This window comes from Macaca mulatta, chromosome 5 (assembly GCF_049350105.2).
Source record: "Macaca mulatta isolate MMU2019108-1 chromosome 5, T2T-MMU8v2.0, whole genome shotgun sequence".
NCBI lineage: Eukaryota > Metazoa > Chordata > Mammalia > Primates > Cercopithecidae > Macaca > Macaca mulatta.
In genome coordinates this window covers 90,412,863-90,484,752 of record NC_133410.1, presented here as the reverse complement: position 1 = coordinate 90,484,752, position 71,890 = coordinate 90,412,863, and positions in this window count along the sequence as shown.

Below are 71,890 nucleotides of genomic sequence, written 5' to 3'. Positions count from 1 at the left end.
TGGCAAATTGATATTTGGAAGCCCATAGAGGGCTATGGTGAAAAAGGAAATATCCTCAGATGAAATCTGGAAAGAAGCTTTCTGAGAAACTGCTTAGTGTTCTGTTAATTCATCTCACAGAGTTACATCTGCATTTCGTGGATCACTTGGCTAGCCTTATTTCTGTGGAATCTGAGAACAGATATTTCGGATCCCTTTGAAAACTATAGGGCCAAAGGAAATATCCTTCGATAACTAAGAGAAAGAAGCTTTGTGAGAAACTTCTTTGTGTTCTGTGAAATCATCTCACAGAGTTACAGCTTTCCCCTCAAGAAGCCGTTCGCTAAGACAGTTCTTGTGGAATTGGCAAAGTGATATTTGGAAGCCCATAGAGGGCTAATGTGAAAAAGAAAATATCCTCAGATGAAATGTGGAAAGAAGCTTTCTGAGAAACTGCTTAGTGTCTGTTAATTCATCTCACAGAGTTACATCTGTATTTCGTGGATCACTTGGCTAGCCTTATTTCTGTGGAATCTGAGAACAGATATTTCGGATCCCTTTGAAGTCTATAGGGCCAAAGGAAATATCCTCCGTTAACAAAGAGAAAGAAGCTTTCTGAGAAACTTCTTTGTGTTCTGTGAAATCATCTCACAGAGTTACAGCTTTACCCTCAAGAAGGCTTTCGCTAAGACAGTTCTTGTGGAATTGGCCAAGTGATATTTGGAAGCCCATAGAGGGCTATGGTGAAAAAGGAAATATCCTCCGATGAAATCTGGAAAGAAGCTTTCTGAGAAACTGCTTAGTGTTCTGTTAATTCATCTCACAGAGTTACATCTGTATTTCGTGGATCTCTTTGCTAGCCTTATTTCTGTGGAATCTGAGAACAGATATTTCGGATCCCTTTGAATACTATAGGGCCAAAGGAAATATCCTCCGATAACTAAGAGAAAGAAGCTTTCTGAGAAACTTCGTTGTGTTCTGTGAAATGAGCTCACAGAGTTACAGCTTTCCCCTCAAGAAGCCTTTCGCTAAGACAGTTCTTGTGGAATTGGCAAAGTGATATTTGGAAGCCCATAGAGGGCTATTGTGAAAAAGGAAATATCCTCAGATGAAATCTGGAAAGAAGCTTTCTGAGAAACTGCTTAGTGTTCTGTTAATTCACCTCACAGAGTTACATCTGTATTTCGTGGATCTCTTTGCTAGGCTTATTTCTGTGGAATCTGAGAACAGATATTTCGGATCCCTTTGAAGACTATAGGGCCAAAGGAAATATCCTCCGATAACAAAGAGAAAGAAGCTTTCTGAGAATCTTCTTCGTGTTCTGTGAAATCAACTCACAGAGTTACAGCTTTCCCCTCAAGAAGCCTTTCGCTAAGACAGTTCTTGTGGAATTGGCAAATTGATATTTGGAAGCCCATAGAGGGCTATGGTGAAAAAGGAAATATCCTCAGATGAAATCTGGAAAGAAGCTTTCTGAGAAACTGCTTAGTGTTCTGTTAATTCATCTCACAGAGTTACATCTGCATTTCGTGGATCACTTGGCTAGCCTTATTTCTGTGGAATCTGAGAACAGATATTTCGGATCCCTTTGAAAACTATAGGGCCAAAGGAAATATCCTTCGATAACTAAGAGAAAGAAGCTTTGTGAGAAACTTCTTTGTGTTCTGTGAAATCATCTCACAGAGTTACAGCTTTCCCCTCAAGAAGCCTTTCGCTAAGACAGTTCTTGTGGAATTGGCAAAGTGATATTTGGAAGCCCATAGAGGGCTAATGTGAAAAAGAAAATATCCTCAGATGAAATGTGGAAAGAAGCTTTCTGAGAAACTGCTTAGTGTCTGTTAATTCATCTCACAGAGTTACATCTGTATTTCGTGGATCACTTGGCTAGCCTTATTTCTGTGGAATCTGAGAACAGATATTTCGGATCCCTTTGAAGACTATAGGGCCAAAGGAAATATCCTCCGTTAACAAAGAGAAAGAAGCTTTCTGAGAAACTTCTTTGTGTTCTGTGAAATCATCTCACAGAGTTACAGCTTTACCCTCAAGAAGGCTTTCGCTAAGACAGTTCTTGTGGAATTGGCCAAGTGATATTTGGAAGCCCATAGAGGGCTATGGTGAAAAAGGAAATATCCTCCGATGAAATCTGGAAAGAAGCTTTCTGAGAAACTGCTTAGTGTTCTGTTAATTCATCTCACAGAGTTACATCTGTATTTGGTGGATCTCTTTGCTAGCCTTATTTCTGTGGAATCTGAGAACAGATATTTCGGATCCCTTTGAATACTATAGGGCCAAAGGAAATATCCTCCGATAACTAAGAGAAAGAAGCTTTCTGAGAAACTTCTTTGTGTTCTGTGAAATGAGCTCACAGAGTTACAGCTTTCCCCTCAAGAAGCCTTTCGCTAAGACAGTTCTTGTGGAATTGGCAAAGTGATATTTGGAAGCCCATAGAGGGCTATTGTGAAAAAGGAAATATCCTCAGATGAAATCTGGAAAGAAGCTTTCTGAGAAACTGCTTAGTGTTCTGTTAATTCACCTCACAGAGTTACATCTATATTTCGTGGATCTCTTTGCTAGCTTATTTCTATGGAATCTGAGAACAGATATTTCGGATCCCTTTGAAGACTGTAGGGCCAAAGGAAATATCCTCCGAAAACTAAGAGAAAGAAGCTTTCTGAGAAACTTCTTTGTGTTCTGTGAAATGAGCTCACAGAGTTACAGCTTTCCCCTCAAGAAGCCTTTCGCTAAGATAGTTCTTGTGGAATTGGCAAAGTGATATTTGGAAGCCCATAGAGGGCTATGGTGAAAAAGGAAATATCCTCCGATGAAATCTGGAAAGAAGCTTTCTGAGAAACTGCTTAGTGTTCTGTTAATTCATCTCACAGAGTTACATCTATATTTCGTGGATCTCTTTGCTAGCCTTATTTCTGTGGAATCTGAGAACAGATATTTCGGATCCCTTTGAAGACTATAGGGCCAAAGGAAATATCCTCCGAAAACTAAGAGAAAGAAGCTTTCTGAGAAACTTCTTTGTGTTCTGTGAAATGAGCTCACAGAGTTACAGCTTTCCCCTCAAGAAGCCTTTCGCTAAGACAGTTCTTGTGGAATTGGCAAAGTGGTATTTGGAAGCGCATAGAGGGCTATTGTGAAAAAGGAAATATCCTCCGATGAAATCTGGAAAGAAGCTTTCTGAGAAACTGCTTAGTGTTCTGTTAATTCATCTCACAGAGTTACATCTGTATTTCGTGGATCACTTGGCTAGCCTTATTTCTGTGGAATCTGAGAACAGATATTTCGGATCCCTTTGAAGACTATAGGGCCAAAGGAAATATCCTCCGATAACTAAGAGAAAGAAGCTTTCTAGAAACTTCTTTGTGTTCTGTGAAATCATCTCACAGAGTTACAGCTTTCCTCTCAAGAAGCCTTTCGCTAAGACAGTTTTTGTGGAATTGGCAAAGTGATATTTGGAAGCCCATAGAGGGCTATGGTGAAAAAGGAAATATCCTCCGATGAAATCTGGAAAGAAGCTTTCTGAGAAACTGCTCAGTGTTCTGTTAATTCATCTCACAGAGTTACATCTATATTTCGTGGATCTCTTTGCTAGGCTTATTTCTGTGGAATCTGAGAACAGATATTTCGGATCCCTTTGAAGACTATAGGGCCAAAGGAAATATCCTCGGATAACAAAGAAAAAGAAGCTTTCTGAGAAACTTCTTTGTGTTCTGTGAAATCATCTCACAGAGTTACAGCTTCCCCCTCAAGAAGCCTTTCGCTAAGACAGTTCTTGTGGAATTGGCAAATTGATATTTGGAAGCCCATAGAGGGCTATGGTGAAAAAGGAAATATCCTCAGATGAAATCTGGAAAGAAGCTTTCTGAGAAACTGCTCAGTGTTCTGTTAATTCATCTCACAGAGTTACATCTGTATTTCGTGGATCTCTTTGCTAGGCTTATTTCTGTGGAATCTGAGAACAGATATTTCGGATCCCTTTGAAGACTATGGGGCCAAAGGAAATATCCTCCGATAACAAAGAGAAAGAAGCTTTCTGAGAAACTTCTTTGTGTTCTGTGAAATCACCTCACAGAGTTACAGCTTTCCCCTCAAGAAGCCTTTCGCTAAGAGTGTTCTTGTGGAATTAGCCAAGTGATATTTGGAAGCCCATTGAGGGCTATGGTGAAAAAGGAAATATCCTCCGATGAAATCTGGAAAGAAGCTTTCTGAGAAACTGCTTAGTGTTCTGTTAATTCATTTCACACAGTTAAATCTATATTTCGTGGATCTCTTTGCTAGCCTTATTTCTGTGGAATCTGAGAACAGATATTTCGGATCCCTTTGAAGACTATAGGGCCAAAGGAAATATCCTCCGAAAACTAAGAGAAAGAAGCTTTCTGAGAAACTTCGTTGTGTTCTGTGAAATGAGCTCACAGAGTTACAGCTTTCCCCTCAAGAAGCCGTTCGCTAAGACAGTTCTTGTGGAATTGGCAAAGTGATATTTGGAAGCCCATAGAGGGCTATGGTGAAAAAGGAAATATCCTCCGATGAAATCTGGAAAGAAGCTTTCTGAGAAACTGCTTAGTGTTCTGTTAATTCATCTCACAGAGTTACATCTATATTTCGTGGATCTCTTTGCTTGCCTTATTTCTGTGGAATCTGAGAACAGATATTTCGGATCCCTTTGAAGACTATAGGGCCAAAGGAAATATCCTCCGAAAACTAAGAGAAAGAAGCTTTCTGAGAAACTTCTTTGTGTTCTGTGAAATGAGCTCACAGAGTTACAGCTTGCCCCTCAAGAAGCCTTTCGCTAAGACAGTTCTTGTGGAATTGGCAAAGTGATATTTGGAAGCCCATAGAGGGCTATTGTGAAAAAGGAAATATCCTCAGATGAAATCTGGAAAGAAGCTTTCTGAGAAACTGCTTAGTGTTCTGTTTATTCATCTCACAGAGTTACATCTGTATTTCGTGGATCACTTGGATAGCCTTATTTCTGTGGAATCTGAGAACAGATATTTCAGATCCCTTTGAAGACTATAGGGCCAAAGGAAATATCATCCGATAACTAAGAGAAAGAAGCTTTCTGAGAAACTTCTTTGTGTTCTGTGAAATCATCTTACACAGTTACAGCTTTCCCCTCAAGAAGCCTTTCGCTAAGACAGTTCTTGTGGAATTGGCAAAGTGATATTTGGAAGCCCATAGAGGGCTATTGTGAAAAAGGAAATATCCTCCGATGAAATCTGGAAAGAAGCTTTCTGAGAAACTGCTCAGTGTTCTGTTAATTCATCTCACAGAGTTACATCTGTATTTCGTGGATCTCTGTGCTAGCCTTATTTCTGTGGAATCTGAGAACAGATATTTCGGATCCCTATGAAGACTATAGGGCCAAAGGAAATATCCTCCGAAAACTAAGAGAAAGAAGCTTTCTGAGAAACTTCTTTGTGTTCTGTGAAATGAGCTCACAGAGTTACAGCTTTCCCCTCAAGAAGCCTTTCGCTAAGACAGTTCTTGTGGAATTGGCAAAGTGATATTTGGAAGCCCTTAGAGGGCTATTGTGAAAAAGGAAATATCCTCAGATGAAATCTGGAAAGAAGCTTTCTGAGAAACTGCTTAGTGTTCTGTTTATTCATCTCACAGAGTTACATCTGTATTTCGTGGATCACTTGGATAGCCTTATTTCTGTGGAATCTGAGAACAGATATTTCGGATCCCTTTGAAGACTATAGGGCCAAAGGAAATATCCTCCGATAACTAAGAGAAAGAAGCTTTCTGAGAAACTTCTTTGTGTTCTGTGAAATCATCTCACAGAGTTACAGCTTTCCCCTCAAGAAGCCTTTCGCTAAGACAGTTCTTGTGGAATTGGCAAAGTGATATTTGGAAGCCCATAGAGGGCTATGGTGAAAAAGGAAATATCCTCCGATGAAATCTGGAAAGAAGCTTTCTGAGAAACTGCTTAGTGTTCTGTTAATTCATCTCACAGAGTTACATCTATATTTCGTGGATCTCTTTGCTAGCCTTATTTCTGTGGAATCTGAGAACAGATATTTCGGATCCCTTTGAAGACTATAGGGCCAAGGGAAATATCCTCCGAAAACTAAGAGAAAGAAGCTTTCTGAGAAACTTCTTTGTGTTCTGTGAAATCATCTCACAGAGTTACAGCTTTCCCTTCAAGAAGCCTTTCGCTAAGACAGTTCTTGTGGAATTGGCAAAGTGATATTTGGAAGCCCATAGAGGGCTATGGTGAAAAAGGAAATATCCTCCGATGAAATCTGGAAAGAAGTTTTCTGAGAAACTGCTTAGTGTTCTGTTAATTCATCTCACAGAGTTACATCTGTATTTCGTGGATCTCTTTGCTAGCCTTATTTCTGTGGAATCAGAGAACAGATATTTCGGATCCCTTTGAAGACTATAGGGCCAAAGGAAATATCCTCCGAAAACTAAGAGAAAGAAGCTTTCTGAGAAACTTCTTCGTGTTCTGTGAAATGAGCTCACAGAGTTACAGCTTTACCCTCAAGATGCCTTTCGCTAAGACACTTCTTGTGGAATTGGCAAAGTGATATTTGGAAGCCCATAGAGGGCTATGGTGAAAAAGGAAATATCCTCCGATGAAATCTGGAAAGAAGCTTTCTGAGAAACTGCTTAGTGTTCTGTTAATTCATCTCACAGAGTTACATCTGTATTTCGTGGATCACTTGGCTCGCCTTATTTCTGTGGAATCTGAGAACAGATATTTCGGATCCCTTTGAAGACTATAGGGCCAAAGGAAATATCCTCCGATAACTAAGAGAAAGAAGCTTTCTGAGAAACTTCTTTGTGTTCTGTGAAATCATCTCACAGAGTTACAGCTTTCCCCTCAAGAAGCCTTTCGCTAAGACAGTTCCTGTGGAATTGGCAAAAAGATATTTGGAAGCCCATAGAGGGCTATGGTGAAAAAGGAAATATCCTCAGATGAAATCTGGAAAGAAGCTTTCTGAGAAACTGCTCAGTGTTCTGTTAATTCATCTCACAGAGTTACATCTGTATTTCGTGGACCTCTTTGCTAGGCTTATTTCTGTGGAATCTGAGAACAGATAATTCGGATCCCTTTGAAGACTATAGGGCCAAAGGAAATATCCTCCGATAACAAAGACAAAGAAGCTTTCTGAGAAACTTCTTTGTGTTCTGTGAAATCATCTCACAGAGTTACAGCTTTCCCCTCAAGAAGCCTTTCGCTAAGACAGTTCTTTTGGAATTGGCAAAGTGATATTTGGAAGCCCATAGAGGGCTATGGTGAAAAAGGAAATATCCTCCGATGAAATCTGGAAAGAAGCTTTCTGAGAAACTGCTTAGTGTTCTGTTAATTCATCTAACAGAGTTACATCTATATTTCGTGGATCTCTTTGCTAGCCTTATTTCTGTGGAATCTGAGAACAGATATTTCGGATCCCTTTGAAGACTATAGGGCCAAAGGAAATATTCTCCGATAACAAAGAGAAAGAAGCTTTGTGAGAAATTTCTTTTTGTTCTATGTAATCATCTCACAGAGTTACAGCTTTCCCCTCAAGAAGCCTTTCGCTAAGACAGTTCTTGTGGAATTGGCAAAGTGATATTTGGAAGCCCATGGAGGGCTATGGTGAAAAAGGAAATATCCTCAGATGAAATCTGGAAAGAAGCTTTCTGAGAAACTGCTTAGTGTTCTGTTAATTCATCTCACAGAGTTAATCTGTATTTCGTGGATCACTTGGCTAGCCTTATTTCTGTGGAATCTGAGAACAGATATTTCGGATCCCTTTGAAGACTGTAGGGCCAAAGGAAATATCCTCCGATAACTAAGAGAAAGAAGCTTTCTGAGAAACTTCTTTGTGTTCTGTGAAATCATCTCACAGAGTTACAGCTTTCCCCTCAAGAAGCCTTTCGCTAAGACAGTTCTTGTGGAATTGGCAAATTGATATTTGGAAGCCCATAGAGGGCTATGGTGAAAAAGGAAATATCCTCAGATGAAATCTGGAAAGAAGCTTTCTGAGAAACTGCTTAGTGTTCTGTTAATTCATCTCACAGAGTTACATCTGTATTTCGTGGATCACTTGGCTAGCCTTATTTCTGTGGAATCTGAGAACAGATATTTCGGATCCCTTTGAAAACTATAGGGCCAAAGGAAATATTCTTCGATAACTAAGAGAAAGAAGCTTTGTGAGAAACTTCTTTGTGTTCTGTGAAATCATCTCACAGAGTTACAGCTTTCCCCTCAAGAAGCCTTTCGCTAAGACAGTTCTTGTGGAATTGGCAAAGTGATATTTGGAAGCCCATAGAGGGCTATTGTGAAAAAGAAAATATCCTCAGATGAAATGTGGAAAGAAGCTTTCTGAGAAACTGCTTAGTGTCTGTTAATTCATCTCACAGAGTTACATCTGTATTTCGTGGATCACTTGGCTAGCCTTATTTCTGTGGAATCTGAGAACAGATATTTCGGATCCCTTTGAAGACTATAGGGCCAAAGGAAATATCCTCCGTTAACAAAGAGAAAGAAGCTTTCTGAGAAACTTCTTTGTGTTCTGTGAAATCATCTCACAGAGTTACAGCTTTCCCCTCAAGAAGGCTTTCGCTAAGACAGTTCTTGTGGAATTGGCCAAGTGATATTTGGAAGCCCATAGAGGGCTATGGTGAAAAAGGAAATATCCTCCGATGAAATCTGGAAAGAAGCTTTCTGAGAAACTGCTTAGTGTTCTGTTAATTCATCTCACAGTTACATCTGTATTTCGTGGATCTCTTTACTAGCCTTATTTCTGTGGAATCTGAGAACAGATATTTCGGATCCCTTTGAATACTATAGGGCCAAAGGAAATATCCTCCGAAAACTAAGAGAAAGAAGCTTTCTGAGAAACTTCTTTGTGTTCTGTGAAATGAGCTCACAGAGTTACAGCTTTCCCCTCAAGAAGCCTTTCGCTAAGACAGTTCTTGTGGAATTGGCAAATTGATATTTGGAAGCCCATAGAGGGCTATGGTGAAAAAGGAAATATCCTCAGATGAAATCTGGAAAGAAGCTTTCTGAGAAACTGCTCAGTGTTCTGTTAATTCATCTCACAGAGTTACATCTGTATTTCGTGGATCTCTTTGCTAGGCTTATTTCTGTGGAATCTGTGAACAGATATTTCGGATCCCTTTGAAGACTATAGGCCAAAGGAAATATCCTCCGATAACAAAGAGAAAGACGCTTTCTGAGAAACTTCTTTGTGTTCTGTGAAATCATCTCACAGAGTTACAGCTTTCCCCTCAAGAAGCCTTTCGCTAAGACAGTTCTTGTGGAATTGGCCAAGTGATATTTGGAAGCCCGTAGAGGGCTATGGTGAAAAAGGAAATATCCTCCGATGAAATCTGGAAAGAAGCTTTCTGAGAAACTGCTTAGTGTTCTGTTAATTCATCTCACAGAGTTACATCTATATTTCGTGGATCTCTTTGCTAGCCTTATTTCTGTGGAATCTGAGAACAGATATTTCGGATCCCTTTGAAGACTATAGGGCCAAAGGAAATATCCTCCGAAAACTAAGAGAAAGAAGCTTTCTGAGAAACTTCTTTGTGTTCTGTGAAATGAGCTCACAGAGTTACAGCTTTCCCCTCAAGAAGCCGTTCGCTAAGACAGTTCTTGTGGAATTGGCAAAGTGATATTTGGAAGCCCATAGAGGGCTATGGTGAAAAAGGAAATATCCTCCGATGAAATCTGGAAAGAAGTTTTCTGAGAAACTGCTTAGTGTTCTGTTAATTCATCTCACAGAGTTACATCTATATTTCGTGGATCTCTGCTAGCCTTATTTCTGTGGAATCTGAGAACAGATATTTCGGATCCCTTTGAAGACGATAGGGCCAAAGGAAATATCCTCCGAAAACTAAGAGAAAGAAGCTTTCTGAGAAACTTCTTTGTGTTCTGTGAAATGAGCTCACAGAGTTACAGGTTTCCCCTCAAGAAGCCTTTCGCTAAGACAGTTCTTGTGGAATTGGCAAAGTGATATTTGGAAGCCCATGGAGGGCTATGGTGAAAAAGGAAATATCCTCAGATGAAATCTGGAAAGAAGCTTTCTGAGAAACTGCTTTGTGTCTGTTAATTCATCTCACAGAGTTACATCTGTATTTCGTGGATCACTTTGCTAGCCTTATTTCTGTGGAATCTGAGAACAGATATTTCGGATCCCTTTGAAGACTATAGGGCCAAAGGAAATATCCTCCGATAACAAAGAGAAAGAAGCTTTCTCAGAAACTTCTTTGTGTTCTGTGAAATCTTCTCACAGAGTTACAGCTTTCCCCTTAAGAAGCCTTTCGCTAAGACAGTTCTTGTGGAATTGGCAAAGTGATATTTGGAAGCCCATAGAGGGCTATGGTGAAAAAGGAAATATCCTCCGATGAAATCTGGAAAGAAGCTTTCTGAGAAACTGCTCAGTGTTCTGTTAATTCATCTCACAGAGTTACATCTGTATTTCGTGGTCTCTTTGCTAGGCTTATTTCTGTGGAATCTGAGAACAGATATTTCGGATCCCTTTGAAGACTATAGGGCCAAAGGAAATATCCTCCGATAACAAAGAGAAAGAAGCTTTCTGAGAATCTTCTTCGTGTTCTGTGAAATCATCTCACAGAGTTACAGCTTTCCCCTCAAGAAGCCTTTCGCTAAGACAGTTCTTGTGGAATTGGCAAATTGATATTTGGAAGCCCATAGAGGGCTATGGTGAAAAAGGAAATATCCTCAGATGAAATCTGGAAAGAAGCTTTCTGAGAAACTGCTTAGTGTTCTGTTAATTCATCTCACAGAGTTACATCTGTATTTCGTGGATCACTTGGCTAGCCTTATTTCTGTGGAATCTGAGAACAGATATTTCGGATCCCTTTGAAAACTATAGGGCCAAAGGAAATATCCTTCGATAACTAAGAGAAAGAAGCTTTGTGAGAAACTTCTTTGTGTTCTGTGAAATCATCTCACAGAGTTACAGCTTTCCCCTCAAGAAGCCTTTCGCTAAGACAGTTCTTGTGGAATTGGCAAAGTGATATTTGGAAGCCCATAGAGGGCTATTGTGAAAAAGAAAATATCCTCAGATGAAATGTGGAAAGAAGCTTTCTGAGAAACTGCTTAGTGTCTGTTAATTCATCTCACAGAGTTACATCTGTATTTCGTGGATCACTTGGCTAGCCTTATTTCTGTGGAATCTGAGAACAGATATTTCGGATCCCTTTGAAGACTATAGGGCCAAAGGAAATATCCTCCGTTAACAAAGAGAAAGAAGCTTTCTGAGAAACTTCTTTGTGTTCTGTGAAATCATCTCACAGAGTTACAGCTTTCCCCTCAAGAAGGCTTTCGCTAAGACAGTTCTTGTGGAATTGGCCAAGTGATATTTGGAAGCCCATAGAGGGCTATGGTGAAAAAGGAAATATCCTCCGATGAAATCTGGAAAGAAGCTTTCTGAGAAACTGCTTAGTGTTCTCTTAATTCATCTCACAGAGTTACATCTGTATTTGGTGGATCTCTTTGCTAGCCTTATTTCTGTGGAATCTGAGAACAGATATTTCGGATCCCTTTGAATACTATAGGGCCAAAGGAAATATCCTCCGAAAACTAAGAGAAAGAAGCTTTCTGAGAAACTTCTTTGTGTTCTGTGAAATGAGCTCACAGAGTTACAGCTTTCCCCTCAAGAAGCCTTTCGCTAAGACAGTTCTTGTGGAATTGGCAAAGTGATATTTGGAAGCCCATAGAGGGCTATTGTGAAAAAGGAAATATCCTCAGATGAAATCTGGAAAGAAGCTTTCTGAGAAACTGCTTAGTGTTCTGTTAATTCACCTCACAGAGTTACATCTGTATTTCGTGGATCACTTGGCTAGCCTTATTTCTGTGGAATGTGAGAACAGATATTTCGGATCCCTTTGAAGACTATAGGGCCAAAGGAAATATCCTCCGATAACTAAGAGAAAGAAGCTTTCCGAGAAACTTCTTTGTGTTCTGTGAAATCATCTCACAGAGTTACAGATTTCCCCTCAAGAAGCCTTTCGCTAAGACAGTTCTTGTGGAATTGGCCAAGTGATATTTGGAAGCCCATGGAGGGCTATGGTGAAAAAGGAAATATCCTCAGATGAAATCTGGAAAGAAGCTTTCTGAGAAACTGCTTAGTGTCTGTTAATTCATCTCACAGAGTTACATCTGTATTTCGTGGATCACTTGGCTGGCCTTATTTCTGTGGAATCAGAGAACAGATATTTCGGATACCTTTGAAGACCATAGGGCCAAAGGAAATATCCTCCGATAACTAAGAGAAAGAAGCTTTCTCAGAAACTTCTTTGTGTTCTGTGAAATCTTCTCACAGAGTTACAGCTTTCCCCTTAAGAAGCCTTTCGCTAAGACAGTTCTTGTGGAATTGGCAAAGTGATATTTGGAAGCCCATAGAGGGCTATGGTGAAAAAGGAAATATCCTCCGATGAAATCTGGAAAGAAGCTTTCTGAGAAACTGCTCAGTGTTCTGTTAATTCATCTCACAGAGTTACATCTGTATTTCGTGGATCTCTTTGCTAGGCTTATTTCTGTGGAATCTGAGAACAGATATTTCGGATCCCTTTGAAGACTATAGGGCCAAAGGAAATATCCTCCGATAACAAAGAGAAAGAAGCTTTCTGAGAATCTTCTTCGTGTTCTGTGAAATCATCTCACAGAGTTACAGCTTTCCCCTGAAGAAGCCTTTCGCTAAGACAGTTCTTGTGGAATTGGCAAAGTGATATTTGGAAGCCCATAGAGGGCTATGGTGAAAAAGGAAATATCCTCCGATGAAATCTGGAAAGAAGCTTTCTGAGAAACTGCTTAGTGTTCTGTTAATTCATCTCACAGAGTTAAATCTATATTTCGTGGATCTCTTTGCTAGCCTTATTTCTGTGGAATCTGAGAACAGATATTTCGGATCCCTTTGAAGACTATAGGGCCAAAGGAAATATCCTCCGAAAACTAAGAGAAAGAAGCTTTCTGAGAAACTTCTTTGTGTTCTGTGAAATGAGCTCACAGAGTTACAGCTTTCTTCTCAAGAAGCCTTTCGCTAAGACAGTTCTTGTGGAATTGGCAAAGTGATATTTGGAATCCCATAGAGGGCTATGGTGAAAAAGGAAATATCCTCCGATGAAATCTGGAAAGAAGCTTTCTGAGAAACTGCGTAGTGTTCTGTTAATTCATCTCACAGAGTTACATCTATATTTCGTGGTTCTCTTTGCTAGCCTTATTTCTGTGGAATCTGAGAACAGATATTTCGGATCCCTTTGAAGACTAGAGGGCCAAAGGAAATATCCTCCGAAAACTAAGAGAAAGAAGCTTTCTGAGAAACTTCTTTGTGTTCTGTGAAATGAGCTCACAGAGTTACAGCTTTCCCCTCAAGAAGCCTTTCGCTAAGACAGTTCTTGTGGAATTGGCAAAGTGATATTTGGAAGCCCATAGAGGGCTATGGTGAAAAAGGAAATATCCTCAGATGAAATCTGGAAAGAAGCTTTCTGAGAAACTGCTTAGTGTTCTGTTAATTCATCTCACAGAGTTACATCAGAATTTCGTGGATCTCTTTGCTAGCCTTATTTCTGTGGAATCTGAGAACAGATATTTCGGATCCCTTTGAAGACTATAGGGCCAAAGGAAATATCCTCCGATAACTAAGAGAAAGAAGCTTTGTGAGAAATTTCTTTGTGTTCTATGTAATCATCTCACAGAGTTACAGCTTTCCCCTGAAGAAGCCTTTCGCTAAGACAGTTCTTGTGGAATTGGCAAAGTGATATTTGGAAGCCCATAGAGGGCTATGGTGAAAAAGGAAATATCCTCCGATGAAATCTGGAAAGAAGCTTTCTGAGAAACTGCTTAGTGTTCTGTTAATTCATCTCACAGAGTTACATCTGTATTTCGTGGAGCACTTGGCTAGCCTTATTTCTGTGGAATCTGAGAACAGATATTTCGGATCCCTTTGAAGACTATAGGGCCAAAGGAAATATCCTCCGAAAACTAAGAGAAAGAAGCTTTCTGAGAAACTTCTTTGTGTTCTGTGAAATCATCTCACAGAGTTACAGCTTTCCCCTCAAGAAGCCTTTCGCTAAGACAGTTCTTGTGGAATTGGTAAAGTGATATTTGGAAGCCCATAAAGGGCTATGGTGAAAAAGGAAATATCCTCCGATGAAATCTGGAAAGAAGCTTTCTGAGAAACTGCTTAGTGTTCTGTTAATTCATCTCACAGAGTTACATCTATATTTCGTGGATCTCTTTGCTAGCCTTATTTCTTTGGAATCTGAGAACAGATATTTCAGATCCCTTTGAAGACTATAGGGCCAAAGGAAATATCCTCCGATAACAAAGAGAAAGAAGCTTTCTGAGAAACTTCTTTGTGTTCTGTGAAATCATCTCACAGAGTTACAGCTTTCCCCTCAAGAAGCCTTTCGCTAAGACAGTTCTTGTGGAATTGGCCAAGTGATATTTGGAAGCCCATAGAGGGCTATGGTGAAAAAGGAAATATCCTCCGATGAAATCTGGAAAGAAGCTTTCTGAGAAACTGCTTAGTGTTCTGTTAATTCATCTCACAGAGTTACATCTGTATTTCGTGGATCTCTTTGCTAGCCTTATTTCTGTGGAATCTGAGAACAGATATTTCGGAACCCTTTGAAGACTATAGGGCCAAAGGAAATATCCACCAATAACAAAGAGAAAGAAGCTTTCTGAGAAACTTCTTTGTGTTCTGTGAAATCATCTCACAGAGTTACATCTTTCCCCTCAAGAAGTCTTTCGCTAATACAGTTCTTGTGGAATTGGCCAAGTGATATTTGGAAGCCCATAGAGGGCTATGGTGAAAAAGGAAATATCCTCAGATGAAATCTGGAAAGAAGCTTTCTGAGAAACTGCTTAGTGTTCTGTTAATTCATCTCACAGAGTTACATCTGTATTTCGTGGATCTCTTTGCTAGCCTTATTTCTGTGGAATCTGAGAACAGATATTTCGGATCCCTTTGAAGACTATAGGGCCAAAGGAAATATCCTCCGAAAACTAAGAGAAAGAAGCTTTCTGAGAAACTTCTTTGTGTTCTGTGAAATCATCTCACAGAGTTACAGCTTTCCCCTCAAGAAGCCTTTCGCTAAGACAGTTGTTGTGGAATTGGCAAAGTGATATTTGGAAGCCCATAGAGGGCTATGGTGAAAAAGGAAATATCCTCCGATGAAATCTGGAAAGAAGCTTTCTGAGAAACTGCTTAGTGTTCTGTTAATTCATCTCACAGAGTAACATCTATATTTCGTGGATCTCTTTGCTAGCCTTATTTCTGTGGAATCTGAGAACAGATATTTCGGATCCCTTTGAAGACTATAGGGCCAAAGGAAATATCCTCCGAAAACTAAGAGAAAGAAGCTTTCTGAGAAACTTCTTTGTGTTCTGTGAAATCATCTCACAGAGTTACAGCTTTCCCCTCAAGAAGCCTTTCGCTAAGACAGTTCTTGTGGAATTGGCCAAGTGATATTTGGAAGCCCATAGAGGGCTATGGTGAAAAAGGAAATATCCTCAGATGAAATCTGGAAAGAAGCTTTCTGAGAAACTGCTTAGTGTTCTGTTAATTCATCTCACAGAGTTACATCTGTATTTCGTGGATCTCTTTGCTAGCCTTATTTCTGTGGAATCTGAGAACAGATATTTCGGATCCCTTTGAAGACCATAGGGCCAAAGGAAATATCCTCCGATAACAAAGAGAAAGAAGCTTTGTGAGAAATTTCTTTGTGTTCTATGTAATCATCTCACAGAGTTACAGCTTTCCCCTCAAGAAGCCTTTCGCTAAGACAGTTCTTGTGGAATTGGCAAAGTGATATTTGGAAGCCCATAGAGGGCTATGGTGAAAAAGGAAATATAATTAGATGAAATCTGGAAAGAAGCTTTCTGAGAAACTGCTTAGTGTTTTGTTAATTCATCTAACAGAGTTACTTCTCTATTTCGTGGATCACTTGGCTAGCCTTATTTCTGTGGAATCTGACAACAGATATTTCGGATCCCTTTGTAGACTACAGGGCCAAAAGAAATATCCTCCGATAACTAAAAGAAAGAAGCTTTCTGAGAAACTTCTTTGTGTTCTGTGAAATCATCTCACAGAGTTACAGCTTTCCCCTCAAGAAGCCTTTCGCTAAGACAGTTCTTGTGGAATTGGCAAAGTGATATTTGGAAGCCCTTAGAGGGCTATGGTGAAAAAGGAAATATAATTAGATGAAATCTGGAAAGAAGCTTTCTGAGAAACTTCTCAGTGTTCTGTTAATTCATCTCACAGAGTTACATCTGTATTTCGTGGATCTCTTTGCTAGGCTTATTTCTGTGGAATCTGAGAACAGATATTTCGGATCCCTTTGAAGACTATAGGGCCAAAGGAAATATCCTCCGATAACAAAGAGAAAGAAGCTTTCTGAGAAACTTCCTTGTGTTCTGTGAAATCATCTCACAGAGTTACAGCTTTCCCCTCAAGAAGCCTTTCGCTAAGACAGTTCTTGTGGAATTGGCAAAGTGATATTTGGAAGCCCATAGAGGGCTATGGTGAAAAAGGAAATATCCTCAGATGAAATCTGGAAAGAAGCTTTCTGAGAAACTGCTTAGTGTTCTGTTAATTCATCTCACAGAGTTACATCTGTATTTCGTGGATCTCTTTGCGAGCCTTATTTCTGTGGAATCTGACAACAGATATTTCGGATCCCTTTGAAGACTATAGGGCCAAAGGAAATATCCTTCGATAACTAAGAGAAAGAAGCTTTCTGAGAAACTTCTTTGTGTTCTGTGAAATCATCTCACAGAGTTACAGCTTTCCGCTCAAGAAGCCTTTCGCTAAGACAGTTCTTGTGGAATTGGCAAAGTGATATTTGGCAGCCCATAGAGGGCTATGGTGAAAAAGGAAATAAACTCCGATGAAATCTGGAAAGAAGCTTTCTGAGAAACTGCTTAGTGTTCTGTTAATTCATCTCACAGAGTTTCTTCTATATTTCGTGGATCTCTTTGCTAGCCTTATTTCTGTGGAATGTGAGAACCGATATTTCGGATCCCTTTGAAGACTATAGGGCCAAAGGAAATATTCTCCGACAACTAAGAGAAAGAAGCTTTCGGAGAAAATTCTTTGTGTTCTGTGAAATCAGCTCACAGAGTTACAGCTCTCCCCTCAAGAATACTTTCGATAAGACAGTTCTTGTGGAATTGGCAAAGTGATATTTGGAAGCCCATAGAGGGCTATGGTGAAAAAGGAAATATCCTCAGATGAAATCTGGAAAGAAGCTTTCTGAGAAACTGCTTAGTGTTCTGTTAATTCACCTCACAGACTTCCATCTGTATTTCGTGGATCTCTTTGCTAGCCTTATTTCTGTGGAATCTGAGAACAGATATTTCAGATCCCTTTGAAGACTATAGGGCCAAAGGAAATATCCTCCGATAACTAAGAGAAAGAAGCTTTCTGAGAAACTTCTTTGTGTTCTGTGAAATCATCTCACAGAGTTACAGCTTTCCCCTCAAGAAGCCTTTCGCTAAGACAGTTCTTGTGGAATTGGCAAAGTGATATTTGGAAGCCCATAGAGGGCTATGGTGAAAAAGGAAATATCCTCAGATGAAATCTGGAAAGAAGCTTTCTGAGAAACTGCTTAGTGTTCTGTTAATTCATCTCACAGAGTTACATCTGTATTTCGTGGATCACTTGGCTAGCCTTATTTCTGTGGAATCTGAGAACAGATATTTCGGATCCCTTTGAAGACTATAGGGCCAAAGGAAATATCCTTCGATAACTAAGAGAAAGAAGCTTTGTGAGAAACTTCTTTGTGTTCTGTGAAATCATCTCACAGAGTTACAGCTTTCCCCTCAAGAAGCCTTTCGCTAAGACAGTTCTTGTGGAATTGGCAAAGTGATATTTGGAAGCCCATAGAGGGCTATTGTGAAAAATAAAATATCCTCAGATGAAATCTGGAAAGAAGCTTTCTGAGAAACTGCTTAGTGTCTGTTAATTCATCTCACAGAGTTACATCTGTATTTCGTGGATCACTTGGCTAGCCTTATTTCTGTGGAATCTGAGAACAGATATTTCGGATCCCTTTGAAGACCATAGGGCCAAAGGAAATATCCTCCGTTAACAAAGAGAAAGAAGCTTTCTGAGAAACTTCTTTGTGTTCTGTGAAATCATCTCACAGAGTTACAGCTTTCCCCTCAAGAAGCCTTTCGCTAAGACAGTTCTTGTGGAATTGGCCAAGTGATATTTGGAAGCCCATAGAGGGCTATGGTGAAAAAGGAAATATCCTCCGATGAAATCTGGAAAGAAGCTTTCTGAGAAACTGCTCAGTGTTCTGTTAATTCATCTCACAGAGTTACATCTGTATTTCGTGGATCTCTTTGCTAGGCTTATTTCTGTGGAATCTGAGAACAGATATTTCGGATCCCTTTGAAGACTATAGGGCCAAAGGTAATATCCTTCGATAACTAAGAGAAAGACTCTTTCTGAGAATCTTCTTTGTGTTCTGTGAAATCATCTCACAGAGTTACAGCTTTCCCCTCAAGAAGCCTTTCGCTAAGACAGTTCTTGTGGAATTGGCAAAAGTGATATTTGGCAGCCCATAGAGGGCTATGGTGAAAAAGGAAATATCCTCCGATGAAATCTGGAAAGAAGCTTTCTGAGAAACTTTTTAGTGTTCTGTTAATTCATCTCACAGAGTTACATCTATATTTCTTGGATCTCTTTGCTAGCCTTATTTCTGTGGAATCTGAGAACAGATATTTCGGATCCCTTTGAAGACTATAGGGCCAAAGGAAATATCCTCCGATAACAAAGAGAAAGAAGCTTTCTGAGAAACTTCTTTGTGTTCTGTGAAATCATCTCACAGAGTTACAGCTTTCCCCTCAAGAAGCCTTTCGCTAAGACAGTTCTTGTGGAATTGGCCAAGTGATATTTGGAAGCCCATAGAGGGCTATGGTGAAAAAGGAAATATCCTCAGATGAAATCTGGAAAGAAGCTTTCTGAGAAACTGCTTAGTGTTCTGTTAATTCATCTCACAGAGTTGCATCTGTATTTCGTGGATCTCTTTGCTAGCCTGATTTCTGTGGAATCTGAGAACAGATATTTCGGATCCCTTTGAACACTATAGAGCCAAAGGAAATATCCTCCGATAACTAAGAGAAAGAAGCTTTCTGACAAACTTCTTTGTGTTCTGTGAAATCATCTCACAGAGTTACAGCTTTCCCCTCAAGAAGCCTTTCGCTAAGACATTTCTTGTGGAATTGGCAAAGTGATATTTGGAATCCCATAGAGGGCTATGGTGAAAAAGGAAATATCCTCCGATGAAATCTGGAAAGAAGCTTTCTGAGAAACTGCTTAGTGTTCTGTTAATTCATCTCACAGAGTTACTTCTATATTTCGTGGATCTCTTTGCTAGCCTTATTTCTGTGGAATCTGAGAACAGATATTTCGGATCCCTTTGAAGACTATAGGGCCAAAGGATATATCCTCCGACAACTAAGAGAAAGAAGCTTTCTCAGAAACTTTTTGTGTTCTGTGAAATCTTCTCACAGAGTTACAGCTTTCCCCTCAAGAAGCCTTTCGTTAAGACAGTTCTTGTGGAATTGGCAAAGTGATATTTAGAAGCCCATAGAGGGCTATGGTGAAAAAGGAAATATCCTCCGATGAAATCTGGAAGGAAGCTTTCTGAGAAACTGCTTAGTGTTCTGTTAATTCATCTCACAGAGTTACATCTATATTTCGTGGATCTCTTTGCTAGCCTTATTTCTGTGGAATCTGAGAACAGATATTTCGGATCCCTTTGAAGACTATAGGGCCAAAGGAAATATCCTCCGATAACTAAGAGAAAGAAGCTTTGTGAGAAATTTCTTTGTGTTCTATGTAATCATCTCACAGAGTTACAGCTTTCCCCTGAAGAAGCCTTTCGCTAAGACAGTTCTTGTGGAATTGGCAAAGTGATATTTGGAAGCCCTTAGAGGGCAATTGTGAAAAAGGAAATATCCTCAGATGAAATCTGGTAAGAAGCTTTCTGAGAAACTGCTTAGTGTTCTGTTAATTCATCTCACAGAGTTACATCTGTATTTCGTGGATCACTTGGCTAGCCTTATTTCTGTGGAATGTGAGAACAGATATTTCGGATCCCTTTGAAGACTATAGGGCCAAAGGAAATATCCTCCGATAACTAAGAGAAAGAAGCTTTCCGAGAAACTTTTTTGTGTTCTGTGAAATCATCTCAGAGAGTTACAGCTTTCCCCTCAAGAAGCCTTTCGCTAAGACAGTTCTTGTGGAATTGGCAAAGTGATATTTGGAAGCCCATAGAGGGCTATGGTGAAAAAGGAAATATCCTCCGATGAAATCTGGAAAGAAGCTTTCTGAGAAACTGCTTAGTGTTCTGTTAATTCATCTCACAGAGTTACATCTGTATTTCGTGGATCTCTTTGCTAGCCTTATTTCTGTGGAATCTGAGAACAGATATTTCGGATCCCTTTGAAGACTATAGGGCCAAAGGAAATATCCTCCGAAAACTAAGAGAAAGAAGCTTTCTGAGAAACTTCTTTGTGTTCTGTGAAATGAGCTCACAGATTTACAGCTTTCCCCTCAAGAAGCCTTTCGCTAAGACAGTTCTTGTGGAATTGGCAAAGTGATATTTGGAAGCCCATAGACGGCTATTGTGAAAAAGGAAATATCCTCAGATGAAATCTGGAAAGAAGCTTTCTGAGAAACTGCTTAGTGTTCTGTTAATTCATCTCACAGAGTTACATCTGTATTTCGTGGATCACATGGCTAGCCTTATTTCTGTGGAATGTGAGAACAGATATTTCGGATCCCTTTGAATACTATAGGGCCAAAGGAAATATCCTCCGATAACTAAGAGAAAGAAGCTTTCCGAGAAACTTCTTTGTGTTCTGTGAAATCATCTCACAGAGTTACAGCTTTCCCCTCAAGAAGCCTTTCGCTAAGACAGTTCTTGTGGAATTGGCAAAGTGATATTTGGAATCCCATAGAGGGCTATGGTGAAAAAGGAAATATCCTCAGATGAAATCTGGAAAGAAGCTTTCTGAGAAACTGCTCAGTGTTCTGTTAATTCATCTCACAGAGTTACATCTATATTTCGTGGATCTCTTTGCTAGGCTTATTTCTGTGGAATCTGAGAACAGATATTTCGGATCCCTATGAAGACTATAGGGCCAAAGGAAATATCCTCGGATAACAAAGAAAAAGAAGCTTTCTGAGAAACTTCTTTGTGTTCTGTGAAATCATCTCACAGAGTTACAGCTTTCCCCTTAAGAAGCCTTTCGCTAAGACAGTTCTTGTGGAATTGGCAAATTGATATTTGGAAGCCCATAGAGGGCTATGGTGAAAAAGGAAATATCCTCAGATGAAATCTGGAAAGAAGCTTTCTGAGAAACTGCTCAGTGTTCTGTTAATTCATCTCACAGAGTTACATCTGTATTTCGTGGATCTCTTTGCTAGGCTTATTTCTGTGGAATCTGAGAACAGATATTTCGGATCCCTTTGAAGACTATAGGCCAAAGGAAATATCCTCCGATAACAAAGAGAAAGAAGCTTTCTGAGAAACTTCTTTGTGTTCTGTGAAATCATCTCACAGAGTTACAGCTTTCCCCTCAAGAAGCCTTTCGCTAAGACAGTTCTTGTGGAATTGGCCAAGTGATATTTGGAAGCCCATAGAGGGCTATGGTGAAAAAGGAAATATCCTCCGATGAAATCTGGAAAGAAGCTTTCTGAGAAACTGCTTAGTGTTCTGTTAATTCATCTCACAGAGTTACATCTATATTTCGTGGATCTCTTTGCTAGCCTTATTTCTGTGGAATCTGAGAACAGATATTTCGGATCCCTTTGAAGACTATAGGGCCAAAGGAAATATCCTCCGAAAACTAAGAGAAAGAAGCTTTCTGAGAAACTTCTTTGTGTTCTGTGAAATGAGCTCACAGAGTTACAGCTTTCCCCTCAAGAAGCCTTTCGCTAAGACAGTTCTTGTGGAATTGGCAAAGTGATATTTGGAAGCCCATAGAGGGCTATGGTGAAAAAGGAAATATCCTCAGATGAAATCTGGAAAGAAGCTTTCTGAGAAACTGCTTAGTGTCTGTTAATTCATCTCACAGAGTTACATCTGTATTTCGTGGATCACTTTGCTAGCCTTATTTCTGTGGAATCTGAGAACAGATATTTCGGATCCCTTTGAATACTATAGGGCCAAAGGAAAAATCCTCCGATAACAAAGAGAAAGAAGCTTTGTGAGAAATTTCTTTGTGTTCTATGTAATCATCTCACAGAGTTACAGCTTTCCCCTCAAGAAGCCTTTCGCTAAGACAGTTCTTGTGGAATGGGCAAAGTGATATTTGGAAGCCCATAGAGGGCTATGGTGAAAAAGGAAATATCCTCCGATGAAATCTGGAAAGAAGCTTTCTGAGAAACTGCTTAGTGTTCTGTTAATTCATCTCACAGAGTTACATCTGTATTTCATGGATCACTTGGCTAGCCTTATTTCTGTGGAATCTGACAACAGATATTTCGGATACCTTTGAAGACCGTAGGGCCAAAGGAAATATCCTCCGATAACTAAGAGAAAGAAGCTTTCTCAGAAACTTCTTTGTGTTCTGTGAAATCTTCTCACAGAGTTACAGGTTTCACCTCAAGAAGCCTTTCGCTAAGACAGTTCTTGTGGAATTGGCAAAGTGATATTTAGAAGCCCATAGAGGGCTATGGTGAAAAAGGAAATATCCTCAGATGAAATCTGGAAAGAAGCTTTCTGAGAAACTGCTCAGTGTTCTGTTAATTCATCTCACAGAGTTACATCTGTATTTCGTGGATCCCTTTGCTAGGCTTATTTCTGTGGAATCTGAGTACAGATATTTCGGATCCCTTTGAAGACTATAGGGCCAAAGGAAATATCCTCCGATAACAAAGAAAAAGAAGCTTTCTGAGAAACTGCTCAGTGTTCTGTTAATTCATCTCACAGAGTTACATCTATATTTCCTGGATCTCTTTGCTAGCCTTATTTCTGTGGAATCTGAGAACAGATATTTCGGATCCCTTTGAAGACTATAGGGCCAAAGGTAATATCCTTCGATAACTAAGAGAAAGACTCTTTCTGAGAATCTTCTTTGTGTTCTGTGAAATCATCTCACAGAGTTACAGCTTTCCCCTCAAGAAGCCTTTCGCTAAGACAGTTCTTGTGGAATTGGCAAAGTGATATTTGGCAGCCCATAGAGGGCTATGGTGAAAAAGGAAATATCCTCCGATGAAATCTGGAAAGAAGCTTTCTGAGAAACTGCTTAGTGTTCTGTTAATTCATCTCACAGAGTTACATCTATATTTCGTGGATCTCTTTGCTAGCCTTATTTCTGTGGAATCTGAGAACAGATATTTCGGATCCCTTTGAAGACTATAGGGCCAAAGGAAATATCCTCCGATAACAAAGAGAAAGAAGCTTTCTGAGAAACTTCTTTGTGTTCTGTGAAATCATCTCACAGAGTTACAGCTTTCCCCTTAAGAAGCCTTTCGCTAAGACAGTTCTTGTGGAATTGGCCAAGTGATATTTGGAAGCCCATAGAGGGCTATGGTGAAAAAGGAAATATCCTCCGATGAAATCTGGAAAGAAGCTTTCTGAGAAACTGCTTAGTGTTCTGTTAATTTATCTCACAGAGTTACATCTGTATTTCGTGGATCTCTTTGCTAGCCTTATTTCTGTGGAATCTGAGAACAGATATTTCGGAACCCTTTGAAGACTATAGGGCCAAAGGAAATATCCACCAATAACAAAGAGAAAGAAGCTTTCTGAGAAACTTCTTTGTGTTCTGAGAAATCATCTCACAGAGTTACAGCTTTCCCCTCAAGAAGTCTTTCGCTAAGACAGTTCTTGTGGAATTGGCCAAGTGATATTTGGAAGCCCATAGAGGGCTATGGTGAAAAAGGAAATATCCTCAGATGAAATCTGGAAAGAAGCTTTCTGAGAAACTGCTTAGTGTTCTGTTAATTCATCTCACAGAGTTACATCTGTATTTCGTGGATCTCTTTGCTAGCCTTATTTCTGTGGAATCTGAGAACAGATATTTCGGATCCCTTTGAAGACTATAGGGCCAAAGGAAATATCCTCCGAAAACTAAGAGAAATAAGCTTTCTGAGAAACTTCTTTGTGTTCTGTGAAATCATCTCACAGAGTTACAGCTTTCCCCTCAAGAAGCCTTTCGCTAAGACAGTTCTTGTGGAACTGGCAAAGTGATATTTGGAAGCCCATGGAGGGCTCTGGTGAAAAAGGAAATATCCTCAGAGGAAATCTGGAAAGAAGCTTTCTGAGAAACTGCTTAGTGTTCTCTTAATTCATCTCACAGAGTTACATCTGTATTTCGTGGATCTCTTTGCTAGCCTTATTTCTGTGGAATCTGAGAACAGATATTTCGGATCCCTTTGAAGACTATAGGGCCAAAGGAAATATCCTCCGATAACTAAGAGAAAGAAGCTTTCTGAGAAACTTCTTTGTGTTCTGTGAAATCATCTCACAGAGTTACAGCTTTCCCCTCAAGAAGCCTTTCGCTAAGACATTTCTTGTGGAATTGGCAAAGTGATATTTGGAATCCCATAGAGGGCTATGGTGAAAAAGGAAATAACCTCAGATGAAATCTGGAAAGAAGCTTTCTGAGAAACTGCTTAGTGTTCTGTTAATTCATCTCACAGAGTTTCTTCTATATTTCGTGGATCTCTTTGCTAGCCTTATTTCTGTGGAATGTGAGAACCGATATTTCGGATCCCTTTGAAGACTATAGGGCCAAAGGAAATATCCTCCGACAACTAAGAGAAAGAAGCTTTCGGAGAAAATTCTTTGTGTTCTGTGAAATCAGCTCACAGAGTTACAGCTCTCCCCTCAAGAATACTTTCGATAAGACAGTTCTTGTGGAATTGGCAAAGTGATATTTGGAAGCCCATAGAGGGCTATGGTGAAAAAGGAAATATCCTCAGATGAAATCTGGAAAGAAGCTTTCTGAGAAACTGCTTAGTGTTCTGTTAATTCATCTCACAGAGTTACATCTGTATTTCGTGGATCTCTTTGCTAGCCTGATTTCTGTGCAATCTGAGAACAGATATTTCGGATCCCTTTGAAGACTATAGGGCCAAAGGAAATATCCTCCGAAAACTAAGAGAAAGAAGCTTTCTGCGAAACTTCTTTGTGTTCTGTGAAATGAGCCCACAGAGTTACAGCTTTCCCCTCAAGAAGCCTTTCGCTAAGACAGTTCTTGTGGAACTGGCAAAGTGATATTTGGAAGCCCATGGAGGGCTACGGTGAAAAAGGAAATATCCTCAGATGAAATCTGGAAAGAAGCTTTCTGAGAAACTGGTGAGTGTTCTGTTAATTCATCTCACAGAGTTACATCTATATTTCGTGGATCTCTTTGCTAGCCTTATTTCTGTGGAATCTGAGAACAGATATTTCGGATCCCTTTGAAGACTATAGGGCCAAAGGAAATATCCTCCGATAACAAAGAGAAAGAAGCTTTCTGAGAAACTTCTTTGTGTTCTGTGAAATCATCTCACAGAGTTACAGCTTTCCCCTCAAGAAGCCTTTCGCTAAGACAGTTCTTGTGGAATTGGTAAAGTGATATTTGGAAGCCCATAGAGGGCTACGGTGAAAAAGGAAATATCCTCAGATGAAATCTGGAAAGAAGCTTTCTGAGAAACTGCTTAGTGTTCTGTTAATTCATCTCACAGAGTTACATCTGTATTTCGTGGATCTCTTTGCTAGCCTTATTTCTGTGGAATCTGAGAACAGATATTTCGGATCCCTTTGAAGACTATAGGGCCAAAGGAAATATCCTCCGAAAAGTAAGAGAAAGAAGCTTTCTGAGAAACTTCTTTGTGTTCTGTGAAATCATCTCACAGAGTTACAGCTTTCCCCTCAAGAAGCCTTTCGCTAAGACAGTTTTTGTGGAATTGGCAAAGTGATATTTGGAAGCCCATAGAGGGCTATGGTGAAAAAGGAAATATCCTCCGATGAAATCTGGAAAGAAGCTTTCTGAGAAACTGCTTAGTGTTCTGTTAATTCATCTCACAGAGTTACATCTATATTTCGTGGATCTCTTTGCTAGCCTTATTTCTGTGGAATCTGAGAACAGATATTTCGGATCCCTTTGAAGACTATAGGGCCAAAGGAAATATCCTCCGAAAACTAAGAGAAAGAAGCTTTCTGATTAAATTCTTTGTGTTCTGTGAAATCAGCTCACAGAGTTACAGCTTTCCCCTCAAGAAGCCTTTCGCTAAGACAGTTCTTGTGGAATTGGCAAAGTGATATTTGGAAGCCCATAGAGGGCTATGGTGAAAAAGGAAATATCCTCAGATGAAATCTGGAAAGAAGCTTTCTGAGAAACTGCTTAGTGTTCTGTTAATTCATCTCACAGAGTTACATCTATATTTCGTGAATCTCTTTGCTAGCCTTATTTCTGTGGAATCTGAGAACAGATATTTCGGATCCCTTTGAAGACTATAGGGCCAAAGGAAATATCCTCCGATAACAAAGAGAAAGAAGCTTTCTGAGAAACTTCTTTGTGTTCTGTGAAATCATCTCACAGAGTTACAGCTTTCCCCTCGAGAAGCCTGTCGCTAAGACAGTTCTGGTGGAATTGGCAAAGTGATATTTGGAAGCCCATAGAGGGCTATGGTGAAAAAGGAAATATCCTCCGATGAAATCTGGAAAGAAGCTTTCTGAGAAACTGCTTAGTGTTCTGTTAATTCATCTCACAGAGTTACATCTATATTTCGTGGATCTCTTTGCTAGCCTTATTTCTGTGGAATCTGAAAACAGATATTTCGGATCCCTTTGAAGACTATAGGGCCAAAGGAAATATCCTCCGATAACAAAGAGAAAGAAGCTTTCTGAGAAACTTCTTTGTGTTCTGTGAAATCATCTCACAGAGTTACAGCTTTCCCCTCAAGAAGTCTTTCGCTAAGACAGTGCTTGTGGAATTGGCCAAGTGATATTTGGAAGCCCATAGAGGGCTATGGTGAAAAAGGAAATATCCTCAGATGAAATCTGGAAAGAAGCTTTCTGAGAAACTGCTTAGTGTTCTGTTAATTCATCTCACAGAGTTACATCTGTATTTCGTGGATCTCTTTGCTAGCCTTATTTCTGTGGAATCTGAGAACAGATATTTCGGATCCCTTTGAAGACTATAGGGCCAAAGGAAATATCCTCCGAAAACTAAGAGAAATAAGCTTTCTGAGAAACTTCTTTGTGTTCTGTGAAATGAGCTCACAGAGTTACAGCTTTCCCCTCAAGAAGCCTTTCGCTAAGACAGTTCTTGTGGAATTGGCAAAGTGATATTTGGAAGCCCATAGAGGGCTATGGTGAAAAAGGAAATATCCTCAGATGAAATCTGGAAAGAAGCTTTCTGAGAAACTGCTTAGTGTTCTGTTAATTCATCTCACAGAGTTACATCTGTATTTCGTGGATCTCTTTGCTAGCCTTACTTCTGTGGAATCTGAGAACAGATATTTCGGATCCCTTTGAAGACTATAGGGCCAAAGGAAATATCCTCCGAAAACTAAGAGAAATAAGCTTTCTGAGAACCTTCTTTGTGTTCTGTGAAATGAGCTCACAGAGTTACAGCTTCCCCTCAAGAAGCCTTTCGCTAAGACAGTTCTTGTGGAATTGGCAAAGTGATATTTGGAAGCCCATAGAGGGCTATGGTGAAAAAGGAAATATCCTCCGATGAAATCTGGAAAGAAGCTTTCTGAGAAACTGCTTAGTGTTCTGTTAATTCATCTCACAGAGTTACATCTGTATTTCGTGGATCTCTTTGCTAGCCTTATTTCTGTGGAATCTGAGAACAGATATTTCGGATCCCTTTGAAGACTATAGGGCCAAAGGAAATATCCTCCGAAAACTAAGAGAAAGAAGCTTTCTGAGAAACTTCTTTGTGTTCTGTGAAATGTGCTCACAGAGTTACAGCTTTCCCCTCAAGAAGCCTTTCGCTAAGACAGTTCTTGTGGAACTGGCAAAGTGATATTTGGAAGCCCATAGAGGGCTATGGTGAAAAAGGAAATATCCTCAGATGAAATCTGGAAAGAAGCTTTCTGAGAAACTGCTCTGTGATGTGTGACTTCCACTCACAGAGTTACATCTGTATTTCGTGGATCTCTTTGCTAGGCTTATTTCTGTGGAATCTGAGAACAGATATTTCGGATCCCTTTGAAGACTATAGGGCCAAAGGAAATATCCTCCGATAACTAAGAGAAAGAAGCTTTCTGAGAAACCTCTTTGTGTTCTGTGAAATCATCTCACAGAGGTACAGCTTTCCCCTCAAGAAGCCTTTCGCTAAGACAGTTCTTGTGGAATTGGAAAAGTGATATTTGGAAGCCCATAGAGGGCTATGGTGAAAAAGGAAATATCCTCAGCTGAAATCTGGAAAGAAGCTTTCTGAGAAAATGGTTAGTGTTCTGTTAATTCATCTCACAGAGTTACATCTATATTTCGTGGATCTCTTTGCTAGCCTTATTTCTGTGGAATCTGAGAACAGATATTTCGGATCCCTTTGAAGACTATAGGGCCAAAGGAAATATCCTCCGAAAACTAAGAGAAATAAGCTTTCTGAGAAACTTCTTTGTGTTCTGTGAAATGAGCTCACAGAGTTACAGCTTTCCCCTCAAGAAGCCTTTCGCTAAGACAGTTCTTGTGGAATTGGCAAAGTGATATTTGGAAGCCCATAGAGGGCTATGGTGAAAAAGGAAATATCCTCAGATGAAATCTGGAAAGAAGCTTTCTGAGAAACTGCTTAGTGTTCTGTTAATTCATCTCACAGAGTTACATCTGTATTTCGTGGATCTCTTTGCTAGCCTTATTTCTGTGGAATCTGAGAACAGATATTTCGGATCCCTTTGAAGACTATAGGGCCAAAGGAAATATCCTCCGAAAACTAAGAGAAATAAGCTTTCTGAGAACCTTCTTTGTGTTCTGTGAAATGAGCTCACAGAGTTACAGCTTTCCCCTCAAGAAGCCTATCGCTAAGACAGTTCTTGTGGAATTTGCAAAGTGATATTTGGAAGCCCATAGAGGGCTATGGTGAAAAAGGAAATATCCTCCGATGAAATCTGGAAAGAAGCTTTCTGAGAAACTGCTTAGTGTTCTGTTAATTCATCTCACAGAGTTACATCTGTATTTCGTGGATCTCTTTGCTAGCCTTATTTCTGTGGAATCTGAGAACAGATATTTCGGATCCCTTTGAAGACTATAGGGCCAAAGGAAATATCCTCCGAAAACTAAGAGAAAGAAGCTTTCTGAGAAACTTCTTTGTGTTCTGTGAAATGTGCTCACAGAGTTACAGCTTTCCCCTCAAGAAGCCTTTCGCTAAGACAGTTCTTGTGGAACTGGCAAAGTGATATTTGGAAGCCCATAGAGGGCTATGGTGAAAAAGGAAATATCCTCAGATGAAATCTGGAAAGAAGCTTTCTGAGAAACTGCTCTGTGATGTGTGACTTCCACTCACAGAGTTACATCTGTATTTCGTGGATCTCTTTGCTAGGCTTATTTCTGTGGAATCTGAGAACAGATATTTCGGATCCCTTTGAAGACTATAGGGCCAAAGGAAATATCCTCCGATAACTAAGAGAAAGAAGCTTTCTGAGAAACCTCTTTGTGTTCTGTGAAATCATCTCACAGAGGTACAGCTTTCCCCTCAAGAAGCCTTTCGCTAAGACAGTTCTTGTGGAATTGGAAACGTGATATTTGGAAGCCCATAGAGGGCTATGGTGAAAAAGGAAATATCCTCAGCTGAAATCTGGAAAGAAGCTTTCTGAGAAAATGGTTAGTGTTCTGTTAATTCATCTCACAGAGTTACATCTATATTTCGTGGATCTCTTTGCTAGCCTTATTTCTGTGGAATCTGAGAACAGATATTTCGGATCCCTTTGAAGACTATAGGGCCAAAGGAAATATCCTCCGATAACAAAGAGAAAGAAGCCTTCTGAGAAACTTCTTTGTGTTCTGTGAAATCATCTCACAGAGTTACAGCTTTCCCCTCAAGAAGCCTTTCGCTAAGACAGTTCTTGTGGAATTGGTAAAGTGATATTTGGAAGCCCATAGATGGCTATGGTGAAAAAGGAAATATCCTCAGATGAAATCTGGAAAGAAGCTTTCTGAGAAACTGCTTAGTGTTCTGTTAATTCATCTCACAGAGTTACATCTATATTTCGTGGATCTCTTTGCTAGCCTTATTTCTGTGGAATCTGAGAACAGATATTTCGGATCCCTTTGAAGACTATAGGGCCAAAGGAAATATCCTCCGATAACAAAGAGAAAGAAGCCTTCTGAGAAACTTCTTTGTGTTCTGTGAAATCATCTCACAGAGTTACAGCTTTCCCCTCAAGAAGCCTTTCGCTAAGACAGTTCTTGTGGAATTGGTAAAGTGATATTTGGAAGCCCCTAGAGGGCTATGGTGAAAAAGGAAATATCCTCAGATGAAATCTGGAAAGAAGCTTTCTGAGAAACTGCTTAGTGTTCTGTTAATTCATCTCACAGAGTTACATCTGTATTTCGTGGATCTCTTTGCTAGCCTTATTTCTGTGGAATCTGAGAACAGATATTTCGCATCCCTTTGAAGACTGTAGGGCCAAAGGAAATATCCTCCGATAACTAAGAGAAAGAAGCCTTCTGAGAAACTTCTTTGTGTTCTGTGAAATCATCTCACAGAGTTACAGCGTTCCCCTCAAGAAGCCTTTCGCTAACACAGTTCTTGTGGAATTGGTAAAGTGATATTTGGAAGCCCATAGAGGGCTATGGTGAAAAAGGAAATATCCTCCGATGAAATCTGGAAAGAAGCTTTCTGAGAAACTGCTTAGTGTTCTGTTAATTCATCTCACAGAGTTACATCTGTATTTCGTGGATCTCTTTGCTAGCCTTATTTCTGTGGAATCTGAGAACAGATATTTCGCATCCCTTTGAAGACTATAGGGCCAAAGGAAATATCCTCCGATAACTAAGAGAAAGAAGATTTCTGAGAAACTTCTTTGTGTTCTGTGACATCATCTCACAGAGTTACAGCTTTCCCCTCAAGAAGCCTTTCACTAAGACAGTTCTTGTGGAATTGGCAAAGTGATATTTGGAAGCCCCTAGAGGGCTATGGTGAAAAAGGAAATATCCTCCGATGAAATCTGGAAAGAAGCTTTCTGAGAAACTGCTTAGTGTTCTGTTAATTCATCTCACAGAGTAACATCTATATTACGTGGATCTTTTTGCTAGCCTTATTTCTGTGGAATCTGAGAACAGATATTTCGGATCCCTTTGAAGACTATAGGGCCAAAGGAAATATCCTCCGAAAACTAAGAGAAAGAAGCTTTCTGATTAAATTCTTTGTGTTCTGTGAAATCAGCTCACAGAGTTACAGCTTTCCCCTCAAGAAGCCTTTCGCTAAGACAGTTCTTGTGGAATTGGCAAAGTGATATTTGGAAGCCCATAGAGGGCTATGGTGAAAAAGGAAATATCCTCAGATGAAATCTGGAAAGAAGCTTTCTGAGAAACTGCTTAGTGTTCTGTTAATTCATCTCACAGAGTTACATCTGTATTTCGTGGATCTCTTTGCTAGCCTTATTTCTGTGGAATCTGAGAACAGATATTTCGGATCCCTTTGAAGACTATAGTGCCAAAGGAAATATCCTCCGATAACTAAGAGAAAGAAGCTTTCTGAGAAACATCTTTGTGTTCTGTGAAATCATCTCACAGAGTTACAGCTTTCCCCTCAAGAAGCCTTTCGCTAAGACAGTTCTTGTGGAATTGGCAAAGTGATATTTGGAAGCCCATAGAGGGCTATGGTGAAAAAGGAAATATCCTCCGATGAAATCTGGAAAGAAGTTTTCTGAGAAACTGCTTAGTGTTCTGTTAATTCATCTCACAGAGTTACATCTATATTTCGTGGATCTCTTTGCTAGCCTTATTTCTGTGGAATCTGAGAACAGATATTTCGGATCCCTTTGAAGACTATAGGGCCAAAGAAAATATCCTCCGAAAACTAAGAGAAAGAAGCTTTCTGATTAAATTCTTTGTGTTCTGTGAAATCAGCTCACAGAGTTACAGCTTTCCCCTCAAGAAGCCTTTCGCTAAGACAGTTCTTGTGTAATTGGCAAAGTGATATTTGGAAGCCCATAGAGGGCTATGGTGAAAAAGGAAATATCCTCAGATGAAATCTGGAAAGAAGCTTTCTGAGAAACTGCTTAGTGTTCTGTTAATTCATCTCACAGAGTTAATTCTATATTTCGTGGATCTCTTTGCTAGGCTTATTTCTGTGGAATCTGAGAACAGATATTTCGGATCCCTTTGAAGACTATAGGGCCAAAGGAAATATCCTCCGATAACTAAGAGAAAGAAGATTTCTGAGAAACTTCTTTGTGTTCTGTGAAATCATCTCACAGAGTTACAGCTTTCCCCTCAAGAAGCCTGTCGCTAAGACAGTTCTTGTGGAATTGGCAAAGTGATATTTGGAAGCCCATAGAGCGCTATGGTGAAAAAGGAAATATCCTCCGATGAAATCTGGAAAGAAGCTTTCTGAGAAACTGCTTAGTGTTCTGTTAATTCATCTCACAGAGTTACATCTGTATTTCGTGGATCTCTTTGCTAGCCTTATTTCTGTGGAATCTGAGAACAGATATTTCGGATCCCTTTGAAGACTATAGGGCCAAAGGAAATATCCTCTGAAAACTAAGAGAAAGAAGCTTTCTGAGAAACTTTTTTGTGTTCTGTGAAATGAGCTCAGAGAGTTACAGCTTTCCCCTCAAGAAGCCTTTCGCTAAGACAGTTCTTGTGGAACTGGCAAAGTGATATTTGGAAGCCCATAGAGGGCTATGGTGAAAAAGGAAATATCCTCAGATGAAATCTGGAAAGAAGCTTTCTGAGAAACTGCTCTGTGATGTGTGACTTCCACTCACAGAGTTACATCTGTATTTCGTGGATCTCTTTGCTAGCCTTATTTCTGTGGAATCTGAGAACAGATATTTCGGATCCCTTTGAAGCCTATAGGGCCAAAGGAAATATCCTCCGATAACTAAGAGAAAGAAGCTTTCTGAGAAACCTCTTTGTGTTCTGTGAAATCATCTCACAGAGTTACAGCTTTCCCCTCAAGAGGCCTTTCGCTAAGACAGTTCTTGTGGAATTGGAAAAGTGATATTTGGAAGCCCATAGAGGTCTATGGTGAAAAAGGAAATATCCTCAGATGAAATCTGGAAAGAAGCTTTCTGAGAAACTGGTTAGTGTTCTGTTAATTCATCTCACAGAGTTACATCTATATTTCGTGGATCTCTTTGCTAGCCTTATTTCTGTGGAATCTGACAACAGATATTTCGGATCCCTTTGAAGACTATAGGGCCAAAGGAAATATCCTCCGATAACAAAGAGAAAGAAGCCTTCTGAGAAACTTCTTTGTGTTCTGTGAAATCATCTCACAGAGTTACAGCTTTCCCCTCAAGAAGCCTTTCGCTAAGACAGTTCTTGTGGAATTGGTAAAGTGATATTTGGAAGCCCCTAGAGGGCTATGGTGAAAAAGGAAATATCCTCAGATGAAATCTGGAAAGAAGCTTTCTGAGAAACTGCTTAGTGTTCTGTTAATTCATCTCACAGAGTTACATCTGTATTTCGTGGATCTCTTTGCTAGCCTTATTTCTGTGGAATCTGAGAACAGATATTTCGCATCCCCTTGAAGACTATAGGGCCAAAGGAAATATCCTCCGATAACTAAGAGAAAGAAGCTTTCTGAGAAACTTCTTTGTGTTCTGTGAAATCATCTCACAGAGTTACAGCTTTCCCCTCAAGAAGCCTTTCGCTAAGACAGTTCTTGTGGAATTGGCAAAGTGATATTTGGAAGCCCATAGAGGGCTATGGTGAAAAAGGAAATATCCTCAGATGAAATCTGGAAAGAAGCTTTCTGAGAAACTGCTTAGTGTTCTGTTAATTCATCTCACAGAGTTACATCTATATTTCGTGGATCTCTTTGCTAGCCTTATTTCTGTGGAATCTGAGAACAGATATTTCGGATCCCTTTGAAGACTATAGGGCCAAAGGAAATATCCTCCGAAAACTAAGAGAAAGAAGCTTTCTGATTAAATTCTTTGTGTTCTGTGAAATCAGCTCACAGAGTTACAGCTTTCCCCTCAAGAAGCCTTTCGCTAAGACAGTTCTTGTGGAATTGGCAAAGTGATATTTGGAAGCCCATAGAGGGCTTTGGTGAAAAAGGAAATATCCTCAGATGAAATCTGGAAAGAAGCTTTCTGAGAAACTGCTTAGTGTTCTGTTAATTCATCTCACAGAGTTACATCTATATTTCGTGGATCTCTTTGCTAGCCTTATTTCTGTGGAATCTGAGAACAGATATTTCGGCTCCCTTTGTAGACTATAGGGCCAAAGGAAATATCCTCCGATAACAAAGAGAAAGAAGCTTTCTGAGAAACTTCTTTGTGTTCTGTGAAATCATTTCACAGAGTTACAGCTTTCCCCTCAAGAAGCCTTTCGCTAAGACAGTTCTTGTGGAATTGGCAAAGTGATATTTGGAAGCCCCTAGAGGGCTATGGTGAAAAAGGATATATCCTCCGATGAAATCTGGAAAGAAGCTTTCTGAGAAACTGCTTAGTGTTCTGTTAATTCATCTCACAGAGTTACATCTGTATTTCGTGGATCTCTTTGCTGGCCTTATTTCTGTGGAATCTGAGAACAGATATTTCGGATCCCTTTGAAGACTATAGGGCCAAAAGAAATATCCTCCGATAACAAAGAGAAAGAAGCTTTCTGAGAAACTACTTTGTGTTCTGTGAAATCATCTCACAGAATTACAGCTTTCCCCTCCAGAAGTCTTTCGCTAAGACAGTTCTTGTGGAATTGGCCAAAGGATATTTGGAAGCCCATAGAGGGCTATGGTGAAAAAGGAAATATCGTCAGATGAAATCTGGAAAGAAGCTTTCTGAGAAACTGCTTAGTGTTCTGTTAATTCATCTCACAGAGTTACATCTGTATTTCGTGGATCTCTTTGCTAGCCTTATTTCTGTGGAATCTGAGAACAGATATTTCGGATCCCTTTGAAGACTATAGGGCCAAAGGAAATATCCTCCGAAAACTAAGAGAAAGAAGCTTTCTGAGAAACTTCTTTGTGTTCTGTGAAATGAGCTCACAGAGTTACAGCTTTCCCCTCAAGAAGCCTTTCGCTAAGACAGTTCTTGTGGAATTGGCAAAGTGATATTTGGAAGCCCATAGAGGGCTATGGTGAAAAAGGAAATATCCTCCGATGAAATCTGGAAAGAAGCTTTCTGAGAAACTGCTTAGTGTTCTGTTAATTCATCTCACAGAGTTACATCTGTATTTCGTGGATCTCTTTGCTAGCCTTATTTCTGTGGAATCTGAGAACAGATATTCCGGATCAATTTGAAGACTATAGGGCCAAAGGAAATATCCTCCGAAAACTAAGAGAAAGAAGCTTTCTGAGAAACTTCTTTGTGTTCTGTGAAATGAGCTCACAGAGTTACAGCTTTCCCCTCAAGAAGCCTTTCGCTAAGACAGTTCTTGTGGAACTGGCAAAGTGATATTTGGAAGCCCATAGAGGGCTATGGTGAAAAAGGAAATATCCTCAGATGAAATCTGGAAAGAAGCTTTCTGAGAAACTGCTTAGTGTTCTGTTAATTCATCTCACAGAGTTACATCTGTATTTCGTGGATCTCTTTGCTAGCCTTATTTCTGTGGAATCTGAGAACAGATATTTCGGATCCCTTTGAAGACTATAGGGCCAAAGGAAATATCCTCCGAAAACTAAGAGAAAGAAGCTTTCTGAGAAACTTCTTTGTGTTCTGTGAAATGTGCTCACAGAGTTACAGCTTTCCCCTCAAGAAGCCTTTCGCTAAGACAGTTCTTGTGGAACTGGCAAAGTGATATTTGGAAGCCCATAGAGGGCTATGGTGAAAAAGGAAATATCCTCAGATGAAATCTGGAAAGAAGCTTTCTGAGAAACTGCTCTGTGATGTGTGACTTCCACTCACAGAGTTACATCTGTATTTCGTGGATCTCTTTGCTAGGCTTATTTCTGTGGAATCTGAGAACAGATATTTCGGATCCCTTTGAAGACTATAGGGCCAAAGGAAATATCCTCCGATAACTAAGAGAAAGAAGCTTTCTGAGAAACCTCTTTGTGTTCTGTGAAATCATCTCACAGAGGTACAGCTTTCCCCTCAAGAAGCCTTTCGCTAAGACAGTTCTTGTGGAATTGGAAACGTGATATTTGGAAGCCCATAGAGGGCTATGGTGAAAAAGGAAATATCCTCAGCTGAAATCTGGAAAGAAGCTTTCTGAGAAAATGGTTAGTGTTCTGTTAATTCATCTCACAGAGTTACATCTATATTTCGTGGATCTCTTTGCTAGCCTTATTTCTGTGGAATCTGAGAACAGATATTTCGGATCCCTTTGAAAACTATAGGGCCAAAGGAAATATCCTCCGATAACAAAGAGAAAGAAGCCTTCTGAGAAACTTCTTTGTGTTCTGTGAAATCATCTCACAGAGTTACAGCTTTCCCCTCAAGAAGCCTTTCGCTAAGACAGTTCTTGTGGAATTGGTAAAGTGATATTTGGAAGCCCATAGATGGCTATGGTGAAAAAGGAAATATCCTCAGATGAAATCTGGAAAGAAGCTTTCTGAGAAACTGCTTAGTGTTCTGTTAATTCATCTCACAGAGTTACATCTATATTTCGTGGATCTCTTTGCTAGCCTTATTTCTGTGGAATCTGAGAACAGATATTTCGGATCCCTTTGAAGACTATAGGGCCAAAGGAAATATCCTCCGATAACAAAGAGAAAGAAGCCTTCTGAGAAACTTCTTTGTGTTCTGTGAAATCATCTCACAGAGTTACAGCTTTCCCCTCAAGAAGCCTTTCGCTAAGACAGTTCTTGTGGAATTGGTAAAGTGATATTTGGAAGCCCCTAGAGGGCTATGGTGAAAAAGGAAATATCCTCAGATGAAATCTGGAAAGAAGCTTTCTGAGAAACTGCTTAGTGTTCTGTTAATTCATCTCACAGAGTTACATCTGTATTTCGTGGATCTCTTTGCTAGCCTTATTTCTGTGGAATCTGAGAACAGATATTTCGCATCCCTTTGAAGACTGTAGGGCCAAAGGAAATATCCTCCGATAACTAAGAGAAAGAAGCCTTCTGAGAAACTTCTTTGTGTTCTGTGAAATCATCTCACAGAGTTACAGCGTTCCCCTCAAGAAGCCTTTCGCTAAGACAGTTCTTGTGGAATTGGTAAAGTGATATTTGGAAGCCCATAGAGGGCTATGGTGAAAAAGGAAATATCCTCCGATGAAATCTGGAAAGAAGCTTTCTGAGAAACTGCTTAGTGTTCTGTTAATTCATCTCACAGAGTTACATCTGTATTTCGTGGATCTCTTTGCTAGCCTTATTTCTGTGGAATCTGAGAACAGATATTTCGCATCCCTTTGAAGACTATAGGGCCAAAGGAAATATCCTCCGATAACTAAGAGAAAGAAGATTTCTGAGAAACTTCTTTGTGTTCTGTGACATCATCTCACAGAGTTACAGCTTTCCCCTCAAGAAGCCTTTCACTAAGACAGTTCTTGTGGAATTGGCAAAGTGATATTTGGAAGCCCCTAGAGGGCTATGGTGAAAAAGGAAATATCCTCCGATGAAATCTGGAAAGAAGCTTTCTGAGAAACTGCTTAGTGTTCTGTTATTTCATCTCACAGAGTAACATCTATATTACGTGGATCTTTTTGCTAGCCTTATTTCTGTGGAATCTGAGAACAGATATTTCGGATCCCTTTGAAGACTATAGGGCCAAAGGAAATATCCTCCGAAAACTAAGAGAAAGAAGCTTTCTGATTAAATTCTTTGTGTTCTGTGAAATCAGCTCACAGAGTTACAGCTTTCCCCTCAAGAAGCCTTTCGCTAAGACAGTTCTTGTGGAATTGGCAAAGTGATATTTGGAAGCCCATAGAGGGCTATGGTGAAAAAGGAAATATCCTCAGATGAAATCTGGAAAGAAGCTTTCTGAGAAACTGCTTAGTGTTCTGTTAATTCATCTCACAGAGTTACATCTGTATTTCGTGGATCTCTTTGCTAGCCTTATTTCTGTGGAATCTGAGAACAGATATTTCGGATCCCTTTGAAGACTATAGGGCCAAAGGAAATATCCTCCGATAACTAAGAGAAAGAAGCTTTCTGAGAAACATCTTTGTGTTCTGTGAAATCATCTCACAGAGTTACAGCTTTCCCCTCAAGAAGCCTTTCGCTAAGACAGTTCTTGTGGAATTGGCAAAGTGATATTTGGAAGCCCATAGAGGGCTATGGTGAAAAAGGAAATATCCTGCGATGAAATCTGGAAAGAAGTTTTCTGAGAAACTGCTTAGTGTTCTGTTAATTCATCTCACAGAGTTACATCTATATTTCGTGGATCTCTTTGCTAGCCTTATTTCTGTGGAATCTGAGAACAGATATTTCGGATCCCTTTGAAGACTATAGGGCCAAAGAAAATATCCTCCGAAAACTAAGAGAAAGAAGCTTTCTGATTAAATTCTTTGTGTTCTGTGAAATCAGCTCACAGAGTTACAGCTTTCCCCTCAAGAAGCCTTTCGCTAAGACAGTTCTTGTGGAACTGGCAAAGTGATATTTGGAAGCCCATAGAGGGCTATGGTGAAAAAGGAAATATCCTCAGATGAAATCTGGAAAGAAGCTTTCTGAGAAACTGCTCTGTGATGTGTGACTTCCACTCACAGAGTTACATCTGTATTTCGTGGATCTCTTTGCTAGCCTTATTTCTGTGGAATCTGAGAACAGATATTTCGGATCCCTTTGAAGCCTATAGGGCCAAAGGAAATATCCTCCGATAACTAAGAGAAAAGCTTTCTGAGAAACCTCTTTGTGTTCTGTGAAATCATCTCACAGAGTTACAGCTTTCCCCTCAAGAGGCCTTTCGCTAAGACAGTTCTTGTGGAATTGGAAAAGTAATATTTGGAAGCCCATAGAGGTCTATGGTGAAAAAGGAAATATCCTCAGATGAAATCTGGAAAGAAGCTTTCTGAGAAACTGGTTAGTGTTCTGTTAATTCATCTCACAGAGTTACATCTATATTTCGTGGATCTCTTTGCTAGCCTTATTTCTGTGGAATCTGACAACAGATATTTCGGATCCCTTTGAAGACTATAGGGCCAAAGGAAATATCCTCCGATAACAAAGAGAAAGAAGCCTTCTGAGAAACTTCTTTGTGTTCTGTGAAATCATCTCACAGAGTTACAGCTTTCCCCTCAAGAAGCCTTTCGCTAAGACAGTTCTTGTGGAATTGGTAAAGTGATATTTGGAAGCCCCTAGAGGGCTATGGTGAAAAAGGAAATATCCTCAGATGAAATCTGGAAAGAAGCTTTCTGAGAAACTGCTTAGTGTTCTGTTAATTCATCTCACAGAGTTACATCTGTATTTCGTGGATCTCTTTGCTAGCCTTATTTCTGTGGAATCTGAGAACAGATATTTCGCATCCCCTTGAAGACTATAGGGCCAAAGGAAATATCCTCCGATAACTAAGAGAAAGAAGCTTTCTGAGAAACTTCTTTGTGTTCTGTGAAATCATCTCACAGAGTTACAGCTTTCCCCTCAAGAAGCCTTTCGCTAAGACAGTTCTTGTGGAATTGGCAAAGTGATATTTGGAAGCCCATAGAGGGCTATGGTGAAAAAGGAAATATCCTCCGATGAAATCTGGAAAGAAGCTTTCTGAGAAACTGCTTAGTGTTCTGTTAATTCATCTCACAGAGTTACATCTATATTTCGTGGATCTCTTTGCTAGCCTTATTTCTGTGGAATCTGAGAACAGATATTTCGGATCCCTTTGAAGACTATAGGGCCAAAGGAAATATCCTCCGAAAACTAAGAGAAAGAAGCTTTCTGATTAAATTCTTTGTGTTCTGTGAAATCAGCTCACAGAGTTACAGCTTTCCCCTCAAGAAGCCTTTCGCTAAGACAGTTCTTGTGGAATTGGCAAAGTGATATTTGGAAGCCCATAGAGGGCTTTGGTGAAAAAGGAAATATCCTCAGATGAAATCTGGAAAGAAGCTTTCTGAGAAACTGCTTAGTGTTCTGTTAATTCATCTCACAGAGTTACATCTATATTTCGTGGATCTCTTTGCTAGCCTTATTTCTGTGGAATCTGAGAACAGATATTTCGGATCCCTTTGTAGACTATAGGGCCAAAGGAAATATCCTCCGATAACAAAGAGAAAGAAGCTTTCTGAGAAACTTCTTTGTGTTCTGTGAAATCATTTCACAGAGTTACAGCTTTCCCCTCAAGAAGCCTTTCGCTAAGACAGTTCTTGTGGAATTGGCAAAGTGATATTTGGAAGCCCCTAGAGGGCTATGGTGAAAAAGGAAATATCCTCCGATGAAATCTGGAAAGAAGCTTTCTGAGAAACTGCTTAGTGTTCTGTTAATTCATCTCACAGAGTTACATCTGTATTTCGTGGATCTCTTTGCTGGCCTTATTTCTGTGGAATCTGAGAACAGATATTTCGGATCCCTTTGAAGACTATATGGCCAAAAGAAATATCCTCCGATAACAAAGAGAAAGAAGCTTTCTGAGAAACTACTTTGTGTTCTGTGAAATCATCTCACAGAGTTACAGCTTTCCCCTCAAGAAGTCTTTCGCTAAGACAGTTCTTGTGGAATTGGCCAAAGGATATTTGGAAGCCCATAGAGGGCTATGGTGAAAAAGGAAATATCGTCAGATGAAATCTGGAAAGAAGCTTTCTGAGAAACTGCTTAGTGTTCTGTTAATTCATCTCACAGAGTTACATCTGTATTTCGTGGATCTCTTTGCTAGCCTTATTTCTGTGGAATCTGAGAACAGATATTTCGGATCGCTTTGAAGACTATAGGGCCAAAGGAAATATCCTCCGAAAACTAAGAGAAAGAAGCTTTCTGAGAAACTTCTTTGTGTTCTGTGAAATGAGCTCACAGAGTTACAGCTTTCCCCTCAAGAAGCCTTTCGCTAAGACAGTTCTTGTGGAATTGGCAAAGTGATATTTGGAAGCCCATAGAGGGCTATGGTGAAAAAGGAAATATCCTCCGATGAAATCTGGAAAGAAGCTTTCTGAGAAACTGCTTAGTGTTCTGTTAATTCATCTCACAGAGTTACATCTGTATTTCGTGGATCTCTTTGCTAGCCTTATTTCTGTGGAATCTGAGAACAGATATTCCGGATCAATTTGAAGACTATAGGGCCAAAGGAAATATCCTCCGAAAACTAAGAGAAAGAAGCTTTCTGAGAAACTTCTTTGTGTTCTGTGAAATGAGCTCACAGAGTTACAGCTTTCCCCTCAAGAAGCCTTTCGCTAAGACAGTTCTTGTGGAACTGGCAAAGTGATATTTGGAAGCCCATAGAGGGCTATGGTGAAAAAGGAAATATCCTCAGATGAAATCTGGAAAGAAGCTTTCTGAGAAACTGCTTAGTGTTCTGTTAATTCATCTCACAGAGTTACATCTGTATTTCGTGGATCTCTTTGCTAGCCTTATTTCTGTGGAATCTGAGAACAGATATTTCGGATCCCTTTGAAGACTATAGGGCCAAAGGAAATATCCTCCGATAACTAAGAGAAAGAAGCTTTCTGAGAAACTTCTTTGTGTTCTGTGAAATGAGCCCACAGAGTTACAGCTTTCCCCTCAAGAATCCTTTCGCTAAGACAGTTTTTGTGGAATTGGCAAAGTGATATTTGGAAGCCCATAGAGGGCTATGGTGAAAAAGGAAATATCCTCCGATGAAATCTGGAAAGAAGCTTTCTGAGAAACTGCTTAGTGTTCTGTTAATTCATCTCACAGAGTTACATCTATATTTCGTGGATCTCTTTGCTAGCCTTATTTCTGTGGAATCTGAGAACAGATATTTCGGATCCCTTTGAAGACTATAGGGCCAAAGGAAATATCCTCCGAAAACTAAGAGAAAGAAGCTTTCTGATTAAATTCTTTGTGTTCTGTGAAATCAGCTCACAGAGTTACAGCTTTCCCTTCAAGAAGCCTTTCGCTAAGACAGTTCTTGTGGAATTGGCAAAGTGATATTTGGAAGCCCATAGAGGGCTATGGTGAAAAAGGATATATCCTCAGATGAAATCTGGAAAGAAGCTTTCTGAGAAACTGCTTAGTGTTCTGTTAATTCATCTCACAGAGTTACATCTATATTTCGTGAATCTCTTTGCTAGCCTTATTTCTGTGGAATCTGAGAACAGATATTTCGGATCCCTTTGAAGACTATAGGGCCAAAGGAAATATCCTCCGATAACAAAGAGAAAGAAGCTTTCTGAGAAACTTCTTTGTGTTCTGGGAAATGAGCTCACAGAGTTACAGCTTTCCCCTCAAGAAGCCTTTCGCTAAGACAGTTCTTGTGGAATTGGCAAAGTGATATTTGGAAGCCCATAGAGGGCTATGGTGAAAAAGGAAATATCCTCAGATGAAATCTGGAAAGAAGCTTTCTGAGAAACTGCTTAGTGTTCTGTTAATTCATCTCACAGAGTTACATCTGTATTTCGTGGATCTCTTTGCTAGCCTTATTTCTGTGGAATATGAGAACAGATATTTCGGATCCCTTTGAAGACTATAGGGCCAAAGGAAATATCCTCCGAAAACTAAGAGAAATAAGCTTTCTGAGAACCTTCTTTGTGTTCTGTGAAATGAGCTCACAGAGTTACAGCTTTCCCCTCAAGAAGCCTTTCGCTAAGACAGTTCTTGTGGAATTGGCAAAGTGATATTTGGAAGCCCATAGAGGGCTATGGTGAAAAAGGAAATATCCTCAGATGAAATCTGGAAAGAAGCTTTCTGAGAAACTGCTTAGTGTTCTGTTAATTCATCTCACAGAGTTACATCTGTATTTCGTGGATCTCTTTGCTAGCCTTATTTCTGTGGAATCTGAGAACAGATATTTCGGATCCCTTTGAAGACTATAGGGCCAAAGGAAATATCCTCCGAAAACTAAGAGAAAGAAGCTTTCTGAGAAACTTCTTTGTGTTCTGTGAAATGTGCTCACAGAGTTACAGCTTTGCCCTCAAGAAGCCTTTCGCTAAGACAGTTCTTGTGGAACTGGCAAAGTGATATTTGGAAGCCCATAGAGGGCTATTGTGAAAAAGGAAATATCCTCAGATGAAATCTGGAAAGAAGCTTTCTGAGAAACTGCTCTGTGATGTGTGACTTCCACTCACAGAGTTACATCTGTATTTCGTGTATCTCTTTGCTAGGCTTATTTCTGTGGAATCTGAGAACAGATATTTCGGATCCCTTTGAAGACTATAGGGCCAAAGGAAATATCATCCGATAACTAAGAGAAAGAAGCTTTCTGAGATACCTCTTTGTGTTCTGTGAAATCATCTCACAGAGGTACAGCTTTCCCCTCAAGAAGCCTTTCGCTAAGACAGTTCTTGTGGAATTGGAAAAGTGATATTTGGAAGCCCATAGAGGGCTATGGTGAAAAAGGAAATATCCTCAGCTGAAATCTGGAAAGAAGCTTTCTGAGAAAATGGTTAGTGTTCTGTTAATTCATCTCACAGAGTTACATCTATATTTCGTGGATCTCTTTGCTAGCCTTATTTCTGTGGAATCTGAGAACAGATATTTCGGATCCCTTTGAAGACTATAGGGCCAAAGGAAATATCCTCCGATAACTAAGATAAAGAAGCCTTCTGAGAAACTTCTTTGTGTTCTGTGAAATCATCTCACAGAGTTACAGCTTTCCCCTCAAGAAGCCTTTCGCTAAGACAGTTCTTGTGGAATTGGTAAAGTGATATTTGGAAGCCCATAGATGGCTATGGTGAAAAAGGAAATATCCTCAGATTAAATCTGGAAAGAAGCTTTCTGAGAAACTGCTTAGTGTTCTGTTAATTCATCTCACAGAGTTACATCTATATTTCGTGGATCTCTTTGCTAGCCTTATTTCTGTGGAATCTGAGAACAGATATTTCGGATCCCTTTGAAGACTATAGGGCCAAAGGAAATATCCTCCGATAACAAAGAGAAAGAAGCCTTCTGAGAAACTTCTTTGTGTTCTGTGAAATCATCTCACAGAGTTACAGCTTTCCCCTCAAGAAGCCTTTCGCTAAGACAGTTCTTGTGGAATTGGTAAAGTGATATTTGGAAGCCCCTAGAGGGCTATGGTGAAAAAGGAAATATCCTCAGATGAAATCTGGAAAGAAGCTTTCTGAGAAACTGCTTAGTGTTCTGTTAATTCATCTCACAGAGTTACATCTGTATTTCGTGGATCTCTTTGCTAGCCTTATTTCTGTGGAATCTGAGAACAGATATTTCGCATCCCTTTGAAGACTATAGGGCCAAAGGAAATATCCTCCGATAACTAAGAGAAAGAAGCCTTCTGAGAAACTTCTTTGTGTTCTGTGAAATCATCTCACAGAGTTACAGCTTTCCCCTCAAGAAGCCTTTCGCTAAGACAGTTCTTGTGGAATTCGTAAAGTGATATTTGGAAGCCCATAGAGGGCTATGGTGAAAAAGGAAATATCCTCCGATGAAATCTGGAAAGAAGCTTTCTGAGAAACTGCTTAGTGTTCTGTTAATTCATCTCACAGAGTTACATCTGTATTTCGTGGATCTCTTTGCTAGCCTTATTTCTGTGGAATCTGAGAACAGATATTTCGCATCCCTTTGAAGACTATAGGACCAAAGGAAATATCCTCCGATAACTAAGAGAAAGAAGATTTCTGAGAAACTTCTTTGTGTTCTGTGACATCATCTCACAGAGTTACAGCTTTCCCCTCAAGAAGCCTTTCACTAAGACAGTTCTTGTGGAATTGGCAAAGTGATATTTGGAAGCCCCTAGAGGGCTATGGTGAAAAAGGAAATATCCTCCGATGAAATCTGGAAAGAAGCTTTCTGAGAAACTGCTTAGTGTTCTGTTAATTCATCTCACAGGGTAACATCTATATTACGTGGATCTTTTTGCTAGCCTTATTTCTGTGGAATCTGAGAACAGATATTTCGGATCCCTTTGAAGACTATAGGGCCAAAGGAAATATCCTCCGAAAACTAAGAGAAAGAAGCTTTCTGATTAAATTCTTTGTGTTCTGTGAAATCAGCTCACAGAGTTACAGCTTTCCCCTCAAGAAGCCTTTCGCTAAGACAGTTCTTGTGGAATTGGCCAAGTGATATTTGGAAGCCCATAGAGGGCTATGGTGAAAAAGGAAATATCCTCAGATGAAATCTGGAAAGAAGCTTTCTGAGAAACTGCTTAGTGTTCTGTTAATTCATCTCACAGAGTTACATCTGTATTTCGTGGATCTCTTTGCTAGCCTTATTTCTGTGGAATCTGAGAACAGATATTTCGGATCCCTTTGAAGACTATAGGGCCAAAGGAAATATCCTCCGATAACTAAGAGAAAGAAGCTTTCTGAGAAACATCTTTGTGTTCTGTGAAATCATCTCACAGAGTTACAGCTTTCCCCTCAAGAAGCCTTTCGCTAAGACAGTTCTTGTGGAATTGGCAAAGTGATATTTGGAAGCCCATAGAGGGCTATGGTGAAAAAGGAAATATCCTCCGATGAAATCTGGAAAGAAGTTTTCTGAGAAACTGCTTAGTGTTCCGTTAATTCATCTCACAGAGTTACATCTATATTTCGTGGATCTCTTTGCTAGCCTTATTTCTGTGGAATCTGAGAACAGATATTTCGGATCCCTTTGAAGACTATAGGGCCAAAGGAAATATCCTCCGAAAACTAAGAGAAAGAAGCTTTCTGATTAAATTCTTTGTGTTCTGTGAAATCAGCTCACAGAGTTACAGCTTTCCCCTCAAGAAGCCTTTCGCTAAGACAGTTCTTGTGGAATTGGCAAAGTGATATTTGGAAGCCCATAGAGGGCTATGGTGAAAAAGGAAATATCCTCAGATGAAATCTGGAAAGAAGCTTTCTGAGAAACTGCTTAGTGTTCTGTTAATTCATCTCACAGAGTTAATTCTATATTTCGTGGATCTCTTTGCTAGGCTTATTTCTGTGGAATCTGAGAACAGATATTTCGGATCCCTTTGAAGACTATAGGGCCAAAGGAAATATCCTCCGATAACAAAGAGAAATAAGCTTTCTGAGAAACTTCTTTGTGTTCTGTGAAATCATCTCAGAGAGTTACAGATTTCCCCTCAAGAAGTCTTTCGCTAAGACAGTGCTTGTGGAATTGGCCAAGTGATATTTGGAAGCCCATAGAGGGCTATGGTGAAAAAGGAAATATCCTCCGATGAAATCTGGAAAGAAGCTTTCTGAGAAACTGCTTAGTGTTCTGTTAATTCATCTCACAGAGTTACATCTATATTTCGTGGATCTCTTTGCGAGCCTTATTTCTGTGGAATCTGAAAACAGATATTTCGGATCCCTTTGAAGACTATAGGGCCAAAGGAAATATCCTCCGATAACAAAGAGAAAGAAGCTTTCTGAGAAACTTCTTTGTGTTCTGTGAAATCATCTCACAGAGTTACAGCTTTCCCCTCAAGAAGTCTTTCGCTAAGACAGTGCTTGTGGAATTGGCCAAGTGATATTTGGAAGCCCATAGAGGGCTATGGTGAAAAAGGAAATATCCTCAGATGAAATCTGGAAAGAAGCTTTCTGAGAAACTGCTTAGTGTTCTGTTAATTCATCTCACAGAGTTACATCTGTATTTCGTGGATCTCTTTGCTAGCCTTATTTCTGTGGAATCTGAGAACAGATATTTCGGATCCCTTTGAAGACTATAGGGCCAAAGGAAATATCCTCCGAAAACTAAGAGAAATAAGCTTTCTGAGAAACTTCTTTGTGTTCTGTGAAATGAGCTCACAGAGTTACAGCTTTCCCCTCAAGAAGCCTTTCGCTAAGACAGTTCTTGTGGAATTGGCAAAGTGATATTTGGAAGCCCGTAGAGGGCTATGGTGAAAAAGGAAATATCCTCAGATGAAATCTGGAAAGAAGCTTTCTGAGAAACTGCTTAGTGTTCTGTTAATTCATCTCACAGAGTTACATCTGTATTTCGTGGATCTCTTTGCTAGCCTTATTTCTGTGGAATCTGAGAACAGATATTTCGGATCCCTTTGAAGACTATAGGGCCAAAGGAAATATCCTCCGAAAACTAAGAGAAATAAGCTTTCTGAGAACCTTCTTTGTGTTCTGTGAAATGAGCTCACAGAGTTACAGCTTTCCCCTCAAGAAGCCTTTCGCTAAGACAGTTCTTGTGGAATTGGCAAAGTGATATTTGGAAGCCCATAGAGGACTATGGTGAAAAAGGAAATATCCTCCGATGAAATCTGGAAAGAAGCTTTCTGAGAAACTGCTTAGTGTTCTGTTAATTCATCTCACAGAGTTACATCTGTATTTCGTGGATCTCTTTGCTAGCCTTATTTCTGTGGAATCTGAGAACAGATATTTCGGATCCCTTTGAAGACTATAGGGCCAAAGGAAATATCCTCCGAAAACTAAGAGAAAGAAGCTTTCTGAGCAACTTCTTTGTGTTCTGTGAAATGTGCTCACAGAGTTACAGCTTTCCCCTCAAGAAGCCTTTCGCTAAGACAGTTCTTGTGGAACTGGCAAAGTGATATTTGGAAGCCCATAGAGGGCTATGGTGAAAAAGGAAATATCCTCAGATGAAATCTGGAAAGAAGCTTTCTGAGAAACTGCTCTGTGATGTGTGACTTCCACTCACAGAGTTACATCTGTATTTCGTGGATCTCTTTGCTAGGCTTATTTCTGTGGAATCTGAGAACAGATATTTCCCATCCCTTTGAAGACTATAGGGCCAAAGGAAATATCCTCCGATAACTAAGAGAAAGAAGCTTTCTGAGAAACCTCTTTGTGTTCTGTGAAATCATCTCACAGAGGTACAGCTTTCCCCTCAAGAAGCCTTTCGCTAAGACAGTTCTTGTGGAATTGGAAAAGTGATATTTGGAAGCCCATAGAGGGCTATGGTGAAAAAGGAAATATCCTCAGCTGAAATCTGGAAAGAAGCTTTTTGAGAAAATGGTTAGTGTTCTGTTAATTCATCTCACAGAGTTACATCTATATTTCGTGGATCTCTTTGCTAGCCTTATTTCTGTGGAATCTGAGAACAGATATTTCGGATCCCTTTGAAGACTATAGGGCCAAAGGAAATATCCTCCGATAACAAAGAGAAAGAAGCCTTCTGAGAAACTTCTTTGTGTTCTGTGAAATCATCTCACAGAGTTACAGCTTTCCCCTCAAGAAGCCTTTCGCTAAGACAGTTCTTGTGGAATTGGTAAAGTGATATTTGGAAGCCCATAGATGGCTATGGTGAAAAAGGAAATATCCTCAGATGAAATCTGGAAAGAAGCTTTCTGAGAAACTGCTTAGTGTTCTGTTAATTCATCTCACAGAGTTACATCTATATTTCGTGGATCTCTTTGCTAGCCTTATTTCTGTGGAATCTGAGAACAGATATTCCGGATCCCTTTGAAGACTATAGGGCCAAAGGAAATATCCTCCGATAACAAAGAGAAAGAAGCCTTCTGAGAAACTTCTTTGTGTTCTGTGAAATCATCTCACAGAGTTACAGCTTTCCCCTCAAGAAGCCTTTCGCTAAGACAGTTCTTGTGGAATTGGTAAAGTGATATTTGGAAGCCCCTAGAGGGCTATGGTGAAAAAGGAAATATCCTCAGATGAAATCTGGAAAGAAGCTTTCTGAGAAACTGCTTAGTGTTCTGTTAATTCATCTCACAGAGTTACATCTGTATTTCGTGGATCTCTTTGCTAGCCTTATTTCTGTGGAATCTGAGAACAGATATTTCGCATCCCTTTGAAGACTATAGGGCCAAAGGAAATATCCTCCGATAACTAAGAGAAAGAAGATTTCTGAGAAACTTCTTTGTGTTCTGTGACATCATCTCACAGAGTTACAGCTTTCCCCTCAAGAAGCCTTTCTCTAAGACAGTTCTTGTGGAATTGGCAAAGTGATATTTGGAAGCCCCTAGAGGGCTATGGTGAAAAAGGAAATATCCTCCGATGAAATCTGGAAAGAAGCTTTCTGAGAAACTGCTTAGTGTTCTGTTAATTCATCTCACAGAGTAACATCTATATTACGTGGATCTTTTTGCTAGCCTTATTTCTGTGGAATCTGAGAACAGATATTTCGGATCCCTTTGAAGACTATAGGGCCAAAGGAAATATCCTCCGAAAACTAAGAGAAAGAAGCTTTCTGATTAAATTCTTTGTGTTCTGTGAAATCAGCTCACAGAGTTACAGCTTTCCCCTCAAGAAGCCTTTCGCTAAGACAGTTCTTGTGGAATTGGCAAAGTGATATTTGGAAGCCCATAGAGGGCTATGGTGAAAAAGGAAATATCCTCAGATGAAATCTGGAAAGAAGCTTTCTGAGAAACTGCTTAGTGTTCTGTTAATTCATCTCACAGAGTTACATCTGTATTTCGTGGATCTCTTTGCTAGCCTTATTTCTGTGGAATCTGAGAACAGATATTTCGGATCCCTTTGAAGACTATAGGGCCAAAGAAAATATCCTCCGAAAACTAAGAGAAAGAAGCTTTCTGATTAAATTCTTTGTGTTCTGTGAAATCAGCTCACAGAGTTACAGCTTTCCCCTCAAGAAGCCTTTCGCTAAGACAGTTCTTGTGGAATTGGCAAAGTGATATTTGGAAGCCCATAGAGGGCTATGGTGAAAAAGGAAATATCCTCAGATGAAATCTGGAAAGAAGCTTTCTGAGAAACTGCTTAGTGTTCTGTTAATTCATCTCACAGAGTTAATTCTATATTTCGTGGATCTCTTTGCTAGGCTTATTTCTGTGGAATCTGAGAACAGATATTTCGGATCCCTTTGAAGACTATAGGGCCAAAGGAAATATCCTCCGATAACAAAGAGAAATAAGCTTTCTGAGAAACTTCTGTGTGTTCTGTGAAATCATCTCACAGAGTTACAGCTTTCCCCTCAAGAAGCCTGTCGCTAAGACAGTTCTTGTGGAATTGGCAAAGTGATATTTGGAAGCCCATAGAGGGCTATGGTGAAAAAGGAAATATCCTCCGATGAAATCTGGAAAGAAGCTTTCTGAGAAACTGCTTAGTGTTCTGTTAATTCATCTCACAGAGTTACATCTGTATTTCGTGGATCTCTTTGCTAGCCTTATTTCTGTGGAATCTGAGAACAGATATTTCGGATCCCTTTGAAGACTATAGGGCCAAAGGAAATATCCTCCGAAAACTAAGAGAAAGAAGCTTTCTGAGAAACTTTTTTGTGTTCTGTGAAATGAGCTCAGAGAGTTACAGCTTTCCCCTCAAGAAGCCTTTCGCTAAGACAGTTCTTGTGGAACTGGCAAAGTGATATTTGGAAGCCCATAGAGGGCTATGGTGAAAAAGGAAATATCCTCAGATGAAATCTGGAAAGAAGCTTTCTGAGAAACTGCTCTGTGATGTGTGACTTCCACTCACAGAGTTACATCTGTATTTCGTGGATCTCTTTGCTAGCCTTATTTCTGTGGAATCTGAGAACAGATATTTCGGATCCCTTTGAAGACTATAGGGCCAAAGGAAATATCCTCCGATAACTAAGAGAAAGAAGCTTTCTGAGAAACCTCTTTGTGTTCTGTGAAATCATCTCACAGAGTTACAGCTTTCCCCTCAAGAGGCCTTTCGCTAAGACAGTTCTTGTGGAATTGGAAAAGTGATATTTGGAAGCCCATAGAGGGCTATGGTGAAAAAGGAAATATCCTCAGATGAAATCTGGAAAGAAGCTTTCTGAGAAACTGGTTAGTGTTCTGTTAATTCATCTCACAGAGTTACATCTATATTTCGTGGATCTCTTTGCTAGCCTTATTTCTGTGGAATCTGACAACAGATATTTCGGATCCCTTTGAAGACTATAGGGCCAAAGGAAATATCCTCCGATAACAAAGAGAAAGAAGCCTTCTGAGAAACTTCTTTGTGTTCTGTGAAATCATCTCACAGAGTTACAGCTTTCCCCTCAAGAAGCCTTTCGCTAAGACAGTTCTTGTGGAATTGGTAAAGTGATATTTGGAAGCCCCTAGAGGGCTATGGTGAAAAAGGAAATATCCTCAGATGAAATCTGGAAAGAAGCTTTCTGAGAAACTGCTTAGTGTTCTGTTAATTCATCTCACAGAGTTACATCTGTATTTCGTGGATCTCTTTGCTAGCCTTATTTCTGTGGAATCTGAGAACAGATATTTCGCATCCCCTTGAAGACTATAGGGCCAAAGGAAATATCCTCCGATAACTAAGAGAAAGAAGCTTTCTGAGAAACTTCTTTGTGTTCTGTGAAATCATCTCACAGAGTTACAGCTTTCCCCTCAAGAAGCCTTTCGCTAAGACAGTTCTTGTGGAATTGGCAAAGTGATATTTGGAAGCCCATAGAGGGCTATGGTGAAAAAGGAAATATCCTCCGATGAAATCTGGAAAGAAGCTTTCTGAGAAACTGCTTAGTGTTCTGTTAATTCATCTCACAGAGTTACATCTATATTTCGTGGATCTCTTTGCTAGCCTTATTTCTGTGTAATCTGAGAACAGATATTTCGGATCCCTTTGAAGACTATAGGGCCAAAGGAAATATCCTCCGAAAACTAAGAGAAAGAAGCTTTCTGATTAAATTCTTTGTGTTCTGTGAAATCAGCTCACAGAGTTACAGCTTTCCCCTCAAGAAGCCTTTCGCTAAGACAGTTCTTGTGGAATTGGCAAAGTGATATTTGGAAGCCCATAGAGGGCTATGGTGAAAAAGGAAATATCCTCAGATGAAATCTGGAAAGAAGCTTTCTGAGCAACTGCTTAGTGTTCTGTTAATTCATCTCACAGAGTTACATCTATATTTCGTGGATCTCTTTGCTAGCCTTATTTCTGTGGAATCTGAGAACAGATATTTCGGATCCCTTTGTAGACTATAGGGCCAAAGGAAATATCCTCCGATAACAAAGAGAAAGAAGCTTTCTGAGAAACTTCTTTGTGTTCTGTGAAATCATCTCACAGAGTTACAGCTTTCCCCTCAAGAAGCCTTTCGCTAAGACAGTTCTTGTGGAATTGGCAAAGTGATATTTGGAAGCCCATAGAGGGCTATGGTGAAAAAGGAAATATCCTCCGATGAAATCTGGAAAGAAGCTTTCTGAGAAACTGCTTAGTGTTCTGTTAATTCATCTCACAGAGTTACATCTGTATTTCGTGGATCTCTTTGCTAGCCTTATTTCTGTGGAATCTGAGAACAGATATTTCGGATCCCTTTGAAGACTATAGGGCCAAAAGAAATATCCTCCGATAACAAAGAGAAAGAAGCTTTTTGAGAAACTACTTTGTGTTCTGTGAAATCATCTCACAGAGTTACAGCTTTCCCCTCAAGAAGTCTTTCGCTAAGACAGTTCTTGTGGAATTGGCCAAAGGATATTTGGAAGCCCATAGAGGGCTATGGTGAAAAAGGAAATATCGTCAGATGAAATCTGGAAAGAAGCTTTCTGAGAAACTGCTTAGTGATCTGTTAATTCATCTCACAGAGTTACATCTGTATTTCGTGGATCTCTTTGCTAGCCTTATTTCTGTGGAATCTGAGAACAGATATTTCGGATCCCTTTGAAGACTATAGGGCCAAAGGAAATATCCTCCGAAAACTAAGAGAAAGAAGCTTTCTGAGAAACTTCTTTGTGTTCTGTGAAATGAGCTCACAGAGTTACAGCTTTCCCCTCAAGAAGCCTTTCGCTAAGACAGTTCTTGTGGAATTGGCAAAGTGATATTTGGAAGCCCATAGAGGGCTATGGTGAAAAAGGAAATATCCTCCGATGAAATCTGGAAAGAAGCTTTCTGAGAAACTGCTTAGTGTTCTGTTAATTCATCTCACAGAGTTACATCTGTATTTCGTGGATCTCTTTGCTAGCCTTATTTCTGTGGAATCTGAGAACAGATATTCCGGATCAATTTGAAGACTATAGGACCAAAGGAAATATCCTCCGAAAACTAAGAGAAAGAAGCTTTCTGAGAAACTTCTTTGTGTTCTGTGAAATGAGCTCACAGAGTTACAGCTTTCCCCTCAAGAAGCCTTTCGCTAAGACAGTTCTTGTGGAACTGGCAAAGTGATATTTGGAAGCCCATAGAGGGCTATGGTGAAAAAGGAAATATCCTCAGATGAAATCTGGAAAGAAGCTTTCTGAGAAACTGCTTAGTGTTCTGTTAATTCATCTCACAGAGTTACATCTGTATTTCGTGGATCTCTTTGCTAGCCTTATTTCTGTGGAATCTGAGAACAGATATTTCGGATCCCTTTGAAGACTATAGGGCCAAAGGAAATATCCTCCGATAACAAAGAGAAAGAAGCTTTCTGAGAAACTTCTTTGTGTTCTGTGAAATCATCTCACAGAGTTACAGCTTTCCCCTCAAGAAGCCTTTCGCTAAGACAGTTTTTGTGGAATTGGCAAAGTGATATTTGGAAGCCCATAGAGGGCTATGGTGAAAAAGGAAATATCCTCCGATGAAATCTGGAAAGAAGCTTTCTGAGAAACTGCTTAGTGTTCTGTTAATTCATCTCACAGAGTTACATCTATATTTCGTGGATCTCTTTGCTAGCCTTATTTCTGTGGAATCTGAGAACAGATATTTCGGATCCCTTTGAAGACTATAGGGCCAAAGGAAATATCCTCCGAAAACTAAGAGAAAGAAGCTTTCTGATTAAATTCTTTGTGTTCTGTGAAATCAGCTCACAGAGTTACAGCTTTCCCTTCAAGAAGCCTTTCGCTAAGACAGTTCTTGTGGAATTGGCAAAGTGATATTTGGAAGCCCATAGAGGGCTATGGTGAAAAAGGATATATCCTCAGATGAAATCTGGAAAGAAGCTTTCTGAGAAACTGCTTAGTGTTCTGTTAATTCATCTCACAGAGTTACATCTATATTTCGTGAATCTCTTTGCTAGCCTTATTTCTGCGGAATCTGAGAACAGATATTTCGGATCCCTTTGAAGACTATAGGGCCAAAGGAAATATCCTCCGATAACAAAGAGAAAGAAGCTTTCTGAGAAACTTCTTTGTGTTCTGTGAAATCATCTCACAGAGTTACAGCTTTCCCCTCAAGAAGCCTGTCGCTAAGACAGTTCTTGTGGAATTGGCAAAGTGATATTTGGAAGCCCATAGAGGGCTATGGTGAAAAAGGAAATATCCTCCGATGAAATCTGGAAAGAAGCTTTCTGAGAAACTGCTTAGTGTTCTGTTAATTCATCTCACAGAGTTACATCTATATTTCGTGGATCTCTATGCTAGCCTTATTTCTGTGGAATCTGAAAACAGATATTTCGGATCCCTTTGAAGACTATAGGGCCAAAGGAAATATCCTCCGATAACAAAGAGAAAGAAGCTTTCTGAGAAACTTCTTTGTGTTCTGTGAAATCATCTCACAGAGTTACAGCTTTCCCCTCAAGAAGTCTTTCGCTAAGACAGTGCTTGTGGAATTGGCCAAGTGATATTTGGAAGCCCATAGAGGGCTATGGTGAAAAAGGAAATATCCTCCGATGAAATCTGGAAAGAAGCTTTCTGAGAAACTGCTTAGTGTTCTGTTAATTCATCTCACAGAGTTACATCTGTATTTCGTGGATCTCTTTGCTAGCCTTATTTCTGTGGAATCTGAGAACAGATATTTCGGATCCCTTTGAAGACTATAGGGCCAAAGGAAATATCCTCCGAAAACTAAGAGAAATAAGCTTTCTGAGAAACTTCTTTGTGTTCTGTGAAATGAGCTCACAGAGTTACAGCTTTCCCCTCAAGAAGCCTTTCGCTAAGACAGTTCTTGTGGAATTGGCAAAGTGATATTTGGAAGCCCATAGAGGGCTATGGTGAAAAAGGAAATATCCTCAGATGAAATCTGGAAAGAAGCTTTCTGAGAAACTGCTTAGTGTTCTGTTAATTCATCTCACAGAGTTACATCTGTATTTCGTGGATCTCTTTGCTAGCCTTATTTCTGTGGAATCTGAGAACAGATATTTCGGATCCCTTTGAAGACTATAGGGCCAAAGGAAATATCCTCCGAAAACTAAGAGAAATAAGCTTTCTGAGAACCTTCTTTGTGTTCTGTGAAATGAGCTCACAGAGTTACAGCTTTCCCCTCAAGAAGCCTTTCGCTAAGACAGTTCTTGTGGAATTGGCAAAGTGATATTTGGAAGCCCATAGAGGGCTATGGTGAAAAAGGAAATATCCTCCGATGAAATCTGGAAAGAAGCTTTCTGAGAAACTGCTTAGTGTTCTGTTAATTCATCTCACAGAGTTACATCTGTATTTCGTGGATCTCTTTGCTAGCCTTATTTCTGTGGAATCTGAGAACAGATATTTCGGATCCCTTTGAAGACTATAGGGCCAAAGGAAATATCCTCCGAAAACTAAGAGAAAGAAGCTTTCTGAGAAACTTCTTTGTGTTCTGTGAAATGTGCTCACAGAGTTACAGCTTTCCCCTCAAGAAGCCTTTCGCTAAGACAGTTCTTGTGGAACTGGCAAAGTGATATTTGGAAGCCCATAGAGGGCTATGGTGAAAAAGGAAATATCCTCAGATGAAATCTGGAAAGAAGCTTTCTGAGAAACTGCTCTGTGATGTGTGACTTCCACTCACAGAGTTACATCTGTATTTCGTGGATCTCTTTGCTAGGCTTATTTCTGTGGAATCTGAGAACAGATATTTCGGATCCCTTTGAAGACTATAGGGCCAAAGGAAATATCATCCGATAACTAAGAGAAAGAAGCTTTCTGAGATACCTCTTTGTGTTCTGTGAAATCATCTCACAGAGGTACAGCTTTCCCCTCAAGAAGCCTTTCGCTAAGACAGTTCTTGTGGAATTGGCAAAGTGATATTTGGAAGCCCATAGAGGGCTATGGTGAAAAAGGAAATATCCTCCGATGAAATCTGGAAAGAAGCTTTCTGAGAAACTGCTTAGTGTTCTGTTAATTCATCTCACAGAGTTACATCTGTATTTCGTGGATCTCTTTGCTAGCCTTATTTCTGTGGAATCTGAGAACAGATATTTCGGATCCCTTTGAAGACTATAGGGCCAAAGGAAATATCCTCCGAAAACTAAGAGAAAGAAGCTTTCTGAGAAACTTCTTTGTGTTCTGTGAAATGTGCTCACAGAGTTACAGCTTTCCCCTCAAGAAGCCTTTCGCTAAGACAGTTCTTGTGGAACTGGCAAAGTGATATTTGGAAGCCCATAGAGGGCTATGGTGAAAAAGGAAATATCCTCAGATGAAATCTGGAAAGAAGCTTTCTGAGAAACTGCTCTGTGATGTGTGACTTCCACTCACAGAGTTACATCTGTATTTCGTGTATCTCTTTGCTAGGCTTATTTCTGTGGAATCTGAGAACAGATATTTCGGATCCCTTTGAAGACTATAGGGCCAAAGGAAATATCATCCGATAACTAAGAGAAAGAAGCTTTCTGAGATACCTCTTTGTGTTCTGTGAAATCATCTCACAGAGGTACAGCTTTCCCCTCAAGAAGCCTTTCGCTAAGACAGTTCTTGTGGAATTGGAAAAGTGATATTTGGAAGCCCATAGAGGGCTATGGTGAAAAAGGAAATATCCTCAGCTGAAATCTGGAAAGAAGCTTTCTGAGAAAATGGTTAGTGTTCTGTTAATTCATCTCACAGAGTTACATCTATATTTCGTGGATCTCTTTGCTAGCCTTATTTCTGTGGAATCTGAGAACAGATATTTCGGATCCCTTTGAAGATTATAGGGCCAAAGGAAATATCCTCCGATAACTAAGATAAAGAAGCCTTCTGAGAAACTTCTTTGTGTTCTGTGAAATCATCTCACAGAGTTACAGCTTTCCCCTCAAGAAGCCTTTCGCTAAGACAGTTCTTGTGGAATTGGTAAAGTGATATTTGGAAGCCCATAGATGGCTATGTTGAAAAAGGAAATATCCTCAGATTAAATCTGCAAAGAAGCTTTCTGAGAAACTGCTTAGTGTTCTGTTAATTCATCTCACAGAGTTACATCTATATTTCGTGGATCTCTTTGCTAGCCTTATTTCTGTGGAATCTGAAAACAGATATTTCGGATCCCTTTGAAGACTATAGGGCCAAAGGAAATATCCTCCGATAACAAAGAGAAAGAAGCCTTCTGAGATACTTCTTTGTGTTCTGTGAAATCATCTCACAGAGTTACACCTTTCCCCTCAAGAAGCCTTTCGCTAAGACAGTTCTTGTGGAATTGGTAAAGTGATATTTGGAAGCCCCTAGAGGGCTATGGTGAAAAAGGAAATATCCTCAGATGAAATCTGGAAAGAAGCTTTCTGAGAAACTGCTTAGTGTTCTGTTAATTCATCTCACAGAGTTACATCTGTATTTCGTGGATCTCTTTGCTAGCCTTATTTCTGTGGAATCTGAGAACAGATATTTCGCATCCCTTTGAAGACTATAGGGCCAAAGGAAATATCCTCCGATAACTAAGAGAAAGAAGCCTTCTGAGAAACTTCTTTGTGTTCTGTGAAATCATCTCACAGAGTTACAGCTTTCGCCTCAAGAAGCCTTTCGCTAAGACAGTTCTTGTGGAATTGGGAAAGTGATATTTGGAAGCCCATAGAGGGCTATGGTGAAAAAGGAAATATCCTCAGATGAAATCTGGAAAGAAGCTTTCTGAGAAACTGCTTAGTGTTCTGTTAATTCATCTCACAGAGTTACATCTGTATTTCGTGGATCTCTTTGCTAGCCTTATTTCTGTGGAATCTGAGAACAGATATTTCGGATCCCTTTGAAGACTATAGGGCCAAAGGAAATATCCTCCGATAACTAAGAGAAAGAAGATTTCTGAGAAACTTCTTTGTGTTCTGTGACATCATCTCACAGAGTTACAGCTTTCCCCTCAAGAAGCCTTTCACTAAGACAGTTCTTGTGCAATTGGCAAAGTGATATTTGGAAGCCCCTAGAGGGCTATGGTGAAAAAGGAAATATCCTCCGATGAAATCTGGAAAGAAGTTTTCTGAGAAACTGCTTAGTGTTCCGTTAATTCATCTCACAGAGTTACATCTATATTTCGTGGATCTCTTTGCTAGCCTTATTTCTGTGGAATCTGAGAACAGATATTTCGGATCCCTTTGAAGACTATAGGGCCAAAGGAAATATCCTCCGAAAACTAAGAGAAAGAAGCTTTCTGATTAAATTCTTTGTGTTCTGTGAAATCAGCTCACAGAGTTACAGCTTTCCCCTCAAGAAGCCTTTCGCTAAGACAGTTCTTGTGGAATTGGCAAAGTGATATTTGGAAGCCCATAGAGGGCTATGGTGAAAAAGGAAATATCCTCAGATGAAATCTGGAAAGAAGCTTTCTGAGAAACTGCTTAGTGTTCTGTTAATTCATCTCACAGAGTTAATTCTATATTTCGTGGATCTCTTTGCTAGGCTTATTTCTGTGGAATCTGAGAACAGATATTTCGGATCCCTTTGAAGACTATAGGGCCAAAGGAAATATCCTCCGATAACAAAGAGAAATAAGCTTTCTGAGAAACTTCTTTGTGTTCTGTGAAATCATCTCACAGAGTTACAGCTTTCCCCTCAAGAAGCCTGTCGCTAAGACAGTTCTTGTGGAATTGGCAAAGTGATATTTGGAAGCCCATAGAGGGCTATGGTGAAAAAGGAAATATCCTCCGATGAAATCTGGAAAGAAGCTTTCTGAGAAACTGCTTAGTGTTCTGTTAATTCATCTCACAGAGTTACATCTGTATTTCGTGGATCTCTTTGCTAGCCTTATTTCTGTGGAATCTGAGAACAGATATTTCGGATCCCTTTGAAGACTATAGGGCCAAAGGAAATATCCTAAGAAAACTAAGAGAAAGAAGCTTTCTGAGAAACTTTTTTGTGTTCTGTGAAATGAGCTCACAGAGTTACAGCTTTCCCCTCAAGAAGCCTTTCGCTAAGACAGTTCTTGTGGAACTGGCAAAGTGATATTTGGAAGCCCATAGAGGGCTATAGTGAAAAAGGAAATATCCTCAGATGAAATCTGGAAAGAAGCTTTCTGAGAAACTGCTCTGTGATGTGTGACTTCCACTCACAGAGTTACATCTGTATTTCGTGGATCTCTTTGCTAGCCTTATTTCTGTGGAATCTGAGAACAGATATTTCGGATCCCTTTGAAGACTATAGGGCCAAAGGAAATATCCTCCGATAACTAAGAGAAAGAAGCTTTCTGAGAAACCTCTTTGTGTTCTGTGTAATCATCTCACAGAGTTACAGCTTTCTCCTCAAGAAGCCTTTCGCTAAGACAGTTCTTGTGGAATTGGCAAAGTGATATTTGGAAGCCCATAGAGGGCTATGGTGAAAAAGGAAATATCCTCAGATGAAATCTGGAAAGAAGCTTTCTGAGAAACTGGTTAGTGTTCTGTTAATTCATCTCACAGAGTTACATCTATATTTCGTGGATCTCTTTGCTAGCCTTATTTCTGTGGAATCTGACAACAGATATTTCGGATCCCTTTGAAGACTATAGGGCCAAAGGAAATATCCTCCGATAACAAAAAGAAAGAAGCCTTCTGAGAAACTTCTTTGTGTTCTGTGAAATCATCTCACAGAGTTACAGCTTTCCCCTCAAGAAGCCTTTCGCTAAGACAGTTCTTGTGGAATTGGTAAAGTGATATTTGGAAGCCCCTGGAGGGCTATGGTGAAAAAGGAAATATCCTCAGATGAAATTTGGAAAGAAGCTTTCTGAGAAACTGCTTAGTGTTCTGTTAATTCATCTCACAGAGTTACATCTGTATTTCGTGGATCTCTTTGCTAGCCTTATTTCTGTGAAATCTGAGAACAGATATTTCGCATCCCCTTGAAGACTATAGGGCCAAAGGAAATATCCTCCGATAACTAAGAGAAAGAAGCTTTCTGAGAAACTTCTTTGTGTTCTGTGAAATCATCTCACAGAGTTACAGCTTTCCCCTCAAGAAGCCTTTCGCTAAGACAGTTCTTGTGGAATTGGCCAAAGGATATTTGGAAGCCCATAGAGGGCTATGGTGAAAAAGGAAATATCGTCAGATGAAATCTGGAAAGAAGCTTTCTGAGAAACTGCCTAGTGTTCTGTTAATTCATCTCACAGAGTTACATCTGTATTTCGTGGATCTCTTTGCTAGCCTTATTTCTGTGGAATCTGAGAACAGATATTTCGGATCCCTTTGAAGACTATAGGGCCAAAGGAAATATCCTCCGAAAACTAAGAGAAAGAAGCTTTCTGAGAAACTTCTTTGTGTTCTGTGAAATGAGCTCACAGAGTTACAGCTTTCCCCTCAAGAAGCCTTTCGCTAAGACAGTTCTTGTGGAATTGGCAAAGTGATATTTGGAAGCCCTTAGAGGGCTATGGTGAAAAAGGAAATATCCTCCGATGAAATCTGGAAAGAAGCTTTCTGAGAAACTGCTTAGTGTTCTGTTAATTCATCTCACAGAGTTACATCTGTATTTCGTGGATCTCTTTGCTAGCCTTATTTCTGTGGAATCTGAGAACAGATATTCCGGATCAATTTGAAGACTATAGGGCCAAAGGAAATATCCTCCGAAAACTAAGAGAAAGAAGCTTTCTGAGAAACTTCTTTGTGTTCTGTGTAATGAGCTCACAGAGTTACAGCTTTCCCCTCAAGAAGCCTTTCGCTAAGACAGTTCTTGTGGAACTGGCAAAGTGATATTTGGAAGCCCATAGAGGGCTATGGTGAAAAAGGAAATATCCACAGATGAAATCTGGAAAGAATCTTTCTGAGAAACTGCTTAGTGTTCTGTTAATTCATCTCACAGAGTTACATCTGTATTTCGTGGATCTCTTTGCTAGCCTTATTTCTGTGGAATCTGAGAACAGATATTTCGGATCCCTTTGAAGACTAGAGGGACAAGGGAAATATCCTCCGATAACTAAGAGAAAGAAGCTTTCTGAGAAACTTCTTTGTGTTCTGTGAAATCATCTCACAGAGTTACAGCTTTCCCCTCAAGATGCCTTTCGCTAAGACATTTCTTGTGGAATTGGCAAAGTGATATTTGGAAGCCCATAGAGGGCTATGGTGAAAAAGGAAATATCCTCCGATGAAATCTGGAAAGAAGCTTTCTGAGAAACTGCTTAGTGTTCTGTGACTTCCACTCACAGAGTTACATCTATATTTCGTGGATCTCTTTGCTAGCCTTATTTCTGTGGAATCTGAGAACAGATATTTCGGATCCCTTTGAAGACTATAGGGCCAAAGGAAATATCGTCCAATAACAAAGAGAAAGAAGCTTTCTGAGAAACTTCTTTGTGTTCTGTGAAATCATCTCACAGAGTTACAGCTTTCCCCTCAAGAAGCCTTTCGCTAAGACAGTTCTTGTGGAATTGGCAAAGTGATATTTGGAAGCCCATAGAGGGCTATGGTGAAAAAGGAAATATCCTCCGATGAAATCTGGAAAGAAGCTTTCTGAGAAACTGCTTAGTGTTCTGTTAATTCATCTCACAGAGTTACATCTGTATTTCGTGGATCTCTTTGCTAGCCTTATTTCTGTGGAATCTGAGAACAGATGTTTCGGATCCCTTTGAAGACTATAGGGCCAAAGGAAATATCCTCCGAAAACTAAGAGAAAGAAGCTTTCTGAGAAACTTCTTTGTGTTCTGTGAAATGAGCTCACAGAGTTACAGCTTTCCCCTCAAGAAGCCTTTCGCTAAGACAGTTCTTGTGGAATTGGCAAAGTGATATTTGGAAGCCCATAGAGGGCTATGGTGAAAAAGGAAATATCCTCCGATGAAATCTGGAAAGAAGCTTTCTGAGAAACTGCTTAGAGTTCTGTTAATTCATCTCACAGAGTTACATCTGTATTTCGTGGATCTCTTTGCTAGCCTTATTTCTGTGGAATCTGAGAACAGATATTTCGGATCCCTTTGAAGACTATAGGGCCAAAGGAAATATCCTCCGAAAACTAAGAGAAAGAAGCTTTCTCAGAAACTTCTTTGTGTTCTGTGAAATGAGCTCACAGAGTTACAGCTTTCCCCTCAAGAAGCCTTTCGCTAAGACAGTTCTTGTGGAATTGGCAAAGTGATATTTGGAAGCCCATGGAGGGCTATGGTGAAAAAGGAAATATCCTCCGATGAAATCTGGAAAGAAGCTTTCTGAGAAACTGCTTAGTGTTCTGTGATTTCCACTCACAGAGTTACATCTATATTTCATGGATTTCTTTGCTAGCCTTATTTCTGTGGAATCTGAGAACAGATATTTCGGATCCCTTTGAAGACTATAGGGCCAAAGGAAATATCGTCCAATAACAAAGAGAAAGAAGCTTTCTGAGAAACTTCTTTGTGTTCTGTGAAATCATCTCACAGAGTTACAGCTTTCCCCTCAAGAAGCCTTTCGCTAAGACAGTTCTTTTGGAATTGGCAAAGTGATATTTGGAAGCCCATAGAGGGCTATGGTGAAAAAGGAAATATCCTCAGATGAAATCTGGAAAGAAGCTTTCTGAGAAACTGCTTAGTGTTCTGTTAATTCATCTCACAGAGTTACATCTGTATTTCGTGGATCTCTTTGCTAGCCTTATTTCTGTGGAATCTGAGAACAGATATTTCGGATTCCTTTGAAGGCTATAGGGCCAAAGGAAATATCCTCCGATAACTAAGAGAAAGAAGCTTTCTGAGAAACTTCTTTGTGTTCTTTGAAATCATATCACAGAGTTACAGCTTTCCCCTCAAGAAGCCTTTCGCTAAGACATTTCTTGTGGAATTGGCAAAGTGATATTTGGAAGCCCATAGAGGGCGATGGAGAGAAAGGAAATATCCTCAGATGAAATCTGGAAAGAAGCTTTCTGAGAAACTGATCTGTGATGTGTGACTTCCACTCACAGAGTTACATCTGTATTTCGTGGATCTCTTTGCTAGCCTTATTTCTGTGGAATCTGAAAACAGATATTTCGGATCCCTTTGAAGACTATAGGGCCAAAGGAAATATCCTCCGATAACTAAGAGAAAGAAGCTTTCTGAGAAACTTCTTTGTGTTCTGTGAAATCATCTCACAGAGTTACAGCTTCACCCTCAAGAAGCCTTTCGCTAAGACAGTTCTTTTGGAATTGGCAAAGTGATATTTGGAATCCCATAGAGGGCTATGGTGAAAAAGGAAATATCCTCAGATGAAATCTGGAAAGAAGCTTTCTGAGAAACTGCTTAGTGTTCTGTTAATTCATCTCACAGAGTTACATCTGTATTTCGTGGATCTCTTTGCTAGCCTTATTTCTGTGGAATCTGAGAACAGATATTTCGGATCCCTTTGAAGACTATAGGGCCAAAGGAAATATCCTCCGATAACTAAGAGAAAGAAGCTTTCTGAGAAACTTCTTTGTGTTCTGTGAAATCATCTCACAGAGTTACAGCTTTCCCCTCAAGATGCCTTTCGCTAAGACATTTCTTGTGGAATTGGCAAAGTGATATTTGGAAGCCCATAGAGGGCTACGGTGAAAAAGGAAATATCCTCCGATGAAATCTGGAAAGAAGCTTTCTGAGAAACTGCTTAGTGTTCTGTGACTTCCACTCACAGAGTTACATCTATATTTCGTGGATCTCTTTGCTAGCCTTATTTCTGTGGAATCTGAGAACAGATATTTCGGATCCCTTTGAAGACTATAGGGCCAAAGGAAATATCGTCCAATAACAAAGAGAAAGAAGCTTTCTGAGAAACTTCTTTGTGTTCTGTGAAATGAGCTCACAGAGTTACAGCTTTCCCCTCAAGAAGCCTTTCGCTAAGACAGTTCTTGTGGAATTGGCAAAGTGATATTTGGAAGCCCATAGAGGGCTATGGTGAAAAAGGAAATATCCTCCGATGAAATCTGGAAAGAAGCTTTCTGAGAAACTGCTTAGTGTTCTGTTAATTCATCTCACAGAGTTACATCTGTATTTCGTGGATCTCTTTGCTAGCCTTATTTCTGTGGAATCTGAGAACAGATATTTCGGATCCCTTTGAAGACTATAGGGCCAAAGGAAATATAATCCGAAAACTAAGAGAAAGAAGCTTTCTGAGAAACTTCTTTGTGTTCTGTGAAATGAGCTCACAGAGTTACAGCTTTCGCCTCAAGAAGCCTTTCGCTAAGACAATTCTTGTGGAATTGGCAAAGTGATATTTGGAAGCCCATAGAGGGCTATGGTGAAAAAGGAAATATCCTCCGATGAAATCTGGAAAGAAGCTTTCTGAGAAACTGCTTAGTGTTCTGTTAATTCATCTCACAGAGTTACATCTGTATTTCGTGGATCTCTTTGCTAGCCTTATTTCTGTGGAATCTGAGAACAGATATTTCGGATCCCTTTGAAGACTATAGGGCCAAAGGAAATATCCTCTGATAACTAAGAGAAAGAAGCTTTCTGAGAAACTTCTTTGTGTTCTGTGAAATCATCTCACAGAGTTACAGCTTTCCCCTCAAGAAGCCTTTCGCTAAGACAGTTCTTGTGGAATTGGCAAAGTGATATTTGGAAGCCCATAGAGGGCTACGGTGAAAAAGGAAATATCCTCCGATGAAATCTGGAAAGAAGCTTTCTGAGAAACTGCTTAGTGTTCTGTGACTTCCACTCACAAAGTTACATCTATATTTCGTGGATCTCTTTGCTAGCCTTATTTCTGTGGAATCTGAGAACAGATATTTCGGATCCCTTTGAAGACTATAGGGCCAAAGGAAATATCGTCCAATAACAAAGAGAAAGAAGCTTTCTGAGAAAGTTCTTTGTGTTCTGTGAAATGAGCTCACAGAGTTACAGCTTTCCCCTCAAGAAGCCTTTCGCTAAGACAGTTCTTGTGGAATTGGCAAAGTGATATTTGGAAGCCCATAGAGGGCTATGGTGAAAAAGGAAATATCCTCCGATGAAATCTGTAAAGAAGCTTTCTGAGAAACTGCTTAGTGTTCTGTTAATTCATCTCACAGAGTTACATCTGTATTTCGTGGATCTCTTTGCTAGCCTTATTTCTGTGGAATCTGAGAACAGATGTTTCGGATCCCTTTGAAGACTATAGGGCCAAAGGAAATATCCTCCGAAAACTAAGAGAAAGAAGCTTTCTGAGAAACTTCTTTGTGTTCTGTGAAATGAGCTCACAGAGTTACAGCTTTCCCCTCAAGAAGCCTTTCGCTAAGACAGTTCTTGTGGAATTGGCCAAGTGATATTTGGAAGCCCATAGAGGGCTATGGTGAAAAAGGAAATATCCTCCGATGAAATCTGGAAAGAAGCTTTCTGAGAAACTGCTTAGTGTTCTGTTAATTCATCTCACAGAGTTACATCTGTATTTCGTGGATCTCTTTGCTAGCCTTATTTCTGTGGAATCTGAGAACAGATATTTCGGATCCCTTTGAAGACTATAGGGCCAAAGGAAATATCCTCCGAAAACTAAGAGAAAGAAGCTTTCTGAGAAACTTCTTTGTGTTCTCTGAAATGAGCTCACAGAGTTACAGCTTTCCCCTCAAGAAGCCTTTCGCTAAGACAGTTCTTGTGGAATTGGCAAAGTGATATTTGGAAGCCCATAGAGGGCTATGGTGAAAAAGGAAATATCCTCCGATGAAATCTGGAAAGAAGCTTTCTGAGAAACTGCTTAGTGTTCTGTGATTTCCACTCACAGAGTTACATCTATATTTCATGGATCTCTTTGCTACCCTTATTTCTGTGGAATCTGAGAACAGATATTTCGGATCCCTTTGAAGACTATAGGGCCAAAGGAAATATCGTCCAATAACAAAGAGAAAGAAGCTTTCTGAGAAACTTCTTTGTGTTCTGTGAAATAATCTCACAGAGTTACAGCTTTCCCCTCAAGAAGCCTTTCGCTAAGACAGTTCTTGTGTAATTGGCAAAGTGATATTTGGAAGCCCATAGAGGGCTATGGTGAAAAAGGAAATATCCTCCGATGAAATCTGGAAAGAAGCTTTCTGAGAAACTGCTTAGTGTTCTGTTAATTCATCTCACAGAGTTACATCTGTATTTCGTGGATCTCTTTGCTAGCCTTATTTCTGTGGAATCTGAGAACAGATATTTCGGATCCCTTTGAAGACTATAGGGCCAAAGGAAATATCCTCCGAAAACTAAGAGAAAGAAGCTTTCTGAGAAACTTCTTTGTGTTCTCTGAAATGAGCTCACAGAGTTACAGCTTTCCCCTCAAGAAGCCTTTCGCTAAGACAGTTCTTGTGGAATTGGCAAAGTGATATTTGGAACCCCTAGAGGGCTATGGTGAAAAAGGAAATATCCTCCGATGAAATCTGGAAAGAAGCTTTCTGAGAAACTGCTTAGTGTTCTGTGATTTCCACTCACAGAGTTACATCTATATTTCATGGATCTCTTTGCTAGCCTTATTTCTGTGGAATCTGAGAACAGATATTTCGGATCCCTTTGAAGACTATAGGGCCAAAGGAAATATCGTCCAATAACAAAGAGAAAGAAGATTTCTGAGAAACTTCTTTGTGTTCTGTGAAATAATCTCACAGAGTTACAGCTTTCCCCTCAAGAAGCCTTTCGCTAAGACAGTTCTTGTGTAATTGGCAAAGTGATATTTGGAAGCCCATAGAGGGCTATGGTGAAAAAGGAAATATCCTCCGATGAAATCTGGAAAGAAGCTTTCTGAGAAACTGCTTAGTGTTCTGTTAATTCATCTCACAGAGTTACATCTGTATTTCGTGGATCTCTTTGCTAGCCTTATTTCTGTGGAATCTGAGAACAGATATTTCGGATCCCGTTGAAGACTATAGGGCCAAAGGAAATATCCTCCGAAAACTAAGAGAAAGAAGCTTTCTGAGAAACTTCTTTGTGTTCTGTGAAATGAGCTCACAGAGTTACAGCTTTCCCCTCAAGAAGCCTTTCGCTAAGATAGTTCTTGTGGAATTGGCAAAGTGATATTTGGATGCCCATAGAGGGCTATGGTGAAAAAGGAAATATCCTCAGATGAAATCTGAAAAGAAGCTTTCTGAGAAACTGCTTAGTGTTCTGTTAATTCATCTCACAGAGTTACATATGTATTTCGTGGATCTCTTTGCTAGCCTTATTTCTGTGGAATCTGAGAACAGATATTTCGGATCCCTTTGAAGACTATAGGGCCAAAGGAAATATCCTCCGATAACTAAGAGAAAGAAGCTTTCTGAGAAACTTCTTTGTGTTCTGTGAAATCATCTCACAGAGTTACAGCTTTCCCCTCAAGAAGCCTTTCGCTAAGACAGTTCTTGTGGAATTGGCAAAGTGATACTTGGAAGCCCATAGAGGGCTATGGTGAAAAAGGAAATATCCTCCGATGAAATCTGGAAAGAAGCTTTCTGAGAAACTGCTTAGTGTTCTGTGACTTCCACTCACAGAGTTACATCTATATTTCGTGGATCTCTTTGCTAGCCTTATTTCTGTGGAATCTGAGAACAGATATTTCGGATCCCTTTGAAGACTATAGGGCCATAGGAAATATCGTCCAATAACAAAGAGAAAGAAGCTTTCTGAGAAACTTCTTTGTGTTCTGTGAAATGAGCTCACAGAGTTACAGCTTTCCCCTCAAGAAGCCTTTCGCTAAGACAGTTCTTGTGGAATTGGCAAAGTGATATTTGGAAGCCCATAGAGGGCTATGGTGAAAAAGGAAATATCCTCAGATGAAATCTGGAAAGAAGCTTTCTGAGAAACTGCTTAGTGTTCTGTTAATTCATCTCACAGAGTTACATCTGTATTTCGTGGATGTCTTTGCTAGCCTTATTTCTGTGGAATCTGAGAACAGATATTTCGGATCCCTTTGAAGACTTTAGGGCCAAAGGAAATATCCTCCGATAACTAAGAGAAAGAAGCTTTCTGAGAAACTTCTTTGTGTTCTGTGAAATCATCTCACAGAGTTACAGCTTTCCCCTCAAGAAGCCTTTCGCTAAGACAGTTCTTGTGGAATTGGCAAAGTGATATTTGGAAGCCCATAGAGGGCTATGGTGAAAAAGGAAATATCCTCCGATGAAATCTGGAAAGAAGCTTTCTGAGAAACTGCTTAGTGTTCTGTTAATTCATCTCACAGAGTTACATCTGTATTTCGTGGATCTCTTTGCTAGCCTTATTTCTGTGGAATCTGAGAACAGATATTTCGGATCCTTTTGAAGACTATAGGGCCAAAGGAAATATCCTCCGAAAACTAACAGAAAGAAGCTTTCTGAGAAACTTCTTTGTGTTCTGTGAAATGAGCTCACAGAGTTACAGCTTTCCCCTCAAGAAGCCTTTCGCTAAGACAGTTCTTGTGGAATTGGCAAAGTGATATTTGGAAGCCCATAGAGGGCTATGGTGAAAAAGGAAATATCCTCCGATGAAATCTGGAAAGAAGCTTTCTGAGAAACTGCTTAGTGTTCTGTTAATTCATCTCACAGAGTTACAACTGTATTTCGTGGATCTCTTAGCTAGGCTTATTTCTGTGGAATCTGAGAACAGATATTTCGGATCCCTTTGAAGACTATAGGGCCAAAGGAAATATCCCCCGATAACTAAGAGAAAGAAGCTTTCTGAGAAACTTCTTTGTGTTCTGTGAAATCATCTCACAGAGTTACAGCTTTCCCCTCAAGAAGTCTTTCGCTAAGACAGTTCTTGTGGAATTGGCAAAGTGATATTTGGAAGCCCTTAGAGGGCTATGGTGAAAAAGGAAATATCCTCAGATGAAATCTGGAAAGAAGCTTTCTGAGAAACTGCTTAGTGTTCTGTTAATTCATCTCAGAGAGTTACATCTATATTTCGTGGATCTCTTTGCTAGCCTTATTTCTGTGGAATCTGAGAACAGATATTTCGGATCCCTTTGAAGACTATAGGGCCAAAGGAAATATCGTCCAATAACAAAGAGAAAGAAGCTTTCTGAGAAACTTCTTTGTGTTCTGTGAAATCATCTCACAGAGTTACAGCTTTCCCCTCAAGAAGCCTTTCGCTAAGACAGTTCTTGTGGAATTGGCAAAGTGATATTTGGTAGCCCATAGAGGGCTATGGTGAAAAAGGAAATATCCTCCGATGAAATCTGGAAAGAAGCTTTCTGAGAAACTGCTTAGTGTTCTGTTAATTCATCTCACAGAGTTACATCTGTATTTCGTGGATCTCTTTGCTAGCCTTATTTCTGTGGAATCTGAGAACAGATATTTCGGATCCCTTTGAAGACTATAGGGCCAAAGGAAATATCCTCCGAAAACTAAGAGAAAGAAGCTTTCTGAGAAACTTCTTTGTGTTCTGTGAAATGAGCTCACAGAGTTACAGCTTTCCCCTCAAGAAGCCTTTCGCTAAGACAATTCTTGTGGAATTGGCAAAGTGATATTTGGAAGCCCATAGAGGGCTATGGTGAAAAAGGAAATATCCTCTGATGAAATCTGGAAAGAAGCTTTCTGAGAAACTGCTTAGTGTTCTGTGATTTCCACTCACAGAGTTACATCTATATTTCATGGATCTCTTTGCTAGCCTTATTTCTGTGGAATCTGAGAACAGATATTTCGGATCCCTTTGAAGACTATAGGGCCAAAGGAAATATCGTCCAATAACAAAGAGAAAGAAGCTTTCTGAGAAACTTCTTTGTGTTCTGTGAAATCATCTCACAGAGTTACAGCTTTCCCGTCAAGAAGCCTTTCGCTAAGACAGTTCTTGTGTAATTGGCAAAGTGATATTTGGAAGCCCATAGAGGGCTATGGTGAAAAAGGAAATATCCTCCGAAGAAATCTGGAAAGAAGCTTTCTGAGAAACTGCTTAGTGTTCTGTTAATTCATCTCACAGAGTTACATCTGTATTTCGTGGATCTCTTTGCTAGCCTTATTTCTGTGGAATCTGAGAACAGATATTTCGGATCCCTTTGAAGACTATAGGGCCAAAGGAAATATCCTCCGATAACTAAGAGAAAGAAGCTTTCTGAGAAACTTCTTTGTGTTCTGTGAAATGAGCTCACAGAGTTACAGCTTTCCCCTCAAGAAGCCTTTCGCTAAGACAGTTCTTGTGGAATTGGCAAAGTGATATTTGGAAGCCCATAGAGGGCTATGGTGAAAAAGGAAATATCCTCAGATGAAATCTGGAAAGAAGCTTTCTGAGAAACTGCTTAGTGTTCTGTTAATTCATCTCACAGAGTTACATCTGTATTTCGTGGATCTCTTTGCTAGCCTTATTTCTGTGGAATCTGAGAACAGATATTTCGGATCCCTTTGAAGACTATAGGGCCAAAGGAAATATCCTCTGATAACTAAGAGAAAGAAGCTTTCTGAGAAACTTCTTTGTGTTCTGTGAAATCATCTCACAGAGTTACAGCTTTCCCCTCAAGAAGCCTTTCGCTAAGACAGTTCTTGTGGAATTGGAAAAGTGATATTTGGAAGCCCATAGAGGGCTACGGTGAAAAAGGAAATATCCTCCGATGAAATCTGGAAAGAAGCTTTCTGAGAAACTGCTTAGTGTTCTGTGACTTCCACTCACAAAGTTACATCTATATTTCGTGGATCTCTTTGCTAGCCTTATTTCTGTGGAATCTGAGAACAGATATTTCGGATCCCTTTGAAGACTATAGGGCCAAAGGAAATATCGTCCAATAACAAAGAGAAAGAAGCTTTCTGAGAAACTTCTTTGTGTTCTGTGAAATGAGCTCACAGAGTTACAGCTTTCCCCTCAAGAAGCCTTTCGCTAAGACAGTTCTTGTGGAATTGGCAAAGTGATATTTGGAAGCCCATAGAGGGCTATGGTGAAAAAGGAAATATCCTCCGATGAAATCTGTAAAGAAGCTTTCTGAGAAACTGCTTAGTGTTCTGTTAATTCATCTCACAGAGTTACATCTGTATTTCGTGGATGTCTTTGCTAGGCTTATTTCTGTGGAATCTGAGAACAGATGTTTCGGATCCCTTTGAAGACTATAGGGCCAAAGGAAATATCCTCCGAAAACTAAGAGAAAGAAGCTTTCTGAGAAACTTCTTTGTGTTCTGTGAAATGAGCTCACAGAGTTACAGCTTTCCCCTCAAGAAGCCTTTCGCTAAGACAGTTCTTGTGGAATTGGCAAAGTGATATTTGGAAGCCCATAGAGGGCTATGGTGAAAAAGGAAATATCCTCCGATGAAATCTGGAAAGAATCTTTCTGAGAAACTGCTTAGTGTTCTGTTAATTCATCTCACAGAGTTACATCTGTATTTCGTGGATCTCTTTGCTAGCCTTATTTCTGTGGAATCTGAGAACAGATATTTCGGATCCCTTTGAAGACTATAGGGCCAAAGGAAATATCCTCCGAAAACTAAGAGAAAGAAGCTTTCTGAGAAACTTCTTTGTGTTCTGTGAAATGAGCTCACAGAGTTACAGCTTTCCCCTCAAGAAGCCTTTCGCTAAGACAATTCTTGTGGAATTGGCAAAGTGATATTTGGAAGCCCATAGAGGGCTATGGTGAAAAAGGAAATATCCTCCGATGAAATCTGGAAAGAAGCTTTCTGAGAAACTGCTTAGTGTTCTGTGATTTCCACTCACAGAGTTACATCTATATTTCATGGATCTCTTTGCTAGCCTTATTTCTGTGGAATCTGAGAACAGATATTTCGGATCCCTTTGAAGACTATAGGGCCAAAGGAAATATCGTCCAATAACAAAGAGAAAGAAGCTTTCTGAGAAACTTCTTTGTGTTCTGTGAAATCATCTCACAGAGTTACAGCTTTCCCGTCAAGAAGCCTTTCGCTAAGACAGTTCTTGTGTAATTGGCAAAGTGATATTTGGAAGCCCATAGAGGGCTATGGTGAAAAAGGAAATATCCTCCGAAGAAATCTGGAAAGAAGCTTTCTGAGAAACTGCTTAGTGTTCTGTTAATTCATCTCACAGAGTTACATCTGTATTTCGTGGATCTCTTTGCTAGCCTTATTTCTGTGGAATCTGAGAACAGATATTTCGGATCCCTTTGAAGACTATAGGGCCAAAGGAAATATCCTCCGATAACTAAGAGAAAGAAGCTTTCTGAGAAACTTCTCTGTGTTCTGTGAAATGAGCTCACAGAGTTACAGCTTTCCCCTCAAGAAGCCTTTCGCTAAGACAGTTCTTGTGGAATTGGCAAAGTGATATTTGGAAGCCCATAGAGGGCTATGGTGAAAAAGGAAATATC